The 72089-nt window shown below is 37.1% G+C and overlaps 4 protein-coding genes across 6 annotated transcripts; 2 read left to right on the top strand and 2 right to left on the bottom strand.

Moving 5' to 3' along the window:
- Positions 1-36154: 36154 nt before the first annotated feature.
- On the top strand, positions 36155-40044 carry LOC145165614 (N-acetylglucosaminyl transferase component family protein / Gpi1 family protein). Of its 3 annotated transcripts, none has more exons than XM_079084376.1 (8): positions 36155-36556; positions 37052-37384; positions 37464-37604; positions 37686-38011; positions 38095-38589; positions 38658-39010; positions 39115-39208; positions 39697-40044. In XM_079084376.1, the coding sequence occupies exons 1-8, from the start codon at positions 36332-36334 to the stop codon at positions 39830-39832; spliced, it is 2103 nt and encodes a 700-aa protein (XP_078940502.1). In that variant the 5' UTR covers positions 36155-36331; the 3' UTR covers positions 39833-40044. The 3 variants fall into 3 exon arrangements, with proteins under 3 accessions (XP_078940502.1, XP_078940501.1, XP_078940503.1); XM_079084375.1 differs by having other exon boundaries at positions 37052-37388; positions 37468-37604; XM_079084377.1 differs by having other exon boundaries at positions 37052-37388.
- A 267-nt stretch (positions 40045-40311) lies between these two features.
- On the bottom strand, positions 40312-43769 carry LOC145165613 (Tetratricopeptide repeat (TPR)-like superfamily protein). The gene is made up of 2 exons (XM_079084374.1): positions 41106-43769; positions 40312-40408 (listed from the first exon to the last, which is right to left on the bottom strand). Exon 1 carries the CDS (start codon positions 43652-43654, stop codon positions 41138-41140), a length of 2517 nt encoding a protein of 838 aa, XP_078940500.1. The 5' UTR covers positions 43655-43769; the 3' UTR covers positions 40312-40408; positions 41106-41137.
- Positions 43770-48945: 5176 nt separating this feature from the next.
- On the top strand, positions 48946-50912 carry LOC145165611 (Pentatricopeptide repeat (PPR) superfamily protein). The gene has a single exon (XM_079084372.1). It carries the CDS (start codon positions 49061-49063, stop codon positions 50807-50809), a length of 1749 nt encoding a protein of 582 aa, XP_078940498.1. The 5' UTR covers positions 48946-49060; the 3' UTR covers positions 50810-50912.
- Positions 50913-50951: 39 nt separating this feature from the next.
- On the bottom strand, positions 50952-52306 carry LOC145165612 (ATP-dependent Clp protease proteolytic subunit 4, chloroplastic-like). The gene is made up of 2 exons (XM_079084373.1): positions 51811-52306; positions 50952-51627 (listed from the first exon to the last, which is right to left on the bottom strand). The coding sequence occupies exons 1-2, from the start codon at positions 52221-52223 to the stop codon at positions 51144-51146; spliced, it is 897 nt and encodes a 298-aa protein (XP_078940499.1). The 5' UTR covers positions 52224-52306; the 3' UTR covers positions 50952-51143.
- Between the last annotated feature and the right edge of the window lie 19783 nt (positions 52307-72089).

The following is a 72089-nucleotide window of genomic DNA, read 5'->3' as shown; positions in this document are numbered from 1 at the left end:
GGGTTAGGTTGTGTTCTGACCCAAAGGGATAAAGTGATAGTGTATGCATCGAGGCAATTGAAAGAGCATGAAAAGAACTACCCCATTCATGATCTGGAGTTGGCAGCGGTAGTATTTGCCTTAAAGATATGGAGGCACTATCTTTATGGCATTAAATGCAAACTTTTCACTGATCATAAGAGTCTTCAATATCTCTTTAATCAGAAGGAATTGAACATAAGGCAACGACGCTGGCTAGAGTTACTCAAGGACTACCACTGTGAGATACTTTACCACCCTGGTAAAGCAAATGTTGTTGCTGATGCTCTCAGTCGGAAGGTAAACCTTGAAAAGAAAAGGCCAAGAGCGTTGAGAATTGAATTTGTCTCGACAATTGTGGAAAGTATAAAGAAAGCTCAAGAGGAAGCTTTAGAGAAAAATGACCGAAAGGAAGAACGTTTGGGCAAAACGTTGGTGTTTGATACAAACGGTCAAGGACTGAAGGTATTCCAGGATAGGATTTGGGTACCTAAGACGGGAGGAGTAAGAGATCTTCTGATGGAAGAAGCTCACAAGACCATGTACTCGATTCATCCCGGCAGTACAAAAATGTATAGGGATCTAAAACCCTAGTACTGGTGGCCGATGATGAAGCTTGATGTTGCTAAGTATGTGGCCGAGTGTGTAACATGTGCTAGGGTTAAGGCACAACATCAGAAACCGTATGGGAGTTTAGAACCTTTACCTGTACCCATGGGTAAATGGGAAGACATCACCATGGATTTTGTGACTAAACTGCCCAAAACAAGAAACGGTCACGACATGATTTGGGTGGTCGTTGATCGCTTCACTAAGAGTGCGCATTTCATAGCAGCCAACGAGAAATGGTCTATGGATAAACTTGCGAATTCTTACGTGAAGGAAATTGTGAGGCTTCACGGTGTTCCGTTAACGATTGTATCAGATTGTGACAGTCATTTTACCTCAAAGTTTTGGAGGAGTCTATAAGAGGAATTGGGTACCAAGTTGTGTTTGAGTACAACTTACCATCCGCAAACCGATGGTCGGAGCGAACGAACAATTCAAACGTTGGAGGATATGCTGAGAGCATGTACCCTGGAATTCCAAGGAAACTGGGATGAACACTTACCTCTAGTAGAATTTTCCTAAATAATAGTTTCCACTCGAGCATCAAGATGGAACCTTATCACGCTTTGTATGGAGAAAAGTGTCGAACGCCGTCATGTTGGCTGGAAGTTGGGGAAAAGCAGTTTATGGGACCTGAAATAGTCCATCAGACTGTTGAAAAGTTGAAAGTGATTAGGGAAAGGATGTTAGCAGCTCAAGATCGACAAAAGAGTTATGCTGACAAGAAAAGACAACCGATATCATTCGAAGTTGGAGATTCGGTTTTACTTAAAGTCTCGCCGTGGAAGGGACTTATAAGATTTGGTAAAAGGGGAAAGTTGAGTCCAAGGTTTATTGGACCGTTTAAAGTTATTCAGAGGATCGGGAATCAAGCTTACAAGCTAGAATTACCGGAAGAACTAGAGTATATTCATAACACCTTTCATGTGTGTTATTTGAGGAAGTTCACGGGAGATGTGCCCGACATAATTCCAATTTATGAATTAAGGTTGGATGAAAACAAGAGGTTAATTGAAGAACCTGAGGCAATTGTTGACTGTAAGACTATGAAATTGCGACGCAAGATGGTCGATTTAGTGCTTGTGCGTTGGAAACATGCGAATGGGCCAAATCTCACCTCGGAAACGGAGAGTGACATAATGAGTCGCTACCCGCATTTGTTTGCTGATGTGTGATTCCGGGGACGGAATCATCCTAAGGGGGAGAGAATTGTAACGCCCGTGTTTCTAGGCTAGGCATTAATGATGATTAAATAGTCTAGGTCAACCTTTGTAACTCATTTTGAAGAAATGAAGAGGAATTATGTGATTATTATGTGTTTTATGCTTAATTATTAGGATTTAATTAATTAAGAATAAAAATGAGCGTCGAAAATAAATATTAGATAAAGCCGATATCTATTAAGAAAGTTGTAGTGGTCGTGACAAGGATTACGGATATATAAAGAATACCGAAATCCGAGTTATAACGAAGAAGTTATGACATGTCGAAGTTTCGCGACAAAACCGGCACGGTGCCGAATGACGTAAAAAGTGAGTTTTTGATAAACTACTTTTTAGCCTTGGTGATCTAAACGAAAGTCGTAGCGTTCGTTAAACCGAGAGTATGTATAAAAAGAACGTCCAAATCTGACTTCGTATGAGAAAGTTATGATTTTTCTAAGTTTCAGCTTAGCAGTAGACAGCTAAAAACTCGAATTTTAGATCGAGTATTTTTAGCCGACACAACCTAAACAAGAATCGAAGGTCTCGTCAATAGTAGTACAACGGTAAAAATACAGACGAAAACGGACGTCGGATGAAAAAGTTATGAATTTTTAACGGATTTCCTGTCCCGGTCTGTTAAAAATAATAATATTAAAATTAAAGTCAAAATTAGCCGACAAAGTCTAAACGAAGGTTGTAGAGCGTAATTTTACCTACGCGTGCATATAAAGAACGTCAAAAATGGAGCCCGTATGCAGAAGTTATGGATTTTAGAAGTTTTGGCACAAAAATCAAGAAAAAACACGAAATCCGAGAAATTTCGCATAGTCATGCTTCGGCCACGTCACCTTCGCTCCATGCACGCCACGTGTCCGAATTGCTGAGTCACCCGAGGCCAGCTGGCGAGGCGTGTCGCACTCCCTCGTATCCGAAGTGGTGGTCCAACCGCGGAGCGACGCGTGCCTTCTCCTGACGTGTCCGAGCTTCGCAGGTGCACCACGTCCCACCCCTCGGACCCTAGACCTAGGTCCAATCAGAAGCAGCCACATGGACCCTCGCACGTGCGAGCCATCAGCCTTCCCTTCGCATCTGCTGACACCTGGTCGCTTCTCAGCCCTCGGATCAGAAGCCTCGCCCCTATAAATAGAAGGGTGCGAGACCTCCCGGGTATATTTTGGAAAAGTGACATTTTCACCCCTTAAACAATATTTCTTCCATTCCAACTTCCCCCAAAACCCCGGTATAATACCAAACACCCATAACACGTCCCGAAGTGCCCGAGAAGCCCGAGAAATTTATTTTTTCGGTTTTGAAGCCCGACCCTCGCAGAGCCCGGTTTCTCAATAAAACTCTCGGTTTTATTAGAAACGGTCGTTTTAGGAAACGACGTGCTGCCCGATTATCGTTAAATCAAGTGAGTGTATAGTCACTTTCATCTTACACATAGATATGAACTATTTTATATAAAATACGTGCTATGTGAATATATATTGCTTAATCATTTGAGATGGATGATGAATGAATGATTTATACAGGTTTTTAAACTGTATATGTATTTCTATCTACAAATATGTTGGGTAAAACATGGGTAGATGAATTAGATGATGTGTGATGAAATAAAAATTGATGAGAGGTATCGATGTTTAAGATGATCTAGTCATCTAGCAGAGTATAGACAACGACCACAAACTACTCTAGATAGTCCAGTGGAACGTTAGCAGACTCGTAACCGGTAGGTATGTTTGAACTATATGTTCATAAGGTGTTCTCGAACTATATGTTCATTAGGTGTTTTTGAACTATGTGTTCATCCGATAGTTCTTCTTTTTTACACTATTACGTGTCGGGGTACAGGAGCGTACGGGAGTACTTTATTAGTATTTTTCCCTACACTTTTTATTTTGAAGAGCTTTGGAGTCTTCGTTTCTTTTATGAAGTGATCGGACGAGCTTCATGAGTCAGCGTTTCCGTTCACGATGCCAGATAGGGTGAGTCTGGGGGTAAAATACCTCACGATATTCAGATCACTGCTAGGCAAAGTTCAATGCTGGATAGGGTGAGTCTGGGGGTAACATACCTCACGATATTCAGATCACTGCTATGCAAAGATCGATGCTGGATAGGGTGAGTCTGGGGGTAAAATACCTCACGATATTCGGAGCACGGCTAGGCATTGATAACTACCCATGACTTAATTGTCTTGTGGTTCTTTCTTTTACGAACGAAGGTTCGTGGTGAAACTTATTCCATTCCTCTCATTTGATGTCTTTATCGATCCTCGTTTGCTGCTAGGGAATTTCCGAAGCAGTTTCGTCAGTTGGTTGTTTACGGAATTGGGCCAAAAGTGTAAACGTTTTACAAATAAGGGCTGGAAATGGCAAATACAATAGTTTTGGGCCGAAATTATTAATTAAATTATGTTTGGGCCGAAAATGTCAAGAAAAATGGTTTAAGAACCAAAAATGTCAATTTTCATAAAAATGGACTAAAGTGTCATTTTTATTAATAAAGGGGCTGAAATGGTCAAAATAAATATTTTTGGGCCGAATAGGCTAATATTAAGTTATTGGGCTAAGAATATTAAATTTTTAACGCATGGTTTTTAAAATGTTTATATATATATATATATATATATATATATATATATATATATATATATATATATATATATATAACCAAAGCTTCGTTATAAATCAAACGTCAAAGTATTTTTTTTAACATCGCGAATAAACATTTAGCATACAACAAATACCTACACTACGAACTTAAAAATCGATAAACAGATAAATGATTCCATGATTGGGCCCAAAAATCTTCTGTTCGTGTTATTGAGTCTTTGTGGCCCAATTTCATGATTATAGGGCCCAATATATTCAAACATGTTTATTGGGTCTTGGTGACCCAATTACATGCCGAATGGGCCTTTATCAGCTTTAACATGCTATTAGGCCTTAGTGGCCCGACTGCATTGCTAGTATGGCCCTAAACGTTCATCATATGCTTAATGGGCTAAACGTGTTCGTAGCATACTCGACAGTCTATAATAACATACATGATTAGTGGACCATCGTTGTCTTTTCGTGTCTGTTAGGCTTACTTCATATTGGTGATGTAATGTTGGTGATGTATGTGTTTAGTTTCATGTATATTCATTGTGATGATATTTCAATTTAAGTCACACGAGCCCTCGGACGTTTCCGCCGTCTGGTTCGGGGGTGTGACAGGTTGGTATCAGAGCTTTGTTTATAGTGAATTGGCATATCTAACCACACATTGATATGCAACTATAAACCCAAAGAGGGACTAAATAACTCTGAACAAAAAAAAAAAAAAAAAAAAAGAAAAAAGAAAACATAATAAAAATTCAAATAAGACCTTGGGAAGAATCATGACATTTCGGTTAAACCAGGACTGTTCATAGTTGTATTAGGGAAGAATGTAGCCTGATCAACTACATTTCCTTCAGAATACAACTATCACATGCCCTGGAGCGATCGCAATGGTCAGTAAACCTAAGGCATACCCTTTTAATACCCAAGAGGAGAACATCAAACTGAATATAAGAACAACTAAAATACTTTAGGAATAATAATGATTCATTTATATATCCTCATGCAGACAGTATGGCTGGCTTCCATCTTCCTGGAGACCCGTATTTCCCTAATCAGGGGAATAATGGATGGCTTGAGGAGGAACCCGAGGAGGAACCTGAAGAGGAATCCGAGGAGGAACCCGAGGAGGAACAAGAGGATGGAATCGAAGACGGACCTGCGGAGCCTGTGGCGGACTCTGGAGGGGAAGAACCTAGCGAAAATAGTGACGATGACTCGGACGCAGAGTCCGTAGTCATCAACCCACCATTTCCAGTTAGGGTGCCAGCACATCGGATGGGCCCTAATGGCCCTACACCCCCATGGGGAGTTGACATTTGGAGATAGAGTAGGCAGCAAGGTCAGCGACCTCTGTACGACATGGCAAGGGAATTCTATGACTTGAGGGATGGAGGACCGGCAGACCGAGCACTTCTTGTTGTGGTAAGACGATTGAGGGATACCGACAACCTAGCTGAGAACACTGTCGACCATATGCATCAGATGCGAACGAGAGTTGCAAGGGCCGAGCAGGAAACGCAGAAGGTTATTAGGGAATTCCACATGAGACAGGAGATGTGGGAGGCCCGGCTTCGAGACACGGAGCGACAGGTGGCTCGACTTCAGGGAGCATCCACATCTACAGCACCACCCCCTGACGCATCTCGTCGTGATTAGAACCAGCTTTACCAACTACCAGTGTTACTATGTTCTCTTATGTTTACCAGGTTATTGTTGGGTTATGAGCATTCTAACACTCCTAAGTGTACATGCAACCCTAAATACCTTGGATCTATGTTTTCTCTATTATACATACAATTATGAACATCCAAGGTATTATCCTAATCTAGCATACAAAATAATAAATATAACAAGATAGAATACATACCTCTTTGATGTAGAATGTCTTCATGAAGCTTGAGTGCCTAGTGCCCCAAGTGTGACACCTCAAATGGTTCACACAACACCAAATACACTTGTAATAACTTGAGAGAAACTTGAACACTCCTTGAAATCGTCTAGCCCTCACACTCACACATTAGTGCACGATTTCTTGAGCCATGGGATTCTTTTATATGGTGGCTATTAGGGTTACACCATGTAAATCATAACTTTACCCATTCCTTATGCTCCATGGATTTTAACCTCCATGGAGTATCCATGGGTCACCCCATGGACTTAGTCCAACATAAGGAATCTTGGATCACAAGCCCACATATATAAGAATGAATGATTTACACAATCAACCCATATATTTAATTAGTCTCCTTTTGATCACTTAATTAATTCCAAATTAATTCTTGATCAATACTAATTAAATAACCTTATTAATATATTAGAACTTATAATATATTAACCAACCTTAAGTGTTATTTCTCTCATTATAGTCTATCCAAATGCATGATGCCATGCAACCCAAATGGACCATGCCGGGTCGGGTCAAGTCTTACCAATTATAGTTATGGACTTAGACATTAATCCAACAGTCTCCCACTTGGATAAGTCTAAAACTATTATTGCGTATGACTTCAGGAACCGATCAGCAATCGTAGCTCTCAAAAGCTTCTGTCGAACTCTGACCTTGTCGATGAACTCTGACCTTTGTCAATGACTTGTCCATTAGATAAGGGATCATATATTCCTCCATTCTAGATATCATATGGACTGAGACATGGATTATCAATCATTCTCTCTGTCCATTTGTTGTTTCCCGATTTCCGATTCATGATGACTGACTGATTGAACAAATCAAATCAGTCCTGGCTTGGCCAAGCACTCACATGTATCATCTTTAAATCATCGAGGGGCCCACAGATATCGCTTTTATCCCGAAGGTAAAAGGAATGGATAAACTTCGACTCATATGGCTTGTTCTACTACTTGTTGAATCATACACAAAGGCACGTTTTATAACATCGAGTTACCAATGCGTTTTCATGCAATCAATGTATAACCAACTCATAGTAACAACTCATATCTCTAGGTTTGAAGAATACAATATATTATCGTCTCATGATCACTCGTGATAAAATCCATGAAGTGATTTAAATGAGCGCGGGTTGAATCCAATACTCAGAACTTATGAGCACTCATGAGTGTTGTAGCACCACTTTGTCCACCAACTTGGACCTCTACAAACCAACCCATGACAGTCTTGATTCATATCTACTTCCAACATATGACCGACTGTGGATGGTTTGAATAACTTAATCATTCAGGAAGAGCGACTTAGTTATTCTGGAAGTCAAAACATGCAAAGTGAAACACAAGAATAAATGAATCAAATATGGTATCAAACCCTATGAATATAAATAAACACTTTTATTTATCACCATACTGATTACTCATTATTCATTGTTTCGGTTTTATCAACTTTATACTTGAATTTAAAACAATAGTTGTCCCATGCTCCAAGCATGTACACTATGTTTTCTAAACACTAGACATGCCATACACCAAGTATGCATACTATGTTTGTCTATGATCTTTACTTTGTAAAATAGATCAATTGAACATCACTCCAATGATCCTCTTTTCACAGTCCCAAATCCTTACTGCAAATGCAAGAATTCCAAATTCATGCCATTTACTGAAATCTGTTAGATTCTAAACTTATATGCATTGATCCTCTTAATGATTATGCACAAAGTCAGAAAGACTTGACAACAATCATTACAGAGCATTCCAAAGGAGATCAGCTCCTTGGAAACATCCTTCTTTCATTAAGTTTCCTAATCTTACACAGATTGAATAATTTCTAACTTTGAAACATTTCCATATTCCATTTTGACTATCACTTCTGAACAAGAGTTGCCTCCTTACAAATTATGTCAATATGGTCCTTCCAGAATTAACATTATACTTCCAACTGTCCTTGAGCAACCAACCTTTGGTAAACCTTAGATTGTCCTCGACAATTGCTTAATCATTTTAGTCATATCCAATTCTAGACCTTTTCCCTTCATAATGCCCCAGGCATTTGGAAAATTTTAGAAAGGATGAATATAGCACATGTAATCGATCCTATATCCGAAGCATCTGGGACACGATTCATGATGTCTCACATAAAGACTAAACCAGTCTTTTGCTATAATATTTCCATTTCAATTTGCCAAGTTCTCAAAATTCAGATTATGAAAAGGGATGTCGTAATCATAATCGAATTTTAAAACGCAAATAATGGACCCATATATAGAATTTCCTTATGTTGATCCATTCCAACATGAAATTCATATATATATCCTTGATTAAATACGATTAAAATCTCAATCTAAGCTTTTAGAATTGAAATGAAGTATAATTTCCTCTCCCTTAATTATAGCAAAACAACTTTTTCAACCCCTGCAACCTCACGAATTGAAACTTTTGTTTTCTATAATTAACATTGCTAACTTGCAACCTTTATCATGCTCCCACTAACATGATGATTATTAGCATAACACTTATGCTCCCACTAGCTTTGACATGTACTCAGAAATCAGCTGACTTTCTTACCAAAGTTCAGATTTCTGATACTAGATTGTTTTGATAAAACTTTATCAAAATCATACACCTCTCTTAGATAGCTCAAATGTGTGTCTAAACAGTTTTAGAACTATGAAAAGGGATGCCGTAATCATAGTCTCAATTGTTTAGACCTTTGCCACTTCTCACAAGTCCATGTTAGTGTGCCGGTAAACCACACACGCTCCACTAACGACTTTGAGAATGCAAATATCACAATTGCTATCTAGCTAAAATCTACTTAGTGAAAGTGTTTCCTCACCATCATTTTCATGAATCGGAGAGAAACCTTATGACACTTAGATTTAATAGTGTATGTGTTCTTATCCATGTAAATTTGTCAAAACCATAATCACAAGACAAGGTTAGTGACAAATCCAAACTCATATTGATTAAACTTGTGCAATCTTAAATTCTTGCCATTTGGCAGCTCAGGTGCCTGCCATTGCTTCCAAGTAGTTGTGCAACCAATTGAGAACTCTCAGAACTCCTATGCAAAGCCAACTTGAATAGGCACAAAAATTTCAACACGATAGGTTATAAACCTCAAGTCGTGTGCTAGTGAAGGACTTTAGGTTTTATTCTTGATTAAGTCTTGAAATTTTCAAGAGCTTTAAGACTCCCACTGTCCTCTTGACATATAAGACTCCCTTGTCAAATATTCAAGAGATAGTGCGGATTCTTTATCAAGACTAACACTTTACACAATTGGCCTAAGTTGGTCTCTGTTTTATCCAAAACATCACAACTTACCAATTTCAAATGTACAAGAGTAGATAACCTTTTACTCTTACATTTGACTAGTGTTAACAAACCCTCTTTAAGATATGTCACTCAAGTTACAATCTTGGTGTATGACTCTAAGAATTGTTTTGGAACGAAGTATGACTCATCTTTTTGATTTAACCATTTCAACAATTCATGACTCCTCTTCTTAGTCATAAGAATGCACTAAGATGACTTTAGAGGACCAATTGTGATATGGTATCTTAATCATTAAGATGATCATAAACATGATACTAAAGTACTCTCCCATCTTTTCAGATTTGAGAAACATTTATCTTTCTGCCATACTTTGATTCTTCTTATTCGTTCTGTTTCACATTGAAACTTCTCCAATGCTACAGACTTATACTTAAACTTATAAGTATAACCATATTTACTGAACTTAAGTAAATCATGACGAATAGTCTTCTTGATCTTTTGTGGTGGACTTGACCAGTGCACAAGAATGTGTACTCGATCCCTTAGTCCTTTCCTTATTCACATAAGGAATTAGTCTTAATTTTCCAAGCTGAAAGTTCTCATTCATCATACTATACAACTTGCATGATTCCAAGTTTCGGTCCAATTGAACCTTGGGTGATGAGAATCTTTCCTTATTTGGTAATATTAGACACTACCACAACCGAAAGAATCAAATCCATTTTTCCAATATTGCTATCAATGGAATCTTATAAGCAACAACTTTTCACAAATGTCATTGTAAGGATACTTAAAATAAATAAAATCAAAACCTTTTTCTTTTATTTTAAAACTTTGCGGAAAAACTTATCCTTACAATCCATATGAAAACCTTGTTGTTATCTATTCCTAAGCAATATAAATATCATAACTCTTAAGTAATAGCCCAAAATTCTGATCACCGAACCATGCGATTGAAATCCATATTCGCGATCAGAATCAGCATGTACTTAATAGAGTTAGACAATGGACTTTACCTGAAGTAGAGCCAAACTTATTAACTTTAACATCCTTAGGTAAATTTGGCAGCTTCGTAACCAATGCCCCTTCCTTTGGCAATAGTTACCTATGGACCCTTGATAATGGGACTATCTCAGACTTCGCCTCTCTCTTTACCATTGGGTCAACCGAGTTGACTATGGCCGATCCCTTTCCATTGGGAAGAGAGAGCTTTACTGGATATCCAATGTCATCATTGTCAATGTCCATAGCGTTTTAGGAAGTTGATCTTAGCAAATAGATAAGATCATTAAGGGTCTTGTCTTAGTCTGTTTCATAGGATTCCCAAAAGAACTCACTATGTGACTTAGAAAGTAGTTGAGCCACCAACTTTCTCAAGACTTTGACACCCAACTCTCCCGGCTTGTCAATATATGACTACATCTCCAAGATGTGATCACACCTAGACCTTGCCTTGCCAATAGGGATTGAGTGACCTTAAACTTTTTAGGAACTTGTGGGTTAGGGAGAATAATTGGAGGAGGTGAAAGAAGTATGATATCCATGGGACATCATCTTCATTTAGGAAAGCTTGTTTCAAGAGATTTGGGAAGATCATAAATGTCTAGACCAGACATCTTTTTGGGAGATATTCAAGATAGTTGATTTAAAGTCCTTAATATGACACCCAATATGAAATATTAAGGCTAGGACCCAACAAACTATTTTATAACTTAGAAGAGGGATGCCGTAATCCAAGCTATAAAATATTTGAAGGTAGGTGAATGACGATTCACCAATTTCCACCATGAAAAACGAAATAATTTATTAGGTTTTAATTGGATTTGAAAGTCCTAGATCTTTGAGATTCATTGAATTGTTCAAAGGCATGTTTCAATCTCGAGTGTGCCCTTCAGGTTTTGTGACTGGGATGCTGAGGATCACAAAACAAGGTGTGAATAACCATGCAAATATACTTGGTACCCTTAATATTTACCCCTTAACCAGTGTGCCGGTTAACCACACACGCTCCACCGATACTATGATAAATATTAAGTTACCCTTTGCCTACCTTGTTAAGTCCAGGTTAGTGTGCCGGTTAACCACACACGCTCCACTAACGACTTAAGCAAAGTGCAAAGTGTAATTTCATGGGTTAGCACCAAATTCACATTTTCCTAAGTAACTAAGATTGGGTATTAATAAGAGTTTAGTTACTTAGTATTTATCATTAATACTTTTAATGAAAGGAGAATTATAGTCCTTGTCCTACCCGTTCGGCTAACGACCCTCCACCAGTCAAGGAAGCGGTGGGTGAGAGTGGACACCCATTAAACTGCCATTTTATAGGCAGTAACCTTATACCCCCCTTATAGACCGACTTCGTGAATGAGGCCTACTAACGGTAAGACTGACTTTACTCTTATACATATATATAAATATTATTAACTTATAATATTATAAAGTATAAGGGTTGAATTTTAACTTTTAAAATTCTAAGGGCTAACTTGGAATTAAAGTATTCATAAGTGAAAACTTTTCAAATTCCAAAACTTGAGGGCAAGTTTTGAAACAATTCAAAACTAATTAATTCCATAACTTATGAGTTTAAAGTAGTTTTAATTAAAAAAAAACTCTTCAAGTTCCATAACTTGAGGACAAGTTATGGAAGACTTTAAACTAATTAATAAAAAAAAATAACTTTTTTTTTATTGTAACTTATGGAACTAATTAAGGTTACACTTTTTTTTTAATTTAATGAAGAGACTCTTGAACCTCTATAACTTGAGGACAAGTTATGGAGTCATAAAACCATTTAATTAGAACTAGACTCTTCATTTTGTAACCTTTGCCAACTTTTATGAGTTTTATGATTCTTAAATGTGACTTTTCATATAACTTGAGGACAAGTTACAAAAACACACTTTGGAATCACTCTTAGATTAAAATGGATTGAAAACAACTATTTCACACAAATTTTCTATTAATCTAAGAACCTCATAAGAACAAGATAATTCAAATCATCAATCTTCAAGAAATTAGCATGAACATACAAACTAATACAAATCTTGAAATTATGACAATTATCTTAGAAATTGGATTAGCATGAACATTACCACATCAAAAACAAGTTTATAAGTCCAAAAACATCTTAGGGTAATGTTCCTAGTCCAATTCCAGCCAAAACAATCGAATATATGCATCCAACTCGATTTTTCAGCTACTTTTGCAAGTATAACAAGAAAACAAACCTGGCTCTGATACCACCGTTGGGTTATGAGCATTCTAACACTCCTAAGTGTACATGCAACCCTAAATACCTTGGATCTATGTTTTCTCTATTATACATACAATTATGAACATCCAAGGTATTATCCTAATCTAGCATACAAAATAATAAATATAACAAGATAGAATACATACCTCTTTGATGTAGAATGTCTTCATGAAGCTTGAGTGCCTAGTGCCCCAAGTGTGACACCTCAAATGGTTCACACAACACCAAATACACTTGGAATAACTTGAGAGAAACTTGAACACTCCTTGAAATCGTCTAGCCCTCACACTCACACATTAGTGCATGATTTCTTGAGCCATGAGATTCTTTTATATGGTGGCTACTAGGGTTACACCATGTAACTCATAACTTTACCCATTCCTTATGCTCCATGGATTTTAACCTCCATGGAGTATCCATGGGTCACCCCATGGACTTAGTCCAACATAAGGAATCTTGGATCACAAGCCCACATATATAAGAATGAATGATTTACACAATCAACCCATATATTTAATTAGTCTCCTTTTGATCACTTAATTAATTCCAAATTAATTCTTGATCAATACTAATTAAATAACCTTATTAATATATTAGAACTTATAATATATTAACCAACCTTAAGTGTTATTTCTCTCATTATAGTCTATCCAAATGCATGATGCCATGCAACCCAAATGGACCATGCCGGGTCGGGTCAAGTCTTACCAATTATAGTTATGGACTTAGACATTAATCCAACAGTTATGTACTACCGACTCTATGTTTAAGTGATTACACTACTCATAGAGTCGTTATGCTGCCAAACTTTGTACCTTTATGTATGCCCTTTCGGGCAAATTTTCATGTATCAAAGGCGGATATTATTAGTGGAAAATATTATGTGTTTTATCATGATGTTGTTATCCGCTATGTGTTTTATATTCTTATTATTTGTTGTAAATCTATGGAACCACTTAGATGCACAATCGATTCACGGAATTCCCAACTTAAATACAATGCGTACTCAACATCTTTCTGTTCCATGACAGGAAGATGTCGCAAAGACCAAACCGTGGAAACAATCGACCACCGCCGCCACCAGAAATCAACTCAGTTGCATTTCAAGCGGCTGTATCTGCTGCTTTCACAGCAGCGCTGGCGCAATTTCACAATGGAAACAATGGTGGAGGCAACAGACAAGGGGCGGAAGTTCAAACAACGGAATGAACCAGGGGCCTACCAAGACATGCTCCTACAAAAATTTCACCAACGCCAAACCGCGAACCTTTAATGGCACAGGGGGGAGTAATAACCCTGAAAAGATGGATGGAAAAGGTGGAATCGGTGTTCGAGATATGCGGATGCCCTGAAGAATTCAAGGTAAAGTTTGCAGCATGTATATTTGTTGATCAAGCTCTCACCTGGTGGAATGGACATATGGAGGCTATAACTCTTCCGGTGGCTAATGCCATGCCATGGGCGGAATTGAAAGAAATGTTGATGGCTGAATACTGCCCGCGTGGCGAAGTTCAGAAAATGGAGCAAGAGTTATGGAACCTCACAGTCCGAAACTCCGACATCGATGCCTACATATCAAGGTTTAGTGAACTGTCTCTGTTGTTCCCTAGCATGATTACCTCGGAAGGAAAGAAGATCGAACGATTCATCTGGGGATTAACCTCCCCAATTCAAGGAAACGTGATAGCCGCAAATCCTGAAACCTTTGACAGCGCCAAGAGGTTGGCCAAGAAGCTGTACGACCACAACAACAAGGAGGGCGAAAAAGCAGGGGAAACTGAAAGCAAGAAGGAGAGTGATAACAAGAAGGGAAAGAATAACAAGCGGAAGGGACGACAAGGCACCGAGTCGTCAAAGAAACAACAAACAATGACAGTTCATGCTGCAACCACCCAAGTCCCCTCCAGACCACATGCTCCAGCCTCATCCACCCCAAGTGCCCCTAAGCAGTATTCCGGAAATATCCCAAAGTGCAACAAATGCGATCTCCATCACAATGGTGAATGCAGGGAGATGCATTGTACCAGTTGCAACCGAAAGGGTCACACGGCAAGATACTGTAGGACCTATCCTCCCCAGAACCAGCAACAGGGAAACAACAACAACAACAACCGCAACAACAACAACAACACCAACAACAACAACGGCAACAACGTTGGGGCTAGCCACACTTGTTATGGATGTGGACGGACTGGGCATTTCCGGCGAAACTGCCCCAATGTCAACAATCAAGGAAATGGAGGATCAGGAAGGTTTGACTCTGGGACAAGGCAAAGCAGTCCAAGATCCTACCGTTGTCACCGGTACGTTTCTACTTAACAACACATATGCATGCATCTTATTAGATAGTGGAGCGGGGCGAAGCTTCGTTAGTAACAAGTTTAAACACTTACTAAATCAACAACCCCAGAAGCTCAATGAAGCCTTCACGGTGGAAATGGCTAATGGGAAAACAGAGTCAACTAGGGATATCTATGTAGGGTGCACGTTAACATTTAACCACCACACTTTCCAAATAAACTTGATGCCTGTGAATATTAGGAGTTTCAATGTGATCATCGGCATGGATTGGTTGAGCCCCCATCATGCCGATATTATGTGTCGCGAGAAGGCCGTTCGCCTTCATCTCCCTAACCACGAAACCCTAACCATATACGGAGACAAACCGGGTACGAACCTTCGTCTTATCTCATGTATTAAGGCACAAAAGTGTCTACAAAAGAAGGACTCTGCGTTTCTGGCTCACATTGTGGATAAATCCAAGGAGGAGGTTAATATTCAAGATATCCCAGTGGCTTGCGATTTCCCTGACATCTTTCCTGAAGATCTTCCGGGGATACCCCCAGAAAGACAGGTTGAGTTCCGAATCGACCTTGTGCCAGGAGCTACGCCCATCGCCAAATCACCCTATAGGTTGGCTCCTGCGGAAATGCAGGAATTGTCAAGCCAACTCAGCGAACTCTTGAACAAGGGATTCATCAGACCCAGCTTCTCGCCTTGGGGAGCTCCGGTCCTTTTTGTTAAGAAGAAGGACGGATCCTTTAGGATGTGCATCGACTATAGAGAGCTGAATAAGCTCACTATCAAGAATCGCTACCCACTCCCACGAATCGACGACCTATTCGACCAACTTCAAGGAGAAAATTATTTCTCTAAGATAGATCTGCGATCCGGCTATCATCAACTCAAGGTCAGAGAGGAGGATATTTCCAAGACTGTTTTCCGAACTCGCTATGGACATTAAGAATTTGTTGTAATGCCCTTCGGTCTAACGAATGCCCCTGCCGCATTTATGGACCTGATGAATCGAGTTTGCCGTCCATTCCTTGACAACTTTGTAATCGTTTTCATCGACGATATCCTGGTCTATTCTCGAAGCGAAGAAGAACATAGTCAACATCTCCGACAAATTTTGGAAACCCTGCGAGCCGAAAAGTTATACGTGAAACTCTCTAAGTGTGAGTTCTGGCTCCGTAGCGTAAACTTTTTAGGTCATGTTATCAGCCAAGAAGGGATACATGTGGACCCTTCCAATGTTAAAGCCATTGAAGGATGGGCAGTCCCAACGACACCCACAGAAATTCGTCAATTTCTGGGTCTCGCAGGCTATTACAGAAGATTCATCCAGAACTTCTCCAGGATAACCAAGCCTCTTACCACACTTACACAAAAAGGCGTACCATTCGAACCTTCGTCTTATCTCATGTATTAAGGCACAAAAGTGTCTACAAAAGAAGGACTATGCGTTTCTGGCTCACATTGTGGATAAATCCAAGGAGGAGGTTAATATTCAAGATATCCCAGTGGCTTGCGATTTCCCTGACATCTTTCCTGAAGATCTTCCGGGGATACCCCCAGAAAGACAGGTTGAGTTCCGAATCGACCTTGTGCCAGGAGCTACGCCCATCGCCAAATCACCCTATAGGTTGGCTCCTGCGGAAATGCAGGAATTGTCAAGCCAACTCAGCGAACTCTTGAACAAGGGATTCATCAGACCCAACTTCTCGCCTTGGGGAGCTCCGGTCCTTTTTGTTAAGAAGAAGGACGGATCCTTTAGGATGTGCATCGACTATAGAGAGCTGAATAAGCTCACTATCAAGGATAGCCAAGCCTCTTACCACACTTACACAAAAAGGCGTACCATTCGAATGGACAGAGAAGCAGGGAGTTGCCTTCCAAACCCTGAAGAAAGCCCTCTGCAGTGCACCTGTACTATCATTACCAGAGGGAACTGAGGACTTCGTAGTATATTGCGATGCTTCGAATCAGGGTTTAGGCTGTGTACTCATGCAGCGTGGGAATGTGATAGCTTATGCATCCCGACAACTAAAGACACATGAGGTGAATTATACCACCCATGATCTCGAATTGGGAGCTATGGTCTTTGCTTTGAAGATTTGGAGGCACTACCTTTATGGTACAAAATGCACCATTTTCACTGACAACAAAAGCCTCCAACACATTTTAAATCAAAAAGAGTTAAACATGATGCAGCGAAGATGGTTGATCTGCTAAACGATTATGAGTGTGAAATCAAGTACCACCCAGGAAAGGCTAACATGGTAGCTGATGCCTTGAGTCGAAAATAATACTCGAATCGTCGTGTGAAAACTCTTTCGATAACCATTTGTAACGCCCGCAGATTCGGGCTAGTCAATTTAGAGACGATAAGCGTCAAAAATGACTTTTTAATAGAATATTATTTAGAATGAATAATCTTAACCAAGTCATAGTATATGTTACAAGGGTTCCGTACATATAAAGAATGCCGAAATCCGAGTTATAACGAAGAAGTTATGGCCCGTCGAAGCTTTACGGCAAAACCGGCACGGCACCGGGAGACGTAAATAGTGAATTTACGATAGAGGACTTTTTGTCCTTAGTAATCTAAACGAAAGTCGTAGAATATTTTAAACCAAGAGCGTCCATAAAAAGAACGCCCAAATCTGACTTCGTATGAGGAAGTTATGATTTTTCTAAGATTTGGCATAGCAGTGCACGACCCGAAACTCGAATTTTACGCGACCTAAAGTAGAATTGAAGATCTCATTAATAGGAACTCAACGGTAAAAAGACAGACGAAAACGGAGTCCGTATGTAGAAGTTATGAATTTTACGCGGACATTTAACAGTATAATCTCCTTGTACTGTTAAATTTAAGATCGGTCGAGAATTAGCCGACAGAGTCAAAATGAAAGTTGTAGATCTTATTTTTACCTACATGTGGATATAAAGAACGTCGAAAACGGAGCTCGTATGCGAAAGTTACGGGGTTTAGAAGTCGGCAGGGTGCTGCTGCAAAAGGGGTGACGTGGCACAATCTTGGCCATTGCTTTCTCCCCAAGGCTTGCCACTAGATGGTGACATGTGGCACTAATTTCAGCCATATATTCACCCTATAAATACAACCCCTTCCACCCTCATTTCTTCACACCTCCACCCTTCTCTCTCTACTCTCTCTCTCTCTCTCTAAACCTCCCAAAACTCCCCTAACGCTAGAAGAAAGCCCCGGAGCGCTCGACGGCTCCGAGAAGAAGAGCTTTCGGCTCGGAAGTTCTGCCCCTGCAGAGCGCGGCTCCTAGCCAAACCCCCTCGTAGGTAAGATACGCCTACCTAATTTTTAATATAGCTTTTATTTAAATATAGTAACGTTATTAGGACCTTATAATAATTATTTGAGCTATTATTACGAGTTATATAAGTGTCGTTATAATATCTTTTTAACCACTCGCGGTACGGGGAATCCGGTTTGAAGGGTCGCCTGGGTTGTTGGATTTCAGAAGTGCTATATGCCAAAATGATCCTGCCCTCGGGTGTTTCATGCCTGGCCCCTGTCTGTACATAGTGGGTAAAGAGTATTGTTTAACGCTTATATAATAGTAATAATAGTTAGACTATTAATTAGTCTCGTTGAACATTAGACTAAACTCTAGTGGAAATGATACTAGGTTTTGTCAACGGAAATTCGTTTTAAAGTAAACGAAGTGCTGTCCGAGTACCGAGTCACCACCATTGCAGGTGAGTGCATAGTTACTTTCATCTTACACATAGATATGAAGTATTTTATATAAATTACGTGGTATGTGTGCATATTATTTGAATACTTGCTTTCTATGCTGGATGAACGATTTTATACATGTTTTAAATAATTTAAAATGTATATGTATTTTATATCTATGAATATGTTGGGTAAAACATGGGTAGATGAATGATGAGAGATGAAAGATGATATGAGTGAAGATTGGCAGCTATAGACTTAGTGCCTAACAAATAACATCGGCAGCTATGGACTTAGTGCATATAGAATAAACATTGGTAGCTATCGACTTAGTACCTGTTAAATAAACGTTGGTAGCTATGGATTTAGTACCTATTAGCTGAACACCGGTAGCTATGGATTTAGTACCCGATGAATGAACTCTAGCAGCTATGGAGTTAGTGCTTTACGAACAAGCATTGGCAGCTATGGACTTAGTGCCTATCATATAAACCCTGGAAGCAATGGGCTTAGAAATGAACGAATGCAGGATAGATGATTCTTAGGGTAGATCCTTAAGAGTAAGGAAGATAATGGGGATGGGTAATTGGGTTGATTGTTTGATGTTTGAACATAATAATTAAATTATTGTGGGTTGAAAACCCTATGTACTCACCAGGTTTCCCAACCTGACCCACTCAAGCTTATTTGTATCACAGGTGTAGATATGAATCTACTTTACACTGAGGGATTTAAAAGAGATGTAGATAACTAGTGTAAATGAATGTAAGTTCTGTTTATGCTTATGTTTCTGTATTGACGATGACATCCCAAATGTTTTAAAATGAATAAAAATGCATTTCTTCGAAAATGCTTTGATAACATATTTATCATGTTTTTCTGGGAACAAATTCCGCAACATTTTTATTAAAAGAGGTACTTTGGTTTTTATAAAGCATAAACAAAATCGGTCTTTTCTGGCCGTGAAAAATGGTGATGTCACAGTTGGTATCAGAGCATTAGTTTAAGCGAACTAGGAATATGGATTTATTTCTAGACTTAAACTTAGAATGCTAAGCAATGATGGTGAGGAGTGTGTCTAATAAATTTTAGGAAAGTACACCTAAAGAGACACGAGCACTAGCTCATTTAGGGAAGATGCCTAAATTGCTTTATGTGCTAAATGATTGTGATGTTTTATGATGTTATCGTTTGATCGGATCTATGGTCTGTTGCCGACCGGATCTGGAAATTTTATGTGTTCAGATTTCTAAACATTTGATTACGGTATTAGAACTGGCATGTAACTTTTCGGAGTAATAAGGAGGAATACGCGTCTAAATCTTCTCTATCTATATTCTCGTCTCGCTACACTGAACGCATGCTTCCGTGAACATAACGTTTTGGTGAAGACTCGTAGCGAATTGAATAAATGGAGGAAATGAGAAGGCTTACGATAGTGAATGATACCTATCAGAAGATATCGTAAGAGTGATATCTTGCCTTTAGAACGTGTTTAATAACTAATACGTCTAGTATGGGAGAAGTACAAATTCGATTAGCAGAAAGAAATATTTTTGGTATAATCCATGAAGTTATCCCATCGTCTGACATTTCCATCACCAACCGAGTTGAAGCAGAGTTGATGATTGAAAATACGCATGGAAGAAGTCCTAGTAGAGTCTAGGGAAAATTATATGATTCTTTGGACACATTTGTATGTGTTAAAATTGTTTTTTTTTGTGATAATGACTTGGAGAACTGCGAGACAATACTTGGGACGAGTATGAGTAGGTGTGAAAGGTAGTAGAGGCCTATACTACCGGAAGCACAGGACTCACACTTGGATCAGGGAAAGTCACAAGGTTACCAAGAAGCTAGTAGTTGATTCCATTTTATTCAAGTATGATTGTTGTTTCGACCCTAGTGGTCATATCAAATTGAGTCCGACTAAGATGAGTATGTTACGTGGTTCAGAGAACCAAGTTCGATGTAGCATCTAACTTAAGCCAGAAGATTGAAGTGAAATCGAAGCGATCAATAGAAGTATCGTGCTCGTTGTTAAAGAATTTGGTAGCTAGAAATGCTACATGTTAAAATGTGATTATATCACATTAGAACATGAAGGAAAGTATATCCAATTCCGGAATTTGACTCTAAAAGACCTGAGTCTGAGCGTTGCAACATACGATGAAAGTTCATTAGAACGTGACCCATCGGTCTATCGTGGAAATCAAATAAACTTATCTTATGTTTGTTAAGAAGAAGAAGGAGTATCTGATAAAGAGCGAGTTTGTGACATGAAGGTCATGATTGAAAGTGTAACAAGACATAGAGAACGGGTGCAATATCAAGCACTGCTTGCAGTCAAGAAGACCAGGAGTTAGATACGCATTCGAAGAAACATAGAAGTTACGGTTATTACCTAGGATGAAGAGATAACGTATGGAGTCATTACACAACCCTGTTTCGTTGATGATTCCGGGACGTAATCATCCTAAGGGGGAGATAATTGTAACGCCCGCAGATTCGGGCTAGTCAATTTAGAGACGATAAGCGTCAAAAATGACTTTTTAATAGAATATTATTTAGAATGAATAATCTTAACCAAGTCATAGTATATGTTACAAGGGTTCCGTACATATAAAGAATGCCGAAATCCGAGTTATAACGAAGAAGTTATGGCCCGTCGAAGCTTTACGGCAAAACCGGCACGGCACCGGGAGACGTAAATAGTGAATTTACGATAGAGGACTTTTTGGCCTTAGTAATCTAAACGAAAGTCGTAGAATATGTTAAAACGAGAGCGTCCCTAAAAAGAACGCCCAAATCTGACTTCGTATGAGGAAGTTATGATTTTTCTAAGATTTGGCATAGCAGTGCACGGCCCGAAACTCGAATTTTAGATCGAGCGGTTTTTGGCCTACGCGACCTAAAGTAGAATTGAAGATCTCATTAATAGGAACTCAACGGTAAAAAGACAGATGAAAACGGAGTCCGTATGTAGAAGTTATGAATTTTACGCGGACATTTAACAGTATAATCTCCTTGTACTGTTAAATTTAAGATCGGTCGAGAATTAGCCGACAGAGTCAAAATGAAAGTTATAGATCTTATTTTTACCTACACGTGGATATAAAGAACGTCGAAAACGGAGCTCGTATGCGAAAGTTACGGGGTTTAGAAGTCGGCAGGGTGCTGCTGCAAAAGGGGTGACGTGGCACAATCTTGGCCATTGCTTTCTCCCCAAGGCTTGCCACTAGATGGTGACATGTGGCACTAATTTCAGCCATATATTCACCCTATAAATACAACCCCTTCCACCCTCATTTCTTCACACCTCCACCCTTCTCTCTCTACTCTCTCTCTCTCTCTCTAAACCTCCCAAAACTCCCCTAACGCTAGAAGAAAGCCCCGGAGCGCTCGACGGCTCCGAGAAGAAGAGCTTTCGGCTCGGAAGTTCTGCCCCTGCAGAGCGCGGCTCCTAGCCAAACCCCCTCGTAGGTAAGATACGCCTACCTAATTTTTAATATAGCTTTTATTTAAATATAGTAACGTTATTAGGACCTTATAATAATTATTTGAGCTATTATTACGAGTTATATAAGTGTCGTTATAATATCTTTTTAACCACTCGCGGTACGGGGAATCCGGTTTGAAGGGTCGCCTGGGTTGTTGGATTTCAGAAGTGCTATATGCCAAAATGATCCTGCCCTCGGGTGTTTCATGCCTGGCCCCTGTCTGTACATAGTGGGTAAAGAGTATTGTTTAACGCTTATATAATAGTAATAATAGTTAGACTATTAATTAGTCTCGTTGAACATTAGACTAAACTCTAGTGGAAATGATACTAGGTTTTGTCAACGGAAATTCGTTTTAAAGTAAACGAAGTGCTGTCCGAGTACCGAGTCACCACCATTGCAGGTGAGTGCATAGTTACTTTCATCTTACAGATAGATATGAAGTATTTTATATAAATTACGTGGTATGTGTGCATATTATTTGAATACTTGCTTTCTATGCTAGATGAACGATTTTATACATGTTTTAAATAATTTAAAATGTATATGTATTTTATATCTATGAATATGTTGGGTAAAACATGGGTAGATGAATGATGAGAGATGAAAGATGATATGAGTGAAGATTGGCAGCTATAGACTTAGTGCCTAACAAATAACATCGGCAACTATGGACTTAGTGCATATAGAATAAACATTGGTAGCTATCGACTTAGTACCTGTTAAATAAACGTTGGTAGCTATGGATTTAGTACCTATTAGCTGAACACTGGTAGCTATGGATTTAGTACCCGATGAATGAACTCTAGCAGCTATGGAGTTAGTGCTTTACGAACAAGCGTTGGCAGCTATGGACTTAGTGTCTATCATATAAACCCTGGAAGCAATGGGCTTTGAAATGAACGAATGCAGGATAGATGATTCTTAGGGTAGATCCTTAAGAGTAAGGAAAATAATGGGGATGGGTAATTGGGTTGATTGTTTGATGTTTAAACATAATAATTAAATTATTGTGGGTTGAAAACCCTATGTACTCACCAGGTTTCCCAACCTGACCCACTCAAGCTTATTTGTATCACAAGTGTAGATATGAAGCTACTTTACACTGAGGGATTTAAAAGAGATGTAGATCACTAGTGTAAATGAATGTAAGTTCTGTTTATGCTTATGTTTCTGTATTGACGATGACATCCCAAATGTTTTAAAATGGATAAAAATGCATTTCTTCGAAAATGCTTTGATAACATATTTATCATGTTTTTCTGGGAACAAATTCCGCAACATTTTTATTAAAAGAGGTACTCTGGTTTTTATAAAGCATAAACAAAATCGGTCTTTTCTGGCCGTGAAAAATGAGGATGTCACACCATTCAATCTCATATATTCTCACAAATCAAAGAAGCCCAGTTTGATGCCATGAAGATAGAAAGCAAAACAAGCGAAGCGTTACGTGGAATGGAAAAGAACTTCGAAGTCAAGGAGAATGGAACATATTATTTCATGAACCGAATTTGGGTCCCTAAACTTGGGGGATTCATAGAGGTAGTCATGAGTGAGGCTCATAAGACATGATACTCCATCCATCCGGGTTCAGATAAAATGTACCTGGATATCAAACAACATTATTGGTGGCCTAACATGAAGGCAGAAATTGCCACTTACGTTAGCAAGTGCCTCACTTGCGCTAAAGTGAATGTAGAATATCAAAAGCCCTCGGGACTATTACAACAATCGGTAATACCCGAGTGGAAATGGGAAATGATTACCATGGACTTTGTGACCAAATTACCTAAGACAACTGATGGATTGGATGCCATATGGGTATTAGTCGATAGGTTGACAAAATCCGCCCATTTCCTGCCGATAAAGGAGACATACAAGATGGAACGATTGACTAGAATCTACATCAAGGAAATTGTGAGACTCCATGGAGTGCCAATATCTATCATCTCAGATCGAGATAGTAGATTCACTTCACACTTTTGGCAATCACTTCAGAAGGCTATGGGAACACAACTCGACATGAGCACTGCTTACCACCCACAGACAGATGGTCAAAGTGAGTGAACCATTCAAACGCTTGAAAATATGCTTCGAGCATGTGTGATAGACTTTGGAAGGTCGTGGGATACCAACTTACCTTTAATTGAATTTTCGTACAATAACAGTTATCACACAAACATCAAAGTTGCTCCTTTTGAAGCATTAAATAGTCGTAAATGTAGATCACCGTTGTGCTGGGCTGAGGTAGGTGACACTCAGCTAGCAAGAGGACAGACACCAAACAATGCTTTAACAGGGCCAGAAATCATACGTGAAACAACAGAAAAGATAGTTCAAATCAGAGCTCGAATTCAAGCATCACGAGACCGACAGAAGAGTTATGCTGATGCACGACGAAAGCCCCTAGAATTTCAAGTCGGGGATCGGGTGTTATTGAAGGTCTCTCCCTGGAAAGGGGTGATTCATTTTGGGAAACAGGGGAAACTAAACCCACGATACATTGGGTCATTCGAGATTCTTGCCCGAATCGGTCCAGTGGCCTATAGGCTGCAGCTACCTGTCGAGCTCAGCAGCGTACACCCCGTGTTCCATGTTTCCAATCTGAAAAAGTGCTTATCCGACGAAACTCTTGTCATCCCACAGGAAGAAATCGAAATCAACGAGAATCTCCTGTTCATCGAGGAACCAGTTGAAATCATGGACAGGGAAGTGAAGCATACTGAGCAAAGTCGCATTCCAATTGTGAAAGTTCGATGGAATCCAAAGCGTGGACCGGAATTCACATGGGAACGCGAAGATCAGATGAAGCAAAAGTACCCTCACTTATTCTCACATTCTCAAATCTAGCTTCAAAAAGAATTTCGGGACAAAATTTCCTCTAACGGGGGGATGATGTCACAACCAGGAAAATTCTATGCTTTTGTAAACATTAACAATGACAAAATTGTAACCAAAACTTGAAAGCAATGCATGATGTTTATTCAATGACAACAAAATTCCATCAAACACTCTATACAAACACTTCAAATGGTCAACGAAAGATTGGAAACCCTAAAAATCCCGGTTTAAGTCCATTATGGACTAGGATTTCCTTATTGGTCCTAATGGACCAATAAGTTTCCAATTTGTCTAGTTTGGGCTTAGAACCTTAATTGGGCTCTAATTTAACCCACCTTCATGAGATTTAACATTTTGGGCCATATTGGGCCTAAAATGGAATAAACTACTCCAATAAGCCTTATTGGGCCATAACTAACCTAAATAGCTTTAATGGGCCATAAAACCCATTCTCTTATGCTAATTGGGCCGTGAACCATCCAAAGAAGCCCAATGGGCCGAAAAGTAATTATGGGCCTATGAAATTCGATCAAAGCTAAGAGGTTAAGCCCAACATCATTCTCTTCATATCTCTAGGCCCATTCTCGGCCCAATGAGTAAAAAAAAAGAAGAATAAAAGAAATAAAAGGAAATTAGGAGAATTAAGGAGGGTTAGCCACCTCCTTATTGCATGGTGGATTTCCATGCATGTCATTTCACTCCTTCTCTCCTCTCTTCTTCTTATCCTTCGGCCGAGAACATCAACACACCCACACACATAATTCATTTTTCAAACACTTCCAAATTCTCTCAAGAACACCTTCTTTCTTTCATCAAAATCTCGAAATTTGCTTGTTCTCAAGGATCTTCACAAGTTTTTCAACCTTTGATAAGTTGTTATTAAACACAAACATCTATTTTCCATCTTAATGTTAAGAACTCCTTCTTACATAGCTTTACTTCATGATCTAACTCTTAGAAACCTTCTAAGTCCGAAAATCACTCAAGAAAGCTTGCTAAAGGTCAAGACTTCTTCCATTTCTTCTTCAAAACCGAGAACAACTAAGCAAGGTGAGTTCATACCCCCTTGTTTTCGGTTTTTACTTGTTTTGGGGGGGAGAATACAAGTGTAATGTGTTCATCTATGTGTGTTTGCATGTTATATGTGATTTCTTTGGTTTGTGTTGTGAAAATGTGATATTATTTGTTATATCTCGAGATCTATGGCTAAAGTGTGAAGGATACATAAACAAATAACATAATAAACAACATACTTCAAATATCTAAGAGTCTTTAGGCTTAAGAAGTGAAAACAAAGCCAAGAATCTTTATAAGTGTCATTTTTGCAAAAATAACAAAGATTTGGGTAAAATATGATATTTTCGGTTTTATAAGGATAAAATAGTATTATTTACATAAAAATCTGACTTTTATGAAAATAACACTTCTCAAGGGGCCAAAAACATAAATTATAGCTTATTGGGCTTATATTTGGGCCTCACGGGTTTTTAGGCCCAAAATTGCGAAAAATGAAGAGTTTTGGGGGTTGAAGTTGAAATTTATCAAAATATAAGTCTAAAACGTAAATAAACTATTTCAGGGGCTGAAAATGACTTTGATGCAAAAATTTGACTAAAAATGCAAAGTTTTGGATTTTGGGGTCAAAATTGTAAAACTTACGGAATTGGGCCAAAAGTGTAAACTTTTTACAAATAAGGGCTGGAAATGGCAAATACAATAGTTTTGGGCCGAAATTATTAATTAAATTATGTTTGGGCCGAAAATGTCAAGAAAAATGGTTTAAGGACCAAAAATGTCAATTTTCATAAAAAGGGACTAAAAGTGTCATTTTTATTAATAAAGGGGCTGAAATGGTCAAAATAAATATTTTTGGGCCGAATAGGCTAATATTAAATTATTGGGCTAAGAATATTAAATTTTTAACGCATGGTTTTTAAAATGTTTATATATATATATATATATATATATATATATATATATATATATATATATATATATATATATATATAACCAAAGCTTCGTTATAAATCAAACGTCAAAGTATTTTTTTTTTTAACATCGCGAATAAACATTTAGCATACAATAAATACCTACACAACGAACTTAAAAATCGATAAACAGATAAATGATTTAATGATTGGGTCCAAAAATCTTCTGTTCGTGCTATTGAGTCTTTGTGGCCCAATTTCATGATTATAGGGCCCAATATATTCAAACATGTTTATTGGGTCTTGGTGACCCAATTACATGTCCAATGGGCCTTTATCAGCTTTAACATGCTATTGGCCCTTAGTGGCCCAATTGCATTGCTAATATGGCCCTAAACGTTCATCATATGCTTAATGGGCTAAACGTGTCCGTAGCATACTCGACAGTCTATATAACATACATGATTAGTGGACCACCGTTGTCTTTTCGTGTCTGTTAGGCTTACTTCATATTAACGCAAAACATTAATTGGGTTGTAAAACAATGTTATTCAATTTCATTGGGATTTAGTGAGAAATAACGGGTGACACCAATAAGTGTCGGTCGTAGCTTGTAGTTATAATCAGAGACTCCTGGAGGGAGAGCGAGAGTTTGTGTATAGATCTATACGGGGGTGACTCCCCCACACCTGAGCTGTTCGCTACACTTAGACTCAGCCAGTCTAGGGTGACAAAATCTTGATCAAAACCGGCGTTTGGAAAAATGCCAAGACAGACGAATTAGTCATTATTATGCATGGTTATAACGACTCACATAGAGATCCATTACCATCTAAGTATTCATGGGAAATCATAATCATACACTGTGACGATGCAAAGTGATTCATACAATAATACAAAACTATCATACTATTTAAATTGGAAAACATCGGGTTTTTCGGGGAACGACATTATTCACTTCTACATACAACAACTACAATGCAATGAACAATTATGAAAGGCATTCACTTTTACATGTTTTGAAATCACATACATATACACTTATGGGATCATCACATCTTTTTCGTAAACAGTTTTTGTTACAGAAAATATCGGATTTTCTGGGTTTTACAAACAATACAAACTATTTTTATATCAAACATGCTTATGAACTCACCAACATTATATATGTTGACCGTTTTCAAAATAACTTGTATTCTCAGGTAACAGATAAGCTGAAGAAAAATCATCAAGTGTGCTAGGATATTATGTTTTTGTGACTCTCAAACAATTCATGTTATGAATATGTAATATTTATACAATGTACTGGATGTGAACAATGACAGTTGTACTATGTAATGTTGGTGATGTATGTGTTTAGTTTCATGTATATTCATTGTGATGATATTTCAATTTAAGTCACACGAGCCCTCAGACGTTTCCGCCGTCTAGTTCGGGGGTGTGACAATTCTTGAGTGATCTTTGTGCATTTGAAGCTTGTGAAGAAGAGAAGAAGCTTAGAGATTCAGAAGGAAGCTAGTAGATCCAGAAGCAACTTCTCATCCTCTTCATTTTCTGGTAATCAAGTCTCTACCTTGCTTAGTAGCTTGTTAGATCTCTTCTTTATCACTTTATGAGGTTTTTGGTTCAAGAAACTTGGTCCTTGGGAAATGGACGTCCCAAGTGTTCTACCTTCCAGATCTGGGGTCTAGAAGGGGTTTCATGGCATAAAGGTGTAAAAACTTTAGGACCATGGAAGCCCCATGCAAGCTTTAAGGTGTTATTATGGCCTTTTAAGCCCCAAAAGGCCATGCATGGAAGGAAAGTTAGGAGCTTTACGTATTCAAGTGGTGTTTAAGGCCTAGATCTATGTTAGGATGGTTTAGTTTTGGAGTATCATGGCTTTTGGACCAAGATCTATGTTCTAGAGAGCTAGAGTTTGAGTTTAACTCATTGAGAAGGATGAATAGTGGGTAAAGTTGGAAACTTTACCCTTAATAGGGTATTTCCAGTATGTAGATGAAGTATGGAGTATGGATCTGAAGATTAGGGGATTAATCCCTTAAGATAGCCCAAACAGACTGAAGAACTCATCGAGTCCATAGAGTAACTCGACGTGTTAAATCGTGTTGTCCCGATTGTGTACCAGATAGAACTCAACGAGTCAGGGGGATGACTCGGCGAGTTGGATCTTGATTCCAGGATTTTTGAGTTATAGAACTCGGCGAGTTGGTAGGTCAACTCGGCGAGTTGAGCCAGTCAGTATGTTGACTTTGACCAGGGGTAAAATGGTTATTTTACCCTTAGAAGGTTTATCAGTTTTTGACTAAAGGATAGTTGGGGAGTCGTTGGAGCAGCCGTCAGAGATTCCTCACTCGAGATTTCAGCAGTCAACTTTGCGAGGTGAGTTTCCTTCAGCAGGAACGGGTCTACGGCACCAAGGCCGACCCGTATATGTGATATGTTAGTAGCTGAGTGTGCGCGGGGCCCGAATATCGTAGTACTATTTGAGTATGGATATGTGATTGCTTGATAGAAATAGATATACTTGTTGTCTGTGTGATACTTGTATGCATGTTAGTATTGAAGTGTGGGCGGGGCCCGAATCTCCTAGACAGCGGAGTGTGGGCAAGGCCCGAATCTCCATGAGAGTGGATGGGGCCCGTATCTCCTAGTTGCATGTTATATGTATGGTATGTGGTAGTTTGTGGAGACTTACTAAGCTTCGTGCTTACAGCTTTCAGTTTTGGTTTCAGGTACTTCCACTAGCAAGGGGAAGAGCTCGGGATGACTGCATGACACACACCACAGCTTTTAGCCTGGGATGTTTTGACACGTGATTTTGATACGGTACTTTGATATGATGTTTTGGGGATACATGAATTGTGATTTTATTATGATGTTGATGAATTATGGTTTTCCTAAATGATTTAAAAACGAAATTTTTGGACCGTATTTTTGGGATGTTTCAAGTTGGTATCAGAGTCTTGGTTTGAGGGATTCAGGCACACTCTCGGGTGTGACTGAAGTCAAACTAAGGAATTGGTATGAAAATTTTCTAAAGAAAATCATTTTATAAAAAGAACTTTGAAAAGAGAAAAGAATTTTGAAAAGAGAAAAGGGTGTGGTGCATGCAATCAGCCGAGCTCAAGTAAGTACTCCCAAATTACCCATACAAGTTTATGTTATGACATGATTATGAGAACTGCATGCTAGATTAGGGCTAAGGATCTAGGAATGATGCCTTGTATGCCTGTTATATGTGTATGAGAACTGCATGCTAGTTTAGGGATAAGGATCTAGGAAGGATGCCTTATATGCCTGCTGTATGAGCTTATTGAACTATATGCTAGTACTGATTAGTCAGTAATATGATGGCCTGAGTAGGATATGATTGATTATGGTTACTCAATGCTCGAATTATGCTTGCTTTGTGCTTTTAGGAGTTTTAGTTATCTTTAACTAACTAGTAAACGAATATGTTAAGTTACATATTACGAGGACTAAATAATTTCAGAAGGTTAGGTTTAGCTCTATTTCGCAGCCCTCGTTTGAGTCTAACCATTGTAGGGTAGGACCTTGTTAGATTAGTGTCTAAGTCCATAACTATATTTTGTATGTACTTGACCCGGTTGTAGCATGGTCCTTTTGGGTTGCCTTCACCAAAGCAACTTGAATGGATGATTAATGGAGAAAGAGGTTATTATGGTTTATTAATATATTATGAGAATAATATATTAAAAGAGAAATCATATTGGTTAATTAATATTGATCAAGAACTAATTAAGAAATTAATTATGTGATCAAAAGATATTAATTGAACTTAGGGGACTGGAATTGCAATTATAAGATAATTGGATTTTGGGCTGTGGATCTTGTGGATTAAGGGGGTGGACGAAATTAGGGTGGAAGCCCACCTTGAAATCGTCCAAGCCTCATTCCATAATGTTCAATTGGACTGCTTAAGGCCTAAGTTATCCAATTAGGGTTTTGATTGAAACCCTAGCAGCACCACCATATAAGGGACCCCATGGCATCCAAAATCGGCTACCAGGAGAACCCTAGAGTCCTTAGAGCCGATTTTGTGCCTCCATATCCTCTCTCCAAGATTATCCTTCTTGCCTTGGTGTTTGTGATCGATTAGAGGTATTACATTTGTGATACTAGGCTCTTAAAGTTAGAAGATTCTTGCAACAATCAAAAGGTAATCATCTAAACCTGTTTTATATGTTATTACGATTTTGATATGCTAGATCTAGGATTTGTAAGCTTTGGATAACTTGCATGTACAATAGAGAAACCTAGATCCAAAACTTTAGGGTTTTGCATGTACACCATAGGATTGATGTTTTGTTCAAAACTCATCAGTGGTATCAGAGACTTTCTTGGTTTCTATTGTATTTGATACATTGTGTGTTTATTCATTGCTTGAAATCGAAAATTATGTCGTCTGTCTGACAGACTCGTCGAGTCACCTGATGAACTCGACGAGTCAGATGAACTCGGCGAGTCATGTAAGTGACTCGGCGAGTCGGAGTGTCAGACAGAAGGATTTTCGGGATTTTGGCTTATTTTGACTTGGGATAATTACCAAAAATGTTTTAAATTAATAAAATCCGATTTTTATTGTTATCATGTGATTATCCTTGGCAAAATAAAAGATATTTATCAATTAATTATATAACTATTGCCTTATATGATAAACCTTAATTATTTGAATTATTTGATTAAATCTTGCATGCAATTGGATTAGGTTAAAATTAGATAATCACCAATTAATTGTTTAATTATATTATTTGAATTTTGATCTAGATAGTTTTGAAAAGTTTCAAAACTTGCCCTCAAGTTTTGGAATTTAAATTTTGATTAAAAAGTTTAATTTTGGAATATTTAAATTCTAAACCTTAGAATTTTACAAGTTTAAAATTCAACCCTTATATTATTATAATATTATAAGAATAATATATATGTATATGATAAATGCTAGTCTTACCGTTAGTAGGCCTCATTCACGAAGTCGATCTATAAGGGGGGTATAAGGTTGCTGCCTATAAAATGGCAGTTTAATGGGTGTCCACTCTCACCCACCGTTTCCTTGATTGGTGGAGGATCGTTAGCCGAACGGGTAGGATAGGGTAACTAATTCCTCATTAAAAGTATAATAGTTAATAAAGTAACTAAATGTTTTTATAAAATTCTCAATCTTAGTTACTTTAGGAAAAATGTGAAAATGATGCTATTCCATGAAATTACACTTTGTACCCTTGCCAAGACGTTAGTGGAGCGTGTGTGATTAACCGGCACACTAATTTGGGTCTAGCAAAGGTGGCAAAGGGTGACTCGAAGTTTGTCATAGATCAATGGAGCGTGTGTGGCTAACCGGCACATTGATTAGGTGACTGTAGCATTGAGGGCACCAAGTACATTTGCATGATTATTCACACCTTGTTTGTGATCCTCGGTATCCCAGTCACAAACTTGAAGGGCATATCGAGATTTGAACATGCCATTTAAAAGTTCAATGAATCTCAAAAGATTTAGGAGTTTCAATACATTTAAAACTTAATCTTTGTTTTTTGTTTTTTCATGGTGGAAATTAGTGAATTGTCATTCACTTACCTTCAAATTATTTGCGATTTAGATTAAGACACCCCTCTTCTAAATTGCGAATAATGTTGTTGGGTCCTAGCCCTAATTTCTCATTTGGGTGTTTAATTGGGGATTCTTATCTAATCAAACTTTATATCTTCTCTTTTTTCATATGCCTACCTCAAACAACAACAACGCTTCTGGCTCGAACTCTTCCGGCTCATTCTCACTCATGAATTTGTGTGGGAGGGTGATTTTCGATGGGACCAATTTCAATGATTGGATCCGCAACATTCGAATGGTTACCCGCTATGAGGACAAGGAGTATGTCCTCGACAAGGATCTGAAAGAGGTGAATGTCAACACTGCTACTCCCGAGGAGATCGCTGCCTTTAAGGCCCACGAGCGCGATGCTACGAAAGTCCATTTCATCATGCTCGCGACTATGACTGTCGAACTCCAAAAGTCCTACGAGGACTTCTACCCGTATGAGATGCATCAGGATTTACTGGACAGGTACCACCAAAGTGCCAGGCAGGAGAGGTACGAGATCATCACTTCGATGATCACTACCAAGATGAGGGACAGAGAGTCTGTCACTGCTCACCTGCAGAAAATGCAGAGATATGTCAACCGCCTACTGAAGTTAAATGTTAACTTCGATGAGGAGCTGGCGATTGATATCATTCTTCACTCCTTACCTCCTTGTTACAACCAGTTCCGCATGACCTACCACATGAACAAGGAGGAGATTACTTTGAGCAAGCTTCAAGGCTTGCTGAGGACTGCTGAGAGCAACCTCAATGATAAATCTGTTGCATCAACTCCTACTGTCGCTGCCCCCGTCTTGGCTATTGGGCAGGGGGAGGGTAAGAAGAGGAAGGCTCCTTCCAAGAGCCACCATAAGGGAAAGTCCCAAGATGACACTTCTTCTAGTGGAACCAAGGTTGGTTCCATTGTACCCTCCTCCAACCAGAAGGATGCAGAGTGCTACTACTGCCATGAGAAAGGGCATTGGAAACGAAGCTGCCCGAAGTATCTGCATGACATCAAGGATGGAAAGATAAAACCATCCTACGCAGGTACTTATACTATTCAATCTAATAACTCATCGCATGTTATTTCTTGGGTTCTCGATACAGGATGTGGTTTTCACATTTGTTCTGATTTGCAGGACCTAAGAAGAAATAGGGATGTGGAGCATGGGAAGATAAACTTGATCATGGGGAACAGAAGAGCGTCGTCTGTCACTAAGATTGGAGTTTACTATTTGGTGCTTAGTAGTGGGTTAGGACTAGAGTTGAATCATTGTTGCTATTCGCCAGAAATGGCAAGAAACATCATTTATTTTCATGGTTTATATAAACAGGGTTTTAGATTTTCGTTTGATAATGAAAAAGGTTCTATTAATGCTTTCTTTTATGGTGTTTTCTATTTTGAAGCATTTCCTTGTAATGGAATATATGAAACTGTGATGGTTGTAGACAACTTAGGAAATGATGTGTTGTATATCGATTCTTCCAATGATTTGGATAAAGCATGCTTGTGGCATTGTCGTCTTGGACATGTCAACAAGAAACGCATAGCCCAACTCCAAAAGGATGGAGTGTTGGAGTCATTCGACCTTAGGGATGATGACGTGTGCGAGTCTTGTTTACTTGGAAAGATGACCAAGTCACCCTTCACTGGTACTTGTGAAAGGGGTGAGGGTTTATTGGATCTCATACACACCGATGTGTGTAGGCCCTTTAGATCCACCACAAGGGATGCATACCGATTCTATGTGACTTTCACTGATGATTATAGCAGATATGGTTATATCTACTTAATCAAACACAAGTCAGAAACCTTTGAAAAATTCAAAGAGTTTAAACAGGAAGTGGAGAATCAGTTGGGCAGGAAGATTAAGATGCCCCGATCCGATCGAGGTGGTGAGTACCTTAGTCTTGAATTCCACGACTACCTCAAGGAATGCGGAATCGTTTCGCAATTGACGCCACCTAGGACACCACAATTGAATGGTGTGGCTGAGAGGCGTAATCGAACTTTGTTGGACATGGTTCGTTCCATGATGATTCATGCTTCGTTACCTATCTCATTATAAGGGTAGTCCAAACCCCGACTTTTTTTGGATTAGTGGTCCTTTTGAGCTAGTTTCGTTTTGGATTTGGTCCCTTGGTAAACTGAAATGATTGTAATGTCCTTCTGATTTATTTTTTATGTTTTTTTCTATTTAATTTAAATGAAAAAGAAAATAATTAATTAATTTGGGCCCACATCTCTCTCTCTCTCTAGAAAAAAACCCACGTATCTTCTTCTCCCCACCTCACATATAATTCAAAGCCATTAAAAATCAGATTAGCAAAAAGGATGATACGAAAGTAACGAAATTGGTGGTGTGTTGGGGCGAATGAAAGTATAGAGGGTTCTTGATGGGTGATTTCAGAAGGAGGCGGTGAGAGGGGATGTAAGTCCAAGATGAAGAACGGGATTACGACATCAGAGAGGGTCGTTGATTTGGACCTGGAAGACGAGAAAGATACGACAGGAATGTATAGAAGACAATAAAAAACATCACTCCTCCATTACTAGCAGCTGCTTCATCTTCATCCAGTGGCAACCTCTCCGGTGAGATCTTAAAAGGTATTCTGGTGATCTGCTCCGATTGATTCAGGGGTAAAAGGATAAATCGAGATGCACCTGTTATGTGTTCAAGAACTGATCATAACCTAAATAAAAAATCAAAGTTGCAGGTGGTTGAGGAAGATGACGATGGACCACGAAAAGAACCAAACCCACTAGAGCGTTGTGAAACTGGAGCCGGAACCTTGTGAAGGGTTTCTGCAACAAGAGAATTTCTCAACAGAGATAATTGGGAGCATTTCGCTGAGGATTTACAACCGACTGTTAAGATTTGTGTTGATAGTCTGAGGTCGAGTTATGGAGGAATTAGAATGACGGGTTTCTTGTGAAGGAACAGGCGTTGCTGTAATCGGATTGCTGGAAATACCATTTAGCTCATATTTAGTTTCTGTTTATGTGTTTCTGATTGAGTTATGATCGATGTTTATGTAGGGATTCAGAAAAGTGGATCCGGATCGACGGGAGGAAGAACAAGTGAAGAGGAGTGTGTTTTTGATTAGAGAGAGAGAGAGAGGTGGGCCCCTCTTTTTTTAATAATTAAAATAACTATTAAATTTAAAAAATTGAAAGAAAAATGAAAAATAAATACCCTAAGGGTATTATAGTCATTTCACTATTTGGAGGGACCAAAAACGCAACGAATCTAGCTTAAAAGGACCATCAATCCAAAAAAGCCGTGGTTTGGATTAAAACCCAAAAATTGAATATACATTTTTGCAATTTTGTCATATTATTATTATTTTGACAACATCCCTAAAAAGAAATTCACCATAGGTCGGACCGATCCCATTTGGGGGCCTTTCGCAACTTGGTCTTTTGCATGCTCAGTTCTCAGTCACACACAGTGTGAACTAAACGACGGTTTATTGATCCCAAATTCCAAGTGCGGAATCTCACGCCACTGATATCCATCGTCTACTGCCGCGGTACTTCTCTCTGCGCCTCCCTGTTAATCACGATGAGGACATGGGAGAATTCCGAAGCTCCAGTATTTTGAAAACGATGAAGAGGAAGTGTAGGGTTTGGTGGCCTGCTCATCTCTCCCCAACAACCCAACCACAGTCTTCCACCTTCTTGTTCGGTTGGTTCGTTACATCGTCTTCTTCTTCCTCTGCTTCTGTTCCTCTAGAAGTTATCGTAGCATTTTTAATCGATGAAGCTGCCTTCTCTTCTGTCGGATCTGATCTCGAGGTATCAAATACTTTTCAACTCCTTTTTGTTGAGAATTCTCCGTTACAATGCTAGGTTTATCTTTGTATGAACAGAGTTACGCACATTGATTCATTTTCTCGGTTGTGGTCGGAACAATTGAGTGGATAAACCTCTTCCCGACAATGAGAATGACACTACTTATCAGTTCTAGATTTCTTATACACAATTAGGTCATATGTACCCTTCTTTGGGCACGAAACTGAATCATTTTGTAAATCGAAATCGGGAAAGCAATGCCGCTAATCTCTCTTAGCAATTTATCGCGCTCTTAATAGTGATCGAATGTGGAACAAGTACATTAGGAAACTGATAATAAACTCAAGAATTTGACCTAGAATTAACGACTCTGCTCTAAAATCTAAATTGGACCCAATTTCAGATGGAAGAATTGGACCTTGTACACCTTAAAATGCACTTAAACTTGGTATTTGTTTGACGCTAAAACAACTGTTTCATACTTATCTTCTTGATTAGGGGATACTTCACAAGATAAATAAAAGAATGCCAACATCTTTACAAAATAGATGTGGGCTCTCTATGCTTGGTTATTGTTCAGCAAGCTCTTCTAGCAATGGTCATTTGGGTCAACAATCTGAACAAATTATATCAGAGGATAAAGGTAGACACCAGATCTGTGGATGCCATAAAGTTGATGGATTGCTACAACACTATAAAGATTTCACAAAAAGCGATTCAATCCCACTTGTATGTGGCTCTTATATCCACACCAGTAGAAAATTGGGATGGATTCCTAAATTACATCACATACATTGGAATGAGCAAGTTGTTTCCAATCTTGATCTCCACGTATGTAAGTCATGAAGACCTTAGCTTCATCATGAACATGTTTGTATCTTGATATTTACTATTTATTGTTCTGAATCAGATAGTAATTTATGGAACTCCTAGATTTGGGTCTCACCATTTCTCCTTGGGCACCCAACATTCTTCTGATCATGCCAAAAAAATTTCAAGAAAACCAAAGTGGGTGGAAGACCTTGACCAAAAGAAGCCTGTTCTTGACTTGGTAAAAAAATAACATGTGATCCATTTCTTTCTTCTCTATATAATTTCACATTTTGCCTAATGTTTATTATTTTTCGTATAGGACACTGTCATTCTTGCCACCAACTGTGCTGCTGCTGCCACCTCATTTTTTGAAGAACAAGTGTCACCTCATAGACCTTCACACTTGTATGTTCTCGTTTTCAAGTTCATCACTTTGATATGGCAACTATTGGCTGTGTTTGTTGCTTCTGTTTCCACATCCGTGTATATAGTTCTCCAGCTACTCCATTTTCTTATAAGCTATGGATTAGAGTCTTTTATATATGTCACATTACACAATTTATTCCCTCACACCTCAAGGAACATTCGTGTCCGATGTTGTCAAATCTTGTATTGGCCAATCTTCCTTCACACAAATGATTCCAGGTAATCTTGACTTGGACATAGTTTTTGTACTTTTTTATTTTTTATTTTTTCTACTTATTATTTGTATGATATTAATTTGTAAGGTCCGGATCATGTGTGGAGTATGCAGAGAAAGCTTCACAACGCAGACATTCCATGTGGTTGAGTGTAGTCATCGACATCCTCTTAGGGAACCTTTTTGGCCTTACATTGCTGACTCATGCAAATTCCGCTTGTTTGACGATTTTGACCTTCACTGGTGATGTTACAAACAACTGGTGGCTCATAAGCTGTGCACGATTAATGGGAAACCCTGCTGGTTTTAAGTTGAACACTGAGCTTGCAGGAGTTCTTGGCACTCTTTCTTTAAATGCAATTCAATTTTGGTCTACAGTATTAGGCTCCATGCGTTTTCTTTTTATTTTTTTAATTAAAGGGTTAGCGATAAGCGGGGTTATTTTTGGCATTACAACCCCTGCTGCATCAACACTTGACTTGATTACTATCTCAACAACACATATTTCAACCCTACATTGGTTAATATCGCTCATTTATTCGAGGCAGATACAGGCAACGACAGCATTGTGGCGCCTTTTCAGGTAGGTAATTGACAATTTGACATGATTACCCTTGAATGGTTTTGAATTTGTTTTGAATTGTATGACAGGGGGCAAAAATGGAATCCGCTTCGTGAGAGGTTAGATAGCTATGATTACACAGTGGAACAGCATATTGTTGGGTCTCTGTTGTTTACTCCACTTCTGCTTGTGCTACCAACTACTTCAGCTTTTTATATGTCGTTTACTATTATGTATACGACAATTGGGTTTATATTGATGATTATTGAGGTTGCTATATCTGTAATCCATGCTACTCCCTACACCAAAATCTTCCTTTGGTTGCTGAGACCAAGCAGATTCCCATGTGGGATTTGGTTTCAGATATTTTCTGTTGATTTAAAGGAAAGTGTTGGATCAGATGTTTTGGTCTCATCTCTTCATAGTTATTCTTATAGTCTAGGTAAGATTTTGCATTCTATGTTTTCTTTGATGTATCTCATTTAAATCTTTTAAAATTGTTACAATGTATCTATCTTACACGAACTTGTTTGGGTACTCACTCAGGAGAATTGGTGAAGCCACACTTTAGTTACCTACGTTCTGCTGTTTCAAGATCATCAATTAGCTCATCAGTGTATGGAGTTTTCAGTGGAAGAAGGTGAGTTTTTATAATCATCATTTCCGCTTAATCAGATATATTTTTATTATTTTTTGACTAAGTAACTAAGTTATTAGAAATATATAGAATAAAAATGAATATACAAATTAAAACAACAAAACCCAAATCCCATAACAAGACGAGGTTCTTACCTCCATCCGAGGATAGAGAGGTTGCTTCCATAAAAGCATTTCCAAAATTATTTTCATTTAACCCCCCTTAATTAATATATTACTTTTTAGACCTTCAAATACCATGCTTTTATGTCAATGTCACGTTGTAGTTTTTCTTTCTTAAATTTGAGGTGTGCTTGAAAATAACAAATTAGACGAGGGGGATTTATAATGTAGATGAAGATAGATTATTGAGTCTTTTAGGAAAAAAGTGTTTAAAAAGGTGTATGTATTGGTGATAATAAGGTAAGTGGGAAAAGTAAAAAGAGTTGACCATTGACCATTGTATTGTAATGTTTTTGGTTATTTAAACAGTTTGTCTTCTGCGCTATACAAGCTTCCAGTTGCACCTGGTGCGGGTGTTGATGGGAAAATGCCATGGATGTGGATCCCATTGAAGGAATATTGGAGGCTTTGTTATGATGCTGTCTTTGCATATGTTAAATGTTAAATGTTTGATGGGAATTTTGTATATGTTTGGTTTTATCAGGAGGAGGATTAGGTAGGAGTAGTAGACAAGTTGAGGAATATGGTTTTATTGTTGTGTGTGTGCGTGTGATCTGATGAAATTTTGGTATGTATGTATTCAATTGTCATCATGTCAGATTGTGTAATCTTGGTATCAATTCACTTATGAAATTTTGTTTTATTATTATGAATTCACATAGATTTGCAAAATGTGTAAATTGTTATTTTATGAGCCAGCCTCTAGGTTGTTTTTGTGGGATGGTATATTTTATGCTTGCATTTGCATAGATGTTCAAGAGGATTTGTGTTTCCAAGCAGATGATCTTGGCAAAGAATTGGTACTTAAAAAAATATTTTGAGTGTGTAGTTTTGTTGGAATCATGTCGGTATGCAATCTTCAATAATGGGTTCCAACATCAAGAAACCTTGTGATGTTCTACAAGACACACGTTGGATATCGTTCAGGGGTTTTGTTTTCTGCATTTCAAGTTTCAACTTTGCATGTAAAAAGTCTGGATTGAATTAGTGTCTTCTTTCATAGCCGAGTTGACTCAGTTATCTGAAAATTTCAAGAAACATCAGTTTGTTTTGGTTGCATGTTATTTGGTAAGATATAGAGAGGCCAAATGCGTGAAAGAAATCATGGCCTGGAAAACCTCAAACTTAAAGATAAACATGAGATGATTAAGGAAGAAATCAGTGTTTGTGTGTCTTTGATTAAAAAACAAACTAATGGTTGGTTGGTTGGTTTTATCATGTTATTTATTGTTTTATTTACAACCTTCCATTTGCTCACGGTGCTGTATTTCCTCCCAAATTTGTACTACAACTTATTAGCACATTGTTAAAAATATTATTATGAGCTGAATTATATTTGTTAAGAGGAAAATAACATCTTTTCATGGAGGTTTTAAGACACTGGACTACATGCTATCTTCTTCTTCATCATCAAAAACCCTAAAACAATTCCTCAATCTTCTTCATCAAAACTCTAAAATCAAACCAAATCCCAGAAAGCAAACTAAAACTTAAGTCTTTAAACATCCATTAGCGACTTTTAGATGAAATTTTCAACTTATCCTTAATAATTTCATGTCTCTAACTTTTTAAACGTTAATTAAGGATCATTAAATTTACAATATACACAATTTCTTATGTCAATAAGGATCATTAAATTTACATTTTCAAGTTGAATACAAGACCCAAGTGGCTACTAATGAAAATTTATCCTCTGTTTAAAAGTGTAACACACTCACCTTAGACCATAGATAGGATGAATAAATAAGACCTATGTCACACCATACTCTGCAAGAATCCCCCTTAAAAATCCATCAGGAACAATCCCTTCTTTAACCATAAGCCTATACATCAACACAGCATCACCTAATCTCCCAACCTTACAATAACCATGAATCAAAATAGCATACACTATAACATCTGGCAACAACCTCCTCCTCAAAGCACCATGAAACACCATTAATGCTTCCTCCATCGACCCCCGTTTGCAAAGCCCATCAATCAATACACTGTAACTTACAATATTCGGACAAACCTCATTCCTAACCATCAATTCATGCAACTCAAGAGCAGTTTCCATTTCCAACATCTTGAAATACCCATCAATCAAACTGCTGTATGTCACCACATTAGGTTCCAAACCTTGTTCCAACATGACTAAAAACATCGACATTGCATCTTCAACTTTACCTTCTTTACAATATCCATCAATCAAGATTGTGTAAGTAACAACATTCGCTTTCTTTTTCATCTCTTTGTAAAAAACTTCAACAGCTTCATTCAACATTTTTAACGAACAATATCCGCTCATTATCGTGTTGTAAGTCACAATATCCGGTTCCGGTCCGTATGCCCGAACCTGCCCGAAAATCTCCAGTGCCTTTTGTAACTGCCCGGTTTTGAAAAAACCGTTAATCAGAATGTTGTAAACATCGATATCAGGTTTTACTCCGTTTTTCAGCATCATTTCAAGAATCCATAACCCGATAAAAACATTATTTTCTTTACAAAATCCGTCTATAAGTACGCTATATGTAACACGATCTGGAAGAAGACCCGTTTTCAGGGCTTGATAGAACAAAATCAAAGCTTCGGGTAGCCTTCCGGTTTCGATTGTTGCTTTGATGAGAATCGTGTAAGTGACTATATCAGGTTTTAAATTATACGTACCCATCTTCATGTACAACTTCACAGCTTCCTTCATTAGATTCAATTTACAAAAACCATCAATTAAAGTGTTATACGCAACTATACCATGTTTTAAATCACTTTTGTAGAAGAATCGAATAGCATCATGCATCCGACCTTGTTTTGTGAGACCATTTATAAGCACACTATATACCGTTTCATCTGGTGTATAACCACATGTTACCATTTCATCATATAACCAGAAGCCATATCTCAAATTCCCAGATTTACACATGCCATCAATAAGACTAGTGTAAACTAGAACGGATGGGTGAAGACCTTGTTTCAAAATTTGACCAAAAATGGCAACACCCTCATCAAGATTCCCAATTTGACACAATCCGTTTATAAGAATCCCATATGTAACTACACTCGGTTTAATCCCTCCATCGAGCATCTTTTTATAAACATCAAAACCCTTTTGTAAATTTCCCTTTTTTACATATGCATCTATTATGGAGCTAAGAACCACCACATCCAAGATGATGCCTTTATCTAATGCCACCAAGATTACTTGATACCCTTCATCCAATTTTCCTGCCCTAAAAAGACCATCAACCAAGATACTGTATACAACTAGATCAGGAGTGATTCCTATTACTAGCATCATATCATAGAGTTGAAATGCCTCTTTTAATTTTGTTTCTTTGCAATATGCTTTCATTAATGTGCTAAATGTCACTACTGTTGGGATTGGACCTATTTCTGTCATCAATGACAAGAAGTCGTTAGCGACGCCTAAACATTTGTCGTTGCAAAGACCTTTCATGATCTTATTACAAGTGACTACATTGGGCACAAGCCCTCTTTCAATGATAGCTTTATGGAATTCAAATCCAAAATTAGCATCACCTTTCTTGAAGAAACCACCCATAACATAACCATATAGATTTGGACACAAATCATTGTTTTCTCTAGTTTCATTAGCTATTTCCTGGTATACATTCAGTATAATGTCAATCCTGTTCATATCAACTAAAGAATTCATCATTCTCATCAAAGCATATGGTGAGATAGATATAACCATTTTTGACATCTGAAAAAACAACTCAACTGCCCTATCAATGTTCCCAATTCGACAATAGTTATCGACCAAGAAGCTATAGACAGTACTAGCGTTTGATTGATAACTCGTCAGACCCATGTGGAAAGCGTGAAAACAATCAAAATCCCTAAACCTTTCAGTCATTTTATCAAACACCCCGCGTGCGTCATCAAACATTCGTTTTTGTAGCAACAAATGGATTAGGCTACAGAAAGATTCAAGGTTATGATGAGTGAACCCTAGATGACGCTCAGACCACTCGAAGAAACTGATTGCTAAATCGGGTGTTGCGCGTAGACCAAAAAGAATGGGCTCTACTTCATGGGGTCTCAAATTAGAGATAGAAGAATGGTTTAACAGGTGCTGATCGTGGTCTTTTTGTCGAAATGATGTTATTATGTGGCTAATTAACTGTGTTCGTGATGATGGTGGTGATGTAGAGCGGAACCGCGTTGATGAAAATGCAAGGGAATTGAAGGATGGTATGAATTTGAGGAGGTGAGCGAGTGTTACCTTGGTGAACGATGATGAGTGAGAATGTGCAGAAAAGAGCATTATATGTTTGAAACTTGGGAAGACGAAGATAGTTCCATACAGTGAGCTCGAAACCCCTGTGTGTAGAGAGGTTTATGAGCATCAGGCAGGGTTTTAGGATCTCAGCTCAATTCATCTAAAGTGATATAAACGATGATCCCGCAACCCCGCACAACCGGACCTAAATAGTCAAATTATCGAAAAAAATGTATTTCTTATTATCACATTATTAGTTAAAAAAAAGGGATAATGACTTAAAAGGGTAATGTATTTTTTGATTTGTACACATTTAGTCACTGAGTTTTTTTTTCGTCCACATTTACCCCTTCAACTTGTTAAACTGTACACATTCAGTCCTTAATGACCGGCTACTTCAGGTTAGCCGGTAAAAATGACTTAATAGGGTAATATATTTCTCACTTTGTACACATTTAGTCCTTAATATTTGTGTACACATTTAGTCCTTATTTTATTATTATTATTATTATATTATTATTATTATATTAAAGTTATGAAGAAAAGTAACAGTAAACTTGCCCATTTTTTTATCAATTTTGGTCCCCATACTTATGTTGGTTATTTCTACCAATGTATTTGTCATTTTTTTATTTTTATTTTTCTTCCATTGTTGTTTTTTTGTTAAAGCTGCTTCCTGTCAAATGTTTATGGTTTCCACGTGTAATTATCTACATTGGGATGGACACGTGTTTCTGTTTTCGAACGTATGTCCAGCTCCACCGCCTTTGACTGCTTTCAAACTTTGACATATTCTCGATTCTTCTTCAGTTTTTCTAGTCGTACCATCTCGGATAAACATTCACATTTTCTTCCTTCTTCTATCTAAAAAATTGTTCATTAATCTTCCAAAATCCTTTCATCCTTTCCACTTCCCACCTCTTGCCTCCGACCCAACCTTCTCCTCTTTCCTCAACAATTCAACGTATTTCTTTCACTGTCGGTCACTTATAGATTTGGACCGATCGGATACCACCGATTGGAACTGTGTCTGCAACGACTTATAGCCCTAAACATAGAGGGAAACATCGACTGCGATGTACTCCAAGTCTGACGATCGCCAACTTTAATCTCGACTATTCGGAGTGATCAATGGTCCGCGCCTGAACGTTCTTCTTCCACGGATTCCATCATCGTACTAAACAAACTGCAGGTTCCAGTCCGATTTCACATTTCACAGTTCTCTTTCTGTAAGCTCTACACCTAAAAATGGTTTATCTTCTCAAAATTAGGGCATTCTTTTTTTAGTTGTCGTTAGTTTCTTCATAAGAAGGCACCATTTATGTTTTATAAAATGTTTACAGGCGGAATCTCAATATCATGCAACTTTTTTTTGTTAAAAGGTCATGATATAGCCCTATTGCATTCCAATTTTCAACCTATTATTAATACTGCTTACTTCTTTTTTCTCACTTTTACGGTTTTACCCCTGCAGAACATTCAAAAGATGGTGAAAGATGGTATTGATACATGGGCACCAAAGCTTGTAGTCAAAAGGGCAATTGTTGACTTTCCAGCCACATCCACTTTTAATATATATAATAATGCCAAAATATCAAATATACAGAGCTTGAATTTCAATGATGTATTGGGTTGGACTAATTTACACCAAACTTAACTTAACCTTTCGCAGGTAGAACACAAGAAGTATTTTTCTATTATATTAAGGTTTGTGAAAAGAAGGAGATTGGTAATAAAAGCGGTGGAACGCACATGGATGCCAAAAGTAAGTATCTTGAACTACATTAATTGTTAAAGGTTAATAATAATAGAAATTACTACATTTTGTTCTGAATCTTATGTAGACAGGTAAGTTGATATAACTTCAATTTATGCCTTACAATTTCTAACAAGTTTTTAAAACTTTCTAATGCCATTTTCGGTATTTTAGGGTCAACTGTTAGCTTATGTTAGCTTACAGAAAGTAATATGGAGTGAAAAATAAAAGCAAAGTTGAGGTAATGAGAAAGCAAGAAAGAATACAATAAGAGAGGTAATGGAATTGGCCTTAAAAGTCGCAAGAAAGATTACAATAAGAGAGATGCTTGCAGCTTATGTTGTCATACCAATGTACCAATATGGCTTGCAGTTGTTCCATATGTTTTATGGATCTACCATTTAAATACTTTTATAACATACAGAGCGAGAGTCGACGTGGTTGGGCACTTACCTACAAAGCTTTTTAGTAGAACTCTGGAGGATGCAATCCCCACGTATCTGAAACAGCTTCAGCAACAGAAAAGCAACATATCATTCCTTCAGTTTTCTTAATTTTCATAATCTATTATAAAATGTAGACTTGAATAATGCATTGTATTTACATAATATGTGGCCTTTTCATGTAGGGTTTAGATGGGGTTGGTGTACAAATGAATTTAAATTGAATGCAAAAAAATAATATTTTATGCACTTAAATTTCTTCAGTTAATAACATGCATGCATTGAGAGCACATATGCTATGATCCAAGGTCTTGATATCCCGAGCGTTGCCCTTCTTTGTGAAGCTGATGTGATTGGTAAGAACTAATTGATCCATTACCGAAAGTGTGTGTACTGTTGATTTGTAGGTATACGAATACTAATACTCAACTGATTTTTAGAAAATTGTATTAAAACATTGTCCATATTTTTATACTGCTTATGTTTGTTTTATAGGGTCTTCGTATTGGCCATAACCTAGCCTTACCCATTGCTTTATTTAATATTCGAGAGGTAATACTTTACTTTTTTTTAACAGGGTGTTGCTGCCGCACTTGCTATTTACTTTGCAACACAAAAGGGTCATTATATTATAGCATACTACATTATATTTGTGTATTTGTAAATAGGCGAAACGTAGACAATAGCAACATACTTTACTGTATCTACCAATTAGAACAATGTACTATACTTCCACACAAAAACGACACCTTCCGACCCCCGCAACGCGAGGGTCACCTTTCTAGTTATTATTATTATTATTATTGCAAAATAAGTCATTTTTGTGTTCTGATCTCGACTACTTGGTTGCTTAGGTCATGTGTTCTAAACGTCATAATTCTTCATACGATCTCGGATTTTAACGATCTTTATATCAATGCGAACGATCTTTATATCAATGCGTTCGTATTTTAGTCTACTACAACTTTTATTTAGATTACTCCCATTAAAAAATAATATATTTTTACTTACGGTTTTTATATCCATATGCAGGGGCGGATTTAGCCTAGTCCCGATGTTGCACCGGCAACAACTGTTTTTTTTTCCGCAGTGGAAAATTTTATGATTTTTTTTCGTTTATAGCTATTTTTCATGTATCAGCAACACCTATTTCATCTCGACAACACTTACTATGTATTCTTGCGTCTGCCCATGTCTATACGTTTTTATGAATGCATGTATGGATGTTTTTAAAAAAAATCATAAATAAAAATATATTACATTTTAACGGGAGTAACTTAATGAAAAAATGAACACGTGGATATAAAGATCGTTAAGAAGTTATGACGTTGAGAATACAAGACCTAAGCCAAACCACAAGACCTACGCAACCAAGTAGTCGAGATCATGTTGGACATAAACATCAACAACCCCAAACAACTCATCAATGATTGTTCCACGTAAGATGTCGTGAGAAAAACCTAAATAAATCATTTATAAGTACTGAGTGAGTACAAAAAAAGGACTTATTTGAAACAAAAAAATGTTAATGACTAAATATGTACAAAAATATTAAGGACTAAATGTGTACAAAATGAAAAATATATTACCCTATTAAGTCATTTTTCTCGGCTAACCTGAATTAAACGGTCATAAGGACTGAGTGTGTACAGTTTAACAAGTTAAGGGGGTAAATGAGGACGAAAAAAAACTCAGTGACCAAATGTGTACAAATCGAAAAATACATTACCCTTTTAAGTCATTATCCCTTAAAAAAAGTTAAAATTGACAATTTTAAGTTTTTAACTCTTTTACATACAAAAAAAAAATATTAAATTATTTTTAACCATTTTAAAAAGTCATTTTTCTTCATATATGCAGTTTTAATATAAGTGTAAAAAAAATCTGCAATGGTACGATTCTAATCTCCCTTTCTTGTTTCTAATCTCCCTTTCTTGTTACTGTATGTACTACGGTTTACAAATTTAAGATTCATATCCTAAACATTATTATACAGTACTACATAAATTGAATTATCAAAGTGGTCGATATAATTAATTAGGTGATGAAAATATAATCATGTACTTACATCATAATAAATCATCATTAGCACTTTCGAGTATGTATATTAATTTTGTTAATTGTAATATATAAAGGAACAAGGAGGGAAGGGGAGATGAGAACCTTGTTATTGGTTGGGTAGTCAATATACCACACATGTATCGAATACACAACCTAAAATATCTTAAGACTCAATTAATTTACTTTTTGTTCTTCAGCAAACATATATCCTATTCTTTTACATAAACATTATTAGTAGAAGATACGATATGTATAAATTGATCATGGATTGTAATAGGTCACTAGAACTAGATAACCATAGAAAAAGTTTTTTTTATACTATAAAATATTTAATGGTTTATACTAGATCAAAATTGGACAATGAAGAAAAAAAAATTAATGGATAATAAAAAAATTCATTATTTAATTAGAATTGTAAAAACTAGTTAAATCAATAAAATAATGAATTGAGATAATGTTGCAAGATAACAAGGAATAGAGTAAATTACACGAATGGTCCCTATGGTTTGGAGTAATTTGCACGTTTGGTCCCTAACTTATTTTTTTAACTCGGAATGTCCCTACTGTTTGTTTTTGTTACGTGTTTGGTCCCTATTGTTTGTTTTTGGTACGCGCTTGGTCCCTATATTACCTAAAAAGACTATTACTTAAATAGAGAAAAATAATAGGGTAGGTAAGGTAAGATGAGGGTGTGGGGTTAGGGGTGTGTTTATTTAAATAAATTAAAAAATCAAGGGCAAAATAGTCTTTTTTAGGTACGACAGGGACCAAGTGCGTAACAAAAACAAACAGCAGAGACCTTCCGAGTTAAAAAAATAAGTTAGGGACCAAACGCACAAATTATCCTAAACCATAGGGACCATTCATGTAATTTACTCTAAGGAATACAATATCTAGTTTCATGCTTTTTTTAAAGCTACATAATTAATAAATACAATGATCATATACTATATACATTTCTATTTTTTATGGTGATCAATGGTCGTATCAATTTTGTATAACTATATTTTACAATCTAACATCATTTTTGCATATATGTCATATTTTTACAATTGTTTCCTTATTCTAGACGAAGAGATTGATAACATGTATTTGAAGGTATTTTCTTTTGGAAGCAATAACATTGCAAGAAGATGCTTTATGATTTAAATGGAGGAAACCGCGGGAAAGCAACGTTTGTGAATCGATCGAATGGTTTATCGGAATGCTCCCCAGCAGCACCTGTCTCTCTACCAAATACTCCTCCTCGCCGGCCGCCGGATCAAACCCTTGCAACAAGTTCACGCCCAAATCATCCTATCCGGCAAAACCAGCTCTCTTCCGGTTCTCACCAAACTCATCACGTCGGCCTGCGCAGCGGAGGCAATCCTCTACACCCGCCAACTCCTCTTCTCCATCGCCAACCCTGATTCGTTCCTCTTCAGTTCCCTTATTAAAACCTCCACCAAGCACAATTTTCCTGTTGATTCCCTTATCTTTTATCGACACATGTTACTTTGTAATGCAGAGTGGTCAAACCACGCATTCACGGCTGTCATAAAAGCATGCGCTAATTTGTCAGCTCTTGGACTTGGCAGGATTATTCATTGTCATGTGATAGTTAGTGGGTTTGGACTGGATTTGTTCGTTCAGGCTGCTTTGGTTAGTTTTTATTCCAAATGCAATGAGTTGGGTGTCGCCCAAAAAGTGTTTGATGAAATGCCCCAAAGAACTTTGGTTGCCTGGAACTCCATGATATCTGGGTATGAGCAAAATGGACTTGCTGACAAAGCTATCACCTTGTTTTACAAGATGCGGGATTCAGGTGTTGAGTTTGATTTAGTAACTCTGGTGAGTGTGTTATCTGCATGTTCTCAGCTAGGGGATCTCAGTTTGGGATGCTGGATTCATGAGTACATCAGTTCTAATTTACATGTAAACACTACAATAGCCACCTCATTGATCAACATGTATGGTAGATGTGGAGATGTAATCAAAGCAAGAGAAGTATTCAACTCCTTGAATCAACAAAATGTTGTAACTTGGACATCAATGATATCCACCTATGGAATGAACGGATATGGCAAGAAAGCAATGGAAATCTTTGATCTTATGAAACTCCACGGCCCACCTCCCAATTCTATCACATTCATTGCTGTTCTATCAGCATGTGCCCATGGTGGACTAGTATCTGAAGGTCAACTAGCTTACACTAGCATGATTCAAGATTACAAATTAGTCCCTAAAATGGAGCATCATGTTTCCATGGTTGATATGCTTGGACGTGCAGGACTACTAAACAAAGCATATCAACATATTCAAGATATGAATCATCTCAAGCCTGGAGCAGCTATATGGACAGCCATGTTAGGAGCTTGCAAGATGCATAAAAACGTCAATCTTGGTGTAATAGCAGCTGAGAATCTTTTAGCTATTGAACCTCAGCATCCTGGCCATTATGTTTTACTTTCAAATATATACGCAATGGCTGGGCAAATGGACCGAGTAGAAATGATTAGAAATGTGATGATTCAAAAGGGATTAAAGAAACAAGTTGGATATGCCACAATAGAAGTTGATCACAGAACATATCTGTTTACTATGGGTGACAAATCCCACCCTGAAACAGTTGCAATTTACAGGTATTTAGATGAGTTGATGGAGAGGTGTAGGGAGGTAGGTTATACACCAGCATCTGAATCTGTAATGCATGAGTTAGAAGAGGAGGAGAGAGTGTATGCTCTTAGATATCATAGTGAGAAGATTGCATTAGCATTTGGGCTGTTGAAAACAGGACATGGATCGATTATAAGAATCGGGAAGAATCTTAGGGTTTGTGAAGATTGTCACATAGCTATCAAGTTTATTTCTGTTGTGACCAAAAGAAAGATTATTGTTCGTGATAAGCTTCGGTTTCATCATTTTGAAAATGGTATTTGCTCCTGTTTGGATTACTGGTGATGGGTTCTATCAAACACCTCAACATGGAGTGTTAACAGTTATTGTTATAAAAATAGTGTAATATTTTCTACACCAAAAAGAATATTCATCATTCAAGAATCAAGATTTTGCTTTTCTTCCACATATCTAAAAAAGAGCAAAATTGCACAAGTTGGAAATAGTCTTATTTAACTTAAAAATACAACAATTTATTGAGTGGGAAAAACAACCAGCTTTCCCACTTCAATCACAAAACTAACAAATTCTAATAACTAAAGAACATTCAAAGAAAGATAAAGTGTTGTAAAACTGTCTTCAAGCAATTGCAAATTTGCAATAGTTACCCACCTTCCACCTAGTAGATTTCATCATCAGGTATCTCGGGGTTCAAGAATTTTGCAGGATCTTTGCTAATTGCATCATAACTGAGTGTAGGTTTAACTCGATCAGGGACAGGTTCAAGTGGGATAATGCTATCTTCATCAATAACCCCATCAATTATTCCATATTCAACTGCTTCAATTGGAGACATGTATCGATCCCTATCAATGTCTTTCTGAACTTGTTCATAAGATCTCCCAGTGGACTCTGCTATGATTCTTGTCACATTATCTTTGTTATGCATCATTTCCCGAGCTTGAATTTCAACATCTATTGCTTGCCCACTAGCACCTCCAAGCGGTTGATGAATCATAATTCTTGTATTGGGCATTGCAAGTCGCTTACCTTTAGTTCCACCACCAAGAACTATGGAAGCTGTTGATGCTGATATGCCCAGTGCAATTGTTGACACATCAGCCCTCACTAGCTTCAACACATCATAAATCGCCATAGATGCACTGTTTCAAAACAACCATGTTGGCCATGCGTAATTTGAACATACGAATCAATCCACAAGTTTGAAAATTGATATGATATACAAACATTGGAACCTAACCTTGGTGTATAAAATCAGAAATTTTGATATCAAAAGGATTAATATTAGGCTTCAAATAGAAATAAAAAGGATGTAAACGGAGTACCTGAGGGAACCTCCGGTAGAATTGATGAAAAGCCTGATATCTTTAGAAGGGTCTTGAGCATCTAACAAAAGGAGCTGACTAATTATAGCATCGGCGACGAAATCATCAATTTGAGTCCCTAAGAACACAATCCTTTCTCTTAATAAGAGCCCCATCGCGTCCGCTTCGGCGCCTCTCATCGCCGTCTCCGGAGACTGTGGCGAAGAAGCTGAAAAACCGAGCGCTGGTTTGAAGTCAAATCCTAGGGTTTGGGGAGAGGACCCAATTGAACATTTGACGGATTTTTGCGGTAGTACTAGACGGCGGAGAGAAAGGGGTTGAGAGGGTTTTGTGGGAATAAACTGGCGGAGATTGGAAAAGGATGAAGAAGGGGGGTAGCAAGGCGAGGGAGTCGAGAAGGAGAGCAACTCCATTGTAGATAATGGCGATGTTCTTTGCTTCTTCCCTTTGAAGAGTTAAGTTAGCGAGCGGTATGAAAACACAAGGACTGTAGCTTGTTGTTGTAGGATTTCTATTTTTCTCCTAAAATAAAATCAAAATGAGGAGAAAAATGTAAACCTCAATTAATAACCATCATTATTTTTTTGTTTTAATAATTATAAACTAGATATAACCCGGGAACGCATAAAAACATACAAATGTCTTAAGATATCGCATAATAATTAAAAAAGAAATTAGTTATTGGTATTATTCAAATGTGTAGAAAAGATACATTGAAATCGATAAATATCTATAATTGTTTAAGGACCTCTTTGTATACAACATTTTTTTATTTTATTAGTTGAATTACTCTTTCTCATCACATATGGTTATGATATTGTTATATAAACATAAGTATTCTAATTAGACGTTTTTCCATAATAAGGTTACTTAATTTAAGTCTATATTGACAACCAATATACAGTTTTTTTCATTGCATTAAATATTGACAACTATTTCATTTATTCAAATAAAGTCATAGAGTATAATTTATGGAATGTTAAATGTTATATGGATTTAATTTTAGTATATCATCAATGAAAATTCTTTTCTAAATCATGATTGGTTTATTTTAAATTTATTATGAATATAAGTGTTAGTTTTTATGTTTGTTCTTATTTATTTGGTGTTTGCAAGAACTTTGCATTAGTCTTCGCACAACTTTGAATAATTTTAGTATATCATCAATGTAATTTGGTATATCTTTCAATTATATAAAATATCAAATAATGACATTTCATTACTATTGTGATAATTTAGTTTATATATTACATTTTTACTAATCTTAACGATCTTATTTTTTTCTAACAATCGTAACGTTTTTACTAATTGTACTTACAAATCTCCTAATATTTATAATGTTTATCTTACTTTATAATTTTTCATAACTATACTATTTTCAAGATTGACTATCTTAATAGTTTTTTTTCTTTTTCAGTCTATTCAAATTTATATTTCATTGTACAACATCATCGTTTGTATGTATTCTAAAATTTCATTTTAAAAATGCTTAATGTTTACATCTTGATATTTTTTAATAAACTCGTGTAATAATTATGGAATATATATCTTGTTTGAATTAACATTTACTTCTTTCACTAAATTAAATTCCTCATTAAACGAGTATATTTTGGAAAGTAATAATTATAATGGGGCAACATTATCTAAGACATAAATGCTTGATATACTTTTGGAGGGAAAAAATCGAGATCGTTAAAAAAATTTATATAAAGAAAATACAAATTTAAATTGGGTGAAATTATGGATGAAAATACTGGCGAAAATTATTTTGGAGGGAATTGTATTTTGTAAACTATAATACTATGACAAATTCGAAATATGTATATTGTTGTATAAATTTATAAATTTTATTGTTTCTATATAAAGATAAAACAAAGTAGGTTGGTATGTTAAACAAAAAAAAATAATTTCAATGAACGTATGTAACTAAAAAAAATGGAATTTGAAGATCAAAATTTAAAACTTAAAAGTATGAAGACATGTGATAAAAAAAATGTGTGAAAGAGCTCTAACCATATTTGACCAATTTGTTAGTGAGAAGATCATAAATGGACCCTCTGATAATTATCAACAAATTATTTACTATATGACAAAATGTGAATTCTATAATTAGTGGATTCGAAATGTTTTAATGCTAAAATAAACATGTATATCGAAGTGTAGATCAACATGTCATTTTAATGCAAATGACATGTTTTATGGAATCATGTAGAAAAATACTTTAGAAAATAAAATGTTTTAAACACATATACTTAACTTAGATCCTGATCAACCAGGTTCATCAACTGTTTCTCCCTTGAATTTTCAATAATCACTTTCATGGTATTAGTCGACACAACATGACCAAGAAAATCAGGAACAAAAAAAATAAACGGTTGTCGTATTATAGATGTGTAATACAATAAATATTTACGTGTAGATAAGGTAGAATGTAAAAATAAAATCTTACCAAATGCAACACGAGTGTCGATATTTCTGGCTATCAAATCCTCGAAGTCACAAAATTATAAGGATCCACCATAACAACAAAATCATTTGATACACGAAATTTGGTTGTTTTGTAGAAATTATTTTTATGCTTATGATCAACCAGCATGTAATCTCCTTCATTTCTGGCCATACCAAAACTATTAATTTCTCTTACAGATCCTTCAACAAAGAGGGATTCAAACGAACTAATGAGATTTTTTTATTGTTGCTTGTATTTTAGTGTCATGTAAGTGGAAAAAAAATTGGTTACGTTTAAAATTTTATAAGTTAAAAGCAACATAATAATAAAAAGAAAAAATTGTACCTACTCGTCAATTAAAATCATGTCGAAGTTGCTGAACATGTTTGGGTTGTTTTTTAAGTTTGCTTCCAAAGCAAGAGTACTTGAACACGAATGTTTCAGGTTTCCTTGGATGCATCGATGTCAGCAACCTTATAAAAGATGATCTCATCGCGATTGTTTTGTGTCATGGGTGTAAAATGAAAGAGAAAACAATTAGAATTAAAAAGAACTTTTATATGAAATAAAAGTGACGTATACAATGTATTTATCTATAAAGAGGTATGATTTATAAAGAGGTATGAAAGCTATTATAGTTGTCAACAAAATTGTTTCCATACTTAATTTCAAAGAATGCATAAATAGATTATATATTATTTCCTATTAAATCAACTTAAAAGTGTAATAGAATCATACCAAAATATTTTAAAATAATACCAAAATTAACCGGATTCTTATGACATAATAATTAAAAAAAATCATAATCATCTCTAATATATAAAAATAACATTTTCCTAACTAGTGTCAATTCCAAAGATAGTTAATTTTTGTTAAAGATACGTAATATATTTTCCTGTTTATTTAAAAAGATCCAGAAAAGTAGATAATCGATTTCATGTGATTTGTGACAAAGAAAATCGAAATATATGAATACATATATTTGATATAAGAACAAAAAATAATCGAAAAGAATATAAAAAGCGAAAGAAGGTACTGGCCTTCTACTGCACAACAACGAAGGTTTGAAGTAGAGAATGATTATGGAAGTTATAAACAATAAGAATGATATTGTAGGAGAATGTTTGAAGAAAAGCAATGATTGAAAATAAGTGTGAGTCGCGGATTCAAAGATGAATCGTTGTAACATCCCCAAACTCACGGCCAGAAAAGACCGGTTTCATTTATGCTTTTAAAATAATTTTCAGAGTAATCCTTTGATTAAAAGAGTTGCGGAGTTTGTCCCCAAAACAATACATGATAAAATAAGGTTTATCAAAGCATTTCTTAAAGAAATGTATTTTCATATATAATCAAAACTCGGGATGTCATGTTCCGATACAGACACAAAAGCATAAACGGCACATTACAAGCCTTACAATAGTTATATGCAACTACTGGCCTATAAACAAAATAACTTGATGATTCATCCATCTTATGCTCTCGCGCCACTACCTGTAATACAAATAAAACTGAGTGGGTCAGACTTGAGAGCCTGGTGAGCATATAGGGTTTTCAACCCACAATAAATAATTATATTTAATTTCACCAACCAACAATAACCCGGTTACCCGTTCCCGTTATCCTCACTTTACGTCCCTATGACAACAACTATTACAAGGGATCTAATCTAGGATTTTCATCGGGACGTACATTACTGCAAAGGGGTTTCCTTGACAATAGATGTCCTAAAGGCAACCATGAGGGGGATAGAGTACACTGGTGAACACATCGTTCACAACACCTACAGGTTATGAGCCTGCTAGCGTTCCACTGGACTGTCTAGAAAGAGTCTGTGGTCGTCATCCATACTCCGCTAGATGACTAGATCAACAACAACATCGAGGCCTCTCATCATTTTATTTCATCACACACCAACTGTCTACCCATGTTCTACCAAACATATTAGTAGATAAAATATATACATTTATATACAGCTTAAAACCTGTACAAAACATTCATTCAACAACTAGTTCAAATAAACAAATAATATATAAACACATAACACGTATTTTATAAAGAACTAGGCGAATGCCCGCGCGTTGCGTGAGATATAAAAAAATATTTTATATTAAAAATAACTAAATCATTGTTATTAAAAATTAAATAATAATTTCATAAAAAAAAATAAAAAATATTTTTAGTATTGTTATTATGTTGAACTATATCATAAGAGATAAGGTTGGAACTTGAAGCTGTTTTGCATATACAAAGTTATATGGTTAAAATAGAAAAACAATATAAATAAATAAATCGTTATTGTTATCTATTAAATAATAATTTCATATTAAATTAAAACATTTATATTAAATATTATCATTATGTAGAAAATACGATAATATAGAGACATCTTTTTATCTATCTTAAATTTTATCATTTTGTACAACATATGATAATAGAGACAACTTTTTATCTTAAATAGTAAAAAAAATGTTTTATATCATAAATATTACCATATTTATGTAGAACATATGATAATAGTGACGTCTTTTATAAGGTTAAAACTTTAAATTGTATTACATACAGGGTTGTAAAACTTGGCTAACACAACCAAATTTTCGGCATGTTACTTAAACTCCGCCTCCAATGGAAGCGAGTTTGCCTAACTCAGCCAGAAGACACTCGGATATTTATTAAACTCGATCCAAATCTAAAAAATACGGTCCAAAATCATTTTCGAAATTCTGAAATTTAATTGGTCACTTGTCGACAAAGACAATCTCACCAAAGAATACACTCAACGTCCTACAAAGTTAGATGCAAGGAAGATCTCATGGCTTAGTCCCTTTGAAATATTTCACAACCTTTCCTATTTATAGAGGAGAATACATTTTCTTGTTTACTCTCACGATCAATGTGGGATGAAAACATTTTAATTAAACTCATTTCTTTATTTGCCAATAATTTCATTTTGTTAAATAAAATATTAAATAATAAAAATAAAATGTTATCCAGAAAATTTATTGTTCAATAGTTTCATTTTTCAGTAATCTCGTAAGTTGCTATAAAAAAATTAAGTTTTTATTGAATAACTTTTTGTTAAATCCTAAAATCAAAAATTTAGTTAGGTACTCAATATAGAAAGTTTGTTTATATGTATTTTCATGATTCAAAATGTCATTATAAAATGAATTCATTTATAAAATATAAGCGAGTATATATTTCGTGTTTTTGAATCAAAATGATTTTTCAAACAATTATAATTTTATGTTTAGGTAGATATTTTTATATTTATATAACATTATGTAACTTATAATATTATTATAAACAGTTTGAATAATCATGGGAGTTTCAAATGTATGTAGTGAAAGGAAAATGCTTCATTTATCGATCCAAATTGATCAAACTCGGACCGATTCAGCTTAATATACAAAACTACATAACGTTTTTTCTATTGAAACCCAGTTTGTATATATTTTGTGTTTTTGAATCAAATTTATTTTTCAAACAATTATAATTTTATGTTTAGGTAACTTATTTATAATATTATTAGAAACAATTTGACAAATCATGGGAGTTTCAAATGTATGTGCTGAAAGAAAAATGCTTCCTTTATCGGTCCAAATTGATCAAACTCAGACCGATTCAACTCAATATACCAAACTACATAACGGTTTTCAGCTGAAACTGAACCTAAAAAAATCTTGTTCAAAACCATTTTCAGGATTCTAAAACTTAAATGGACAGTTGCCAATAAAGACAATCTCACCAAAGAATACCCTCAACATCCTAAAAAGGTAGGCATAAGGAAGTTCTCATGGTTTGGTTCCTTTGAAACATTTCACAACTTTTCCTATTTATAGAAGAGGAAACGTTCTCTTGTTTACTCTCACCATCGATGTGGGATGAAGACATTGTAATAAAACACACTTTCTTGTTTATAAAACATTATTCAACTTATTTAGTAAAACACCATTTCTCTTGTTTACTCTTTCTTTATTGTTCAATAGTTCCATTTTTCTATAATCTCGTAAGTGGCTATCCAAAAAAGTAAGTTTTTATTGAATAACTTTTTGTTTAATTCTAAAATCATAAATTCAGTTAGGTACTTAATATAGAAAGTTTGTTTATATGTATTTTCATGATTCAAAAGTTCATTATAAAAAGAATTCATTTATAAAATATAATCTGAGTATATATTTCGTGCTTTTGATCAAATCGAATTTTCAAAAAATTATAATTTTATGTTTAGGTAGATGTTTTTTTATATTTATATAACATTATGTAACTTTTTTAAAATATCATTGGAAACAATTTGAAAAATCATGGGAGTTTCAAATGTATGTAATGAAAGGAAAATGCTTCTTTTATGGTCCAAATAGATCAAACTCGCACCGATTCAACTAAATATACCAAACTACATATTTTTTTTCTAGTGAAACCTGTTTGTATATATTTCGTGCTTTTGAATAAAAGTGATTTTTCAAACAATTATAATTTTAGGTTTAGGTCGATGCTTTTTTATATTTATATAAAATTATGTAACTTATTTATAATATTATTAGAAATAATTTAAAAAATCATGGAAGTTTCAAATGTTTGTTGTGAAAGGAAAATGATTCCTTTATCGGTCCAAATTGATCCAGCTCCGGTTCAAGTCAATATACCCAATTACATAATTTCTTTTTCTAACTGAAACACAACTTAAACCTGAAAAAATTCAGTTCAAAACCATTTTTGGAATTCTAAAAGTTAACTGGACACTTGCCAATATAGACAATCTCACCAAATAATACCTTCAAAATCCTACAAAGGTAGGCATGAGGAAGTTTTCATGGTTTGTTCCCTTTGAAACATTTCACAACCTTTCATATTTATAGATGAGGAAACATTCTCTTGTTTACTCTCACCATCGATGTGGGATGAAGACATTGTAATAAAACACCATTTCTTGTTTGTAGAACATTATTTAACTTATTTATAATATTATTGTAAAGAAATTGAAAAGTCATGAGAGTTTCAAATGAATGTGGTGAAAGGAAGTTAAAAAAGGGGGTTTCAAATGCATGAGATTCAAGAAAAAATGCTAGCTTTATAAGTATGTATGATACTTCATATCTATGTGTTGGAAGAAAACGAATATACACTCACTTGATCAGAAGATGATCGGACAGCACTACGGCTCTAAGAGTAGTATTCTTCGGTGAAACCGGGATGCTTTCTTGAAAACCGGGCTTCTCGCGGGCAGAGTTTCGGCTCAGAAACTTTACTTCTCGGGATCCTCGGGGCTTCGGGACTTTCTTCGGGTCTCGGGAATGATACCGGGGCTTCGGGGGTATAAATTGCACTTAAAACGATGTAATACGGGAGAGAGGAAAGGAATTGAGCAACAAAACTCGGCTGACCTTCAACTTCTATTTATAGGGCCATTTTCTGCACTCACGTCGTGAGATTTAAGTGCTCACATTGTGAGCACAGTAGGTCACTGCATTCGTCATTAGTCCACTTGCTCTGGAGGGTGTCCAGTCTGTGCTCACCTCGTGAGCTCTGACACAGCCTCAAATTTTGTGTTCCGAACTTCAAAAATTCATATCTTTCGCATACGAGCTCCGTTTTCGACGTTATTTATATTCACGCGTAGGTGAGATCATGATCTACAACTTTCTTTTAGACTCCATTGGCTAATTTTGAATTTATTTTTATTATATTATTTTTAGTAGGCCGGGACAGGAAAACTCCGTTAGAAAATCATATCTTCTTCATCTGATGTCTGTTTTCGTTTGTCTTTTCGCCGTTGGACTACTATCGACGAGATCTTCGATTCTCGTTTAGATCGTTTCGGCTAGAAATCACTCGATCTCATATTCGAACTTTGGGCTGCATACCGCTAAGTCGAAACTTCGAAAAATCATAACTTCCTCATACGAAGTCAGATTTAGACGTTCTTCTTATGCACGCTCTCGGTTTAACATATTCTACGACTTTCGTTTTAGATCACTAAGGCTAAATATTGCTCTATCTTAAATTCATATTTTACGTCATTCAGCGTCGTGCCGGTTCTGTCGCGAAACTTCGACAGGTCATAACTTCTTCGTTATAACTCGGATTTCAGCATTCTTTATATATTCGGAAACCTCATCACGACCACTACCACATCCTTCATAGATATCAGGTTTATCTAACATTTCATTTTGACGCTTATTTTTATCCTTAATTCATCTAAGTCACACAATTAAGCACAAAACACATAATACTCAAATAATACATCTTTATTATTTCAAGACGGGTTACAAAGGTTAACCTAGACTATTACATCATCATTAATGCCTAGCCTAGAAACACGGGCGTTACAATTCTCTCCACCTTAGGATGATTCCGTCCCCGGAATCACACATCAACAAACAAATGCGGATAGCGACTCATCATGTCACTCTCCGTTTCCCAGGTGAGATTTGGCCCATTCGTATGTTTCCAACGGACAAGCACTAATTCGACCATCTTGTGTCGCAACTTTTTAGTCTTTCGGTCAACTATTGCCTCAGTTTTTCAATTAACGTCTTGTTTTCATCAATCCTTAATTCCGATATTGGAATCATGTCAGGAACTTCTCCCGTGAACTTCCTCAAATAACACACATGGAAAGTGTTATGAATTCCATTCAGTTCTTCGGGTAGTTCTAGCTTGTATCCTTGATTCCCAATCCTTTGAAGAACTTTAAACGGTCCAATAAACCTTGGACTTAATTTTCCCCTTTTTCCAAATCTTATACGTCCCTTCCACGGTGAGACTTTAAGCAAAACCGAATCTCCAACTTCAAAAGTCATCGGTCGTCTTTTCTTGTCAGCATAGCTCTTTTGACGATCTTGAGCTGCTAACATTCTCTCCTTAATTATTTTCAACTTTTCAGCAGTTTGATGGACTATCTCCGGTCCCATAAACTGCTTTTCCCCAGCCTCAAGCCAACAAGACGGCGTACGACACTTCTGTCCGTACAAAGCTTGATAAGGTGCCATCTTTATGCTCGAGTGGAAACTATTATTGTAGGAAAATTCTGTTGGAGATAGTGTCTAAGTCCATAACTATATTTGGTATGTACTTGACCCGACCCGGCATGGTCCATTTGGGTTGCACTTCACCCGAACAATTTACGGATAATCTTTTGAGAATAGTATGAGTTATGATTTATTAATATATTATAAGTTCTAATATATTAATGTAAAATCATATTATTTAATTAGTGTTGATCTATAATTAATTTAGAATTAATTTAGAGATCAAAAGTATGACTAATTAAATATGGGCTCTTGTATTTATATAGTGTGGGCTAATGCTTATTTGGAATGGGCTAGGCTTGCATGGAAAGTCCATGGATACTCCATGGAGCTTTAACCCATGGATCTCATGGAAATGAAAAGACATGGGTATTAGGGTTTACATGGATGTAACCCTAATCCACCACACTATATAAAGGAGGCTTTGGTTCTTGAAATTGCACTAGTTGATGTGTGTAAACTAAGAGGGCCGATTTCAAGAAGTTTGTGACTATTCTCTCAAGTTTCCAAGTTTGTGGTGATTTGTGACTTCCATTTGAGGCATCCACATTATTGGTGCTAGGCTCTCAAACTCCAAGCAATCAACTACTACTACAAGGTAAGTAATTCTACTAGTTTTATTTGATTCAAGTACCCCATGCCATGCTAGTTAGGATAAGAACCTTGGAAAATAATTATTTGCATGTATCTTAGTCAAACATAGATCCAAGGTTTCTAGGGTTGCATGTACACCATAGGAGTGTTAGAATGCTGAAAACCCATCAGTGGTATCAGAGCCTGGTTTGTTTATTTGATACTTGATGCAAAAAAAAAAAAAAACTTGAAAATCGAAGTTTTGTTCAAAAGCTCGTATCAAAATTTCAAGTTTTGTATATGTACTTACGATTCTTGAAATTTTTGATATGAACATTCATAAACATATGAGTTTAGAAGATCATAGAAATTATGTGCTAATAATTGATTAGATTAATTCTTGATCTTTATGTGTTTTAATGGAGTCCATAACTAGTTCTTAAGTTATGGATAACCAAAAGTCACATTTATAAATAACCATTAAAAGAACACATAGGTTACAAAAAATGAAGAGTCTTCATTTTTAATAACCATTAACTCATAAGTTATGAGAAATCAAAAGTTTTGAAAGTTTACAAAACTTGCCCTCAAGTTTTGGAACATGTAAAGTCATATTAAAAACTTTAGTTCCAACCCCTAGAATTTTAAAAGTTAAAATTCAACCCTTATACTTTATAATATTATAAGTTTAATAATATTTATATATGTATAAGATCAAGTCGTCTTACCGCTAGTACGCCTCATTCACGAAGCCGGTCTATAAGGGGGGTATAAGGTTGTTGCCTATAAAATGGCAACTTAATGGGTGTCCACTCTCACCCACCGCTTCCTTGATCGGTGGAGGGTCGTTAGCCGAACGGGTAGGACAAGGACTTATAAATTCTCATTAAAAGTATAATGATAATACTAAAGTAACTAAACTTTATTGAATTCTCAATCTTAGTTATTTTAGGAAAATGTGAATAAGGTGCTAATCCATGAAATTACACTTTACACTTTGTTTAAGTCGTTAGTGGAGCGTGTGTGGTTAACCGGCACACTAACTTGAACTTAACAAGGTAGGTAAAGGGTGACTTAATGTTTATCATAGTATCGATGGAGCGTGTGTGGTTAACCGGCACATCGATTGAGGGGTAATACATTAAGGGTACCAAGTAATTTGCATGGTTACTTCACTCCTTGTTTTGTGATCATCGGCATCCCAGTCACAAAACTTGAAGGGCACACTCGAGATTGAAACATGCAATTGAAGAAAGTTCAATGAATCTCAAAGAATCTAGGAGTTTCTAAACCAATTAAAACCTAATTAAATATTTCGTTTTTCATGGTGGAAATTGGTGAATCGTCATTCACCTACCTTCAAATATCTTATAGCTTAGATTACGGCATCCCTCTTCTAAGTTATAAAATATTGTGTTGGGTCCTAGCCTTAATATTACATTTGGGTGTTTTGTTAAGGACTATCTCTATATCTAATCTATTCCCTCTTCTTTTCAGATGTCTTCCAATAACAATGCTTCTGGCTCAAACCCTACTAGCTCCTTCTCTCTCATGAATCTTTGTAGGAGAGTCATCTTTGATGGGTCCAACTTTATAGATTGGATCAGAAACATCAGGATGGTCACTCGGTATGAGAACAAAGAATATGTTCTCGACAAGGAGCTGAAGGTACCCGAGCCAACTGCTACTCCTGAAGAGCTTGCTGAATATGAGGTACATGAAAGAGATGCTACAAAAGTGGCATGCATCATGATGGCCACCATGACAGCCGAGCTCCAAAAGTCCTATGAGGACTATTATCCTTTTGAGATGCACCAGGACTTGATGGACCGCTACCATCAAAGTGCTCGTCAAGAGCGATATGAAATAATCTCCTCCATGATAACAACCCGAATGAAGGATGGTGAACCCATCACGGGCCACATGCAGAAAATGCAAAGGTATGTAGACCGTTTACTGAAGCTGAATGTGAACTTCCCTGAGGAGTTAGCAATAGACATCATTTTGCACTCCTTGCCATCGTGTTATGATCAATTCCGCATGACATATCACATGAACAAGGAAGAAGTCACCCTCAGCAAACTTCAAGGACTCTTGAAGACCGCCTAAAGTGGTCTAAAGGGTAAGTCGGTTGTTACTACTCCTACTCCTACTCCAACTGCGGCCAATGTCTTGGCAATCGGGCATTGCAAAGGGAAGAAGAGAAAGAACCCTTCTAAGGGTACCAAGGGTAAGACCCTTGAAGGCTCCTCTTCAAGCAAAACCAAGAAAGGTTTTGTCACTCCTTCTGCTAACCCTAATGAGGCTGAATGCTTCTATTGCCATGAAAAGTCGCACTGGAAGCGAAACTGCCCAAAGTACCAGCAAGATTTGAAGGATGGGAAACTTAAACCCAACCATGCAGGTATATACACTATATTGTCTAATAACTCACCTCATTCTAAGTCTTGGGTCCTTGATACAGGTTGTGGTATTCACATATGTTGTGATTTGCAGGGACTAAAAAGAAGTGAGAATGTGGAGCAGGGAAAGATAAACTTGATCATGGGAAACAGGAAAGCTTCACCTGTCACCAAGATAGGAGTTTATTCCTTAGTGCTAAATAGTGGGTTTACATTAGATTTGAATAAATGTTATTATTCGCCAGAAATGACAAGAAATGTTATTTCCTTTCATGCATTGTATAAACAAGGTTTTACCTTTTATTTTGATAATAATAATGGTAGTATTGATGCTTTCTTTAATAATGTTCTTTATTTTAAAGCATTACCTTGTGATGGCGTGTATGAAACTGTATCTGTTGTAGATAATCTAGGAAATAATGTATTGTGTATTAACTCTTCCACTAGCTTAGATAAAGCATCCTTATGGCATTGTCGTCTTGGACATGTAAGCAAGAAACGCATAGGCCAACTCCAAAAGGATGGAGTCTTGGAGTCATTTGACCTAAAGTCAGATGATAGTTGTGAATCTTGTTTGCTTGGTAAAATGACAAAGTCACCTTTTACTGGCACTTGTGCTAGTGGTGAAGGTTTGTTGGACCTCATACACACGGATGTGTGTGGACCCTTCAGAACCGCCACAAGAGATGCTAATCGGTTCTATGTGACTTTTACTGATGATTTTAGTAGATATGGATATGTCTACCTAATCAAGCATAAGTCAGAAACCTTTGAGAAATTCAAAGAGTTTAAGCAAGAAGTGGAGAATCAGTTGGGCAGGAACATTAAGATGCTTCGATCCGATCGTGGTGGTGAGTATCTTAGTACTGAGTTCCTTAACCATCTTAAGGAATGTGGGATTGTCTCACAATTGACACCTCCTAGGACACCACAATTGAATGGTGTAGCTGAGAGGCGCAATCGGACCTTGTTGGACATGGTTCGTTCCATGATGAGTCGAGCTTCGCTACCAATCTCATTTTGGGGGTATGCCTTAGAGACTGCCCCCCATATCCTTAATCTAGTCCCTACAAAGAAGGTTGCCAAAACACCTCACGAGTTGTGGACTGGAAAAGTTCCCAATCTATACCACATCAAGATTTGGGGCTGCGAGGCTTTCGGGAGACGCGAGACTCACGATAAGCTAGAACCCCGAAGTGAAAGGTGTATTTTCATTGGCTACCCACAGAAATCCTTTGGTTACATCCTCTACAGACCCAGTGATAATGTGGTCTTTGTAGTAAGAAGAGGATTCTTTCGAGAGAGAGAATTCATGAGCCAAGGAGACAGTGGGAGGAAAATTGACCTTGAGGAAATTCAAGAGTCAAGTGGTGAAGGAACCTCAAACCCTAGCCCTCAACCTGAGGAGGAAACTCCTGTTGAGCCGACTGAAGAATCTATACCTCTGAGGCGTTCCACCAGAGTTAGGAATGCACCTGAGCATTATTATGGTTTTCATATTACTGCAGAAGGTGAGACACTTATCAGTGATAACACACTGGTAAATCTGGATGAGCCTAACAGCTACACGGAAGCCATGGCAGGCCCTGAGGCTGCTAAATGGAAAGAGGTTATGGATAGCGAGATACAGTCCATGCATGACAATCAAGTTTGGAACTTGGTTGACAATGTACCTGATCGTAAGATAGTTGGGTGCAAATGGATCTTCAAGAAGAAGATCGACATGGATGGTAATGTACACACTTATAAGGCACGACTGGTTGCAAAGGGTTATTCTCAAACTCCGGGAGTTGATTATGATGAGACCTTTTCACCAGTGGCCAAGATTAAGTCTATTAGGGTTCTGTTAGCCATTGCTGCATTTCATGATTATGAAATATGGCAAATGGATGTCAAAACCGCTTTCCTTAATGGAAAGTTGGCTGAAGATGTTTACATGGTTCAACCAGAGGGTTTTGTCAGTACAGAGTACCCCAGTAGAGTGTGTAAGCTCGAGAAATCCATTTATGGATTAAAACAGGCACCTCGTAGATGGAATCTTTGCTTTGATGAGAAAGTCAAAGAATTTGGCTTTTCAAGGAGTGAAGATGAATCTTGTGTCTATGTCAAGGCTAGTGGGAGTATAGTCAGCTTTTTGGTACTGTATGTGGATGACATACTACTCATAGGAAATGACATCCTAACCCTATAGGAAGTAAAGTCCTGGCTTGGGAAGTGTTTCGCTATGAAGGACCTTGGAGAAGCTGCCTATATCCTAGGGATAAGGATTTTGAGAAACAGGAGTAAAAGACTAATTGGACTTAGTCAAAGCACCTATGTGGACAAAGTGTTGAAAAGGTTCAACATGCATAACTCCAAGAAAGGAGAGTTACCCATCCAGAGTAACGCCAGATTGAGTAAGACACAAAGCCCTAGTACTGAGGCTGAGATAGCAGAAATGAGTCAAATACCTTATGCTTCAGCTGTAGGATCGATCATGTTTGCTATGACGTGTAATCGACCTGATGTAGCCTTTGCTTTGAGCATGGTTAGCAGGTATCAGGGGAACCCTGGCAAGGCACACTGGACTGCGGTAAAGAATATCCTCAAGTACCTACGGAGGACTAAGGACTGGGTCCTTACCCTCGGTGGCAGTGAGGACTTGAGAGTTGTAGGGTACAGTGATGCTAGCTTTCAGACTGACAGGGATAATTTCCGCTCTCAGTCGGGCTGGGTCTTTACTCTAAACGGAGGGGCAATTACTTGGAAAAGTTCCAAGCAGGAGACAGTGGCTGATTCCACTTGTGAATCAGAGTATATAGCAGCAAGCGACGCAGCAAAGGAGGCTATATGGCTAAAGAACTTCATCGGAGACCTTGGAGTTGTACCAGCTATAAAGGAGCCAATGGAGATTTTCTATGACAGCAATAATGCGGTTGCCTTAGCCAAGGAACCAAGAGATCATGGGAGATCTAGACACATTGACAGAAAATATCACTTCATCAGACATCGAATAGAAGAAGGAATCCTCGTGGCAAAGAGGGTATCATCGGATGAGAACCCAGCAGATCCCCTCACGAAGGGACTGACTTGGGCTAAGCATCTCCAGCATGCTCGGAGCATAGGGCTGAAGGATGATATTAGTTTTAGTAGTTAGATAATCTTGAAATTTGTAAAATGTAATTGACATCTGATGATAAATAAAAGTTGTTATTTATGAGTAAAGTGTTGCTATCTCTTGTCAATCGTTTACTATTATTTCTTTTTGCATGTTTTGACTTCCAGAATAATTATGTTATGGTTTATATCATATTATTCAAACACTCCACAGTCGGTCATATGTTGGAAGTAGATATGAATCAAGACTGTCATGGGTTGGCTTGTAGAGGTCTAAGATGTTAGACAAAGCGGGGCTACAGCACTCATGAGTGCTCATAAGTTCTGAGTATTGGATTCAACCCACGCTCACTTGTATCACTTCATGGAATTTATCTCGAGTGATCGTGAGACGGTAATATCATATAAGTCTTCAAACCTAGAGATATGATTTGTTGCCTATGAGTTGGTTATGCATTGATTGCACGAAAACACATTGGTAACTCAATGTTATAAACCGTGCTTTTGTGTGTAATTCAACAAGTAGTAGAGCAAACATATGAGTCGAAGTTTATCTGTTCCTTCTAGGATTAGAAGCGATATCTGGGCCCCTCGATGATTTTGTTTTGACCTATGTACCGGGCCCGGTCAGAACTAAATTGATGTGTTCAGTTAAGTTCTATGTCAAACAAATCGGAAATCGGGAAACAAATGCTGGACAATAAGCAAGACCATGTTCCATGTATTTGTCCGGCTGATATCTAGAACAGAGGATTATATGATCACTTATCTAAAATGGCGTTTCATAGTTCAACAGAGTTTAAAGAGCTACGATTGTTGATCGGTTCCTGAAGTCATACTTGCAACTATAGTTATTAGACTTATCCAAGTGGGAGACTGTTGGAGATAGTGTCTAAGTCCATAACTATATTTGGTATGTACTTGACCCGACCCGACATGGTCCATTTGGGTTACACTTCACCCGAACAATTTACGGATAATCTTTTGAGAATAGTATGAGTTATGATTTATTAATATATTATAAGTTCTAATATATTAATATAAAATCATATTATTTAATTAGTGTTGATCTATAATTAATTTAGAATTAATTTAGAGATCAAAAGTATGACTAATTAAATATGGGCTCTTTTATTTATATAGTGTGGGCTAATGCTTATTTGGAATGGGCTAGGCTTGCATGGAAAGTCCATGGATACTCCATGGAGCTTTAACCCATGGATCTCATGGAAATGAAAAGACATGGGTATTAGGGTTTACATGGATGTAACCCTAATCCACCACACTATATAAAGGAGGCTTTGGTTCTTGAAATTGCACTAGTTGATGTGTGTAAACTAAGAGGGCCGATTTCAAGAAGTTTGTGACTATTCTCTCAAGTTTCCAAGTTTGTGGTGATTTGTGACTTCCATTTGAGGCATCCACATTATTGGTGCTAGGCTCTCAAACTCCAAGCAATCAACTACTACTACAAGGTAAGTAATTCTACTAGTTTTATTTGATTCAAGTACCCCATGCCATGCTAGTTAGGATAAGAACCTTGGAAAATAATTATTTGCATGTATCTTAGTCAAACATAGATCCAAGGTTTCTAGGGTTGCATGTACACCATAGGAGTGTTAGAATGCTGAAAACCCATCAAATTCTACCAAAGGTAAATGTTCATCCCAGTTACCTTGGAATTCCAGGGTACATGCTCTCAGCATATCTTCAAGCGTTTGTATCGTTCGTTCGCTCTGACCCTCAGTCTGTGGATGGTAAGCTGTACTCAAACACAACTTGGTACCCAATTCCTCTTGTAGACTTTTCCAAAATCGCGAGGTGAAACGGCTGTCACGATCTGACACAATCGTTAATGGAACACCGTGAAGCCTCACAATTTCCTTCACGTAAGAATTCACAAGCTTATCCATAGACCATTTCTCATTGGCTGCTATGAAGTGCACACTCTTAGTGAAGCGATCAACGACCACCCAAATCATGTCGTGACCATTCTTTGTTCTGGGCAGTTTAGTGACAAAATCCATAGCAATGTATTCCCATTTACCCATAGGCACAAGTAAAGGTTCTAAACTCCCGTATGCTTTTTGATGTTGTGCCTTGACCCGCGCACATGTCACACACTCCGCCACGTACTTTGCAATATCAAGCTTCATCGTCGGCCACCAGTAATAGGGTTTCAGGTCCCTATACATTTTAGTGCTGTCAGGATGAATTGAGTACATGGTTTTGCGAGCTTCTTCCATCAGAAGATCTCTTATTCCTCCTGACTTAGGTACCCAAATACAATCTTGGAATACCTTAAGTCCATGACCGTTTGTACCAAACACTAACGTTTTGCCCAAACGTTCCTCCTTCCGGTCATTCTTTTCAGAAGCTTCTTCTTGAGCTTTCTTTATCCTTTCCACAATGGTTGAGACAACTTCTATTCTCAACGCTCTTGGCCTTTTTCTTTCAAGATTGACTTTCCGATTGAGAGCATCAGCGAAAACATTTGCTTTACCAGGGTGGTAAAGTATCTCACAGTCGTAGTCCTTAAGTAACTCTAGCCAGCGTCGTTGCCTCATATTCAATTCTTTCTGATTAAAGAGATATTGGAGACTCTTATGATCAGTGAAAAGTTTGCACTTCGAGCCATAGAGGTAATGCCTCCATATTTTCAGAGCAAAAACTACCGCTGCCAACTTCAGATCGTGAGTGGGGTAGTTCTTTTCATGCTCTTTCAGCTGTCGAGACGCATATGCTATCACCTTTTCTCTTTGGGTCAAAACACAACCCAACCCAACACCAGACGCATCGCTATGCACAGCGAAGTCTTCAACTCCATCGGGTAGAGAAAGAATCGGTGATTCACATAGCTTCTTCTTTAGCAACTCGAATGCTTCTTTGTGCTTATCACTCCAAGCATAAGTAGCTCCTTTGTAAGTCAAAGCTGTTAATGGAGTAGCAATTGAAGAAAAGCCTTGGATAAACCTTCGGTAATATCCAGCTAATCCTAAAAAGCTTCGGATCTCTGTGGGACTTTTTGGTTGTTCCCACTTCATCACAACTTCAATCTTTGCTGGATCAACCATTATTCCTTCTTGGGTGACCACGTGACCCAAGAATTGGACTTCTCGAATCCAAAAATCACATTTGGAGAACTTAGCATACAACTTCTCCTTCTTCAAGACTTCTAACACTTCGCGCAAGTGTCTGCCATGCTCCTCTTGGCTTTTTGAGTAAATCAGAATGTCATCTATGAACACTATCACAGATTTATCAAGGAACAGATTACAAACCTTGTTCATTAAATCCATGAATGTTGCGGGAGCATTGGTTAGTCCAAACGACATAACCAAGAACTTGTAGTGTCCATATCGTGTTCTGAATGCAGTCTTCTCGATATCTTGCTCTCTCACCTTCAGCTGATGATATCCTGACCTAAGATCGATCTTCGAGAAATAGATCGAACCTTGAAGTTGATCGAACAGGTCATCAATCCTCGGCAACGGATATCTATTCTTTATCGTTGCCTTATTCAACTCTTTGTAGTCAATGCACATTCTCATACTCCCGTCTTTCTTTTTCACGAATAACACCAGAGCTTCCCAGGGTGATGAACTAGGTCTTATGAAACCTTTGTCCAATAACTTCTGAAGTTGCATCATCAGCTCATTCATCTACGTTGGTGCTAATCGATAAGGTGCTTTTGCTATTGGCGTCGTTCCTGGTAACAAGTCAATACGGAATTCTACTTGTCGATCAGGCGGTAATTGTCACACCCCAAAACCGGAACGGCGGAAACGTTCGGGGGCGGAGGACGTCATGTACAGTATCACAAGAATGCATAATAGTAAACAAGCAACAACATCATCCATTGCATTAATAGTAATATTTTAATACAAGTGTGTTCTGAAGTTTATAAGACACCAAAAATGAATAATCAAAATAAGAGGTGAGTCTTGATCGTGCTCCATCTTCTCAAAACCTGGTCATCGGTACCTGTCTATTGGCGACATGAGAATACAAGTTATTTTGAAAGCATAGATCAGCATTAAAGCTGCTGAGTTCATAAGTATTTTAGTGTCATTGTTTGTATAAGTTTGGAGAATGTACTTGTAAATGTTTGATGTAAAAGTTTGTAAGTATTTGATGTAAATGTTTGTAAACTTCCTAGAAAATCCTATATTTTCTACTAAAGTAGTCTTCTACCAAGACTCAACTGTTCTCTATGTTTGTTCTTTTGTAAAAGTGTGAGTTTTCCCAAAGTATGACTATCATTACCAAAATATAGTTTCTCATTACCGTTTATGTGAGAAGATCACCATGTGAATGAATTGGGAAAATAAAGATGTACTGTAGTTTTATCTAGGTAACTACTAATGTCCTAACTACCTTTAACTTGTTAGTTAATTAAGGTAAAATGTGATATGATTGTAACCATACTTGATCAACCAGTAATACACGATGTTCGAGACGTCGAAATGATATGACATTCGTCACCCGCAGACCTGCAGGTCCCACTGTAGCTAGCAGCAAGGTGTAGGAGGGTCAGTCCCGTATAGATCTATACACAAATTCATGCTCTCCCTCCAGGAGACTCTGGGTACAAAACGTGACACAACAATATATGTTGAGCCATGAAGTAGTATCTCACATTAATGTTATAGTATTCTTGTATTTGTATAGTATGTACTAGTGTAATGTATGTTCTCTCTGTCTAGTATGTAGTATGTTCTCTAGTGT

Source organism: Lactuca virosa, chromosome 3, assembly GCF_052849685.1.
Source record: "Lactuca virosa cultivar CGN04683 chromosome 3, Lactuca_virosa_CGN04683_v6, whole genome shotgun sequence".
NCBI lineage: Eukaryota > Viridiplantae > Streptophyta > Magnoliopsida > Asterales > Asteraceae > Lactuca > Lactuca virosa.
This window is presented reverse-complemented; position numbering and strand designations above follow the sequence as displayed.

Bases quoted from the DNA above. Each gene is read 5' to 3' on its own strand.
- LOC145165614 (XM_079084376.1), top strand. From the start codon at position 36,332: ATGGGAGAATTCCGAAGCTCCAGTATTTTGAAAACGATGAAGAGGAAG. The intron at 37,385-37,463 runs GTATGTAAGTCA...GTTCTGAATCAG, and splicing joins TTTCCAATCTTGATCTCCAC to ATAGTAATTTATGGAACTCC. The intron at 38,012-38,094 runs GTAATCTTGACT...TTAATTTGTAAG, and splicing joins CTTCACACAAATGATTCCAG to GTCCGGATCATGTGTGGAGT.
- LOC145165613 (XM_079084374.1), bottom strand. From the start codon at position 43,654: ATGCTCTTTTCTGCACATTCTCACTCATCATCGTTCACCAAGGTAACA.
- LOC145165611 (XM_079084372.1), top strand. From the start codon at position 49,061: ATGGTTTATCGGAATGCTCCCCAGCAGCACCTGTCTCTCTACCAAATA.
- LOC145165612 (XM_079084373.1), bottom strand. From the start codon at position 52,223: ATGGAGTTGCTCTCCTTCTCGACTCCCTCGCCTTGCTACCCCCCTTCT. The intron at 51,628-51,810 runs GTACTCCGTTTA...GTTTTGAAACAG, and splicing joins TCTACCGGAGGTTCCCTCAG to TGCATCTATGGCGATTTATG.